The following is a 72,089-nucleotide window of genomic DNA, read 5'->3' on the forward strand; positions in this document are numbered from 1 at the left end:
TCGAATAAGATGATAACTAGAAGAAAAGGAAAATTTCTCAGTAGATGTAGGCTCTTAGATCAATTTGTCATCATTTTCATTTAATGGCAAAGGTAAACGTAGAATCTACTGCACTACTGAATAAATCTACACAATAATTTGGCAAAGACCAACTTTGAGCTTCAATAACATTTGAAACCCTAGGAAGAACTGTAGGTGCAATGATTGAAGATAATGAACAACAAATAATTGGGCTATCCAACCATTTGTCAAACCAAAAGGAAACTGACTTCTCATCACCAATAACCCAATGACTATTATTATTCAGAATAGGCAAAGCACTCTTCAACTTGTGCCACATAGAAGACCATAAAAAGGTATCTTGTTTTTTATAAGGTGCAAGAGAAAAACGTTGACGAACGAATGAACCCCACAAAGAAGAGGATTGTAAAACATTCTAGCCAAAACTAATCAAAGGCGTCAAATTCAAAGTAGTCAAATCACGAAGACCAAGGCCACCTTCATGCTTAGGACCACACACCATACTCCAATCAATAGTTACTAGCTTTCGTGAAGCCAAGTCCTCTAATCAAATAAAATTCCGTGCACAAGCAGAAAGATGATTTAAAAGGCAAATAGGCCATTGATAAACTGAGAAGCTATGGAGAAACAAGCTTTGATAAACACATGGCACCAATTGGAGTTGTCTATCCATTAAGAGAAGTTTACCTTTCCAACTTGAAAGACGAGCTTACCACATTTTATCTGATAAGCTTGCAAGCTTCAACTTAAATCAATCTGACCGAGTTTTATCCACCTGTAGTTTTTCTTTGAACTAGTGCATGAGATAAATTAAAATGAGCTTGTAATTCAGGCCTATAAAGTTCATCAGTAAAACCCTCAGTGACATTTCGAAAGACATTAGCATTCCAAAGTTTTAGAATAAGTTTTAACAACTTAAGCTTCTGTTGAAGAATAAATATAGGACACCTATAAACTTGAATAGACTGCCGTGAATTTGTAATCAAAATAATAAAATAAGGATGGTCTAACCACATGTGATGAAAGTGAAAGGAGTTGGACCTTGAGCTGCAAACTTCAGAAAAGAAACTAAAAAAGGATTATGGTCCGAAGAATGACGAACCAAAGTAGAGCAATTGGTGATAAGCCAAGCATACAGCCATGCAAGAGAACAAAATCACCGATCTAATAACATTTCAAAATGAGATGATATGCCACGCTCATTAGTCCAAGTGAAAGGAGATTCCTTAACATCGGAACCAAACAACACTTATCCACCAGAGCTTGAAACTTCTCACATGCTATTCAATGAGGTAGAATACCATTCAACCCCCCGTTTTCTCATGCATGCCAAGAACTGCATTAAAATCACCCAAAATAAGTAAAGGACCAGAAAAGCCAGCACAAATTTGAGAAATAGAAAGCCATAGTTGTCCACGTTCCACCGCTGTAGTAGCACCTTAAACAAAAGTAATACAATGGCAGTGCCAGCTACCGAAAGTTGATAGTAAATGTTGACTTGAAAAAGATAATACCGTAGGGGATAGAACATTAGTTGTGTGAAAAACCCAAATATTAGGTAATCTCTGGCGTTTTTCATTTACCCCACAAAACGCATATGAATAGATTTCCAAAAAAGAGGGACGAATTTTCATTGTAGAAGTTTGGAGAAAGTTTTCTGAGAAGGCTCTGTAAAGCACGTTGAGTGGGGCAATCTGCTAAGCCCCGAATATTCCAATAAATGGTAGGAGCCATAGCTGCAACCCTACACGAGTTTGAATAGTCTCACACTTGTGCGTATGATAACCAAATTCCTGTTATTTTTTTTCGTAAGTTTCCTTTGAATGTAATTAACTGTTCATTATTGGTTGTCTTCCCTGCGACAAACAATTGAAATCTTGACGACCTTCACATATCTGATATGATTTGCACAAATCCATGTGTACTCGTTCATAAATCCTTGTGAAATCACATTTATTTGATTCTTTTGCAACTTGTGATTGGACAAAAAGGAAGTTATTTTCTCAATTAATTTCTAATATGGTACCGTGGATATTATTATAATTTGAACATTTGTAACACTACGGTAGAAACAAAAGTAAATGAGTTTTCAAAGGTATTTGCTGCATTCCTCGCAAGCTGCTTGGTTGTGATTTTTGCCCACAGATGAAGGACAAAAGTGATTCAAATACTGTGACTGTGACTGTTTCAACATCTCTCAACTTGCTAACGATGGCTATCGTTTCTTGGTGGTTGTTGAGGGAGATGGGTTGGTTTTCGATTCCCTTGAGATTTGACATAGCCTTGTTGATTGTCCTTTTTACCGTCGTCCTGGATGTTAAGTACTTGACCTTGCTTGTGAGTGCTCCAGATTCAACTCCCCATCTTCTTATGATTGATTGAACATCCTGAACACATTCCTTGGTTTGCGAAAGGGCATCCTTTGCACTTCCACAAACATCCAAGGGCTGAGAGAGCCGCCTAATACCTCAGTAAAGCATTTCTCATTCTGAGCTTGTGCCAAGGCCTGTTGAGTGAGGGGCAACTGATACTGAAGCAACCTCTCAACAGAATCATGCAAGTCTTGGAGACCACTTAAATTTTGGCTGATTGATGTTGATGATGTGGAAGTGGCCTGGGGAGACCTCAATCTACACAAATGCTCGTCAATTTCTTGAACAATTGGGTGTGGCCTAGAGGGGAAGTTGTTAGAACGAGTGGGAAAGCCATTTCTTCGCGTTTTGGTTGACGTACAATTCAAACTTTGATGTGTTCCCTTCCATCTGCATCTGGTTAATATGTAGTGTTGGTTGAGGGAAAGGGGACATGGAATCTCATCCACCTCAATCTCCAGTGAGAGATAACGCGATTTCGATCTGGATCTATACGTTCCCTATGTAATGCTTTTGCAATGTCTCTTGTCCGACCAGCATACCAACTCATTTTTGCATATAAAGTTTCATAGTACGCTTTCTCGGATTTCTGAAAATAAATTACGTGATTGCACGAGTGGGATCGACCCTTTGTCCAACAATATTCATCGAGAGGCGAGAAACCATCTTAGCCAACCTTCTTATATGCTTAAGAGCAGTTCCAGCCCAAGGAAAATGGACCGGCACCAAGTGAAGAAAATGGACCGGGACTCTGTCCATCACCTCCAGCCCGCAAAACAGGCTGGCACCTAGCCCAAGCCAGACAGCAGCCCAGCCTATTTCGGACAGACCCAGAAGCCGGTCCATTTCCCTGGCGCGTGCACAACACACGCGAGTCTTAGCGAGTAGCCGACAGGCTTTGCAGGCGGTGGGGCCCGCGTGCAGGGCAACTTGCATTCATCCGGCTGAGGGCTACGTGGCCCTCCTCAGAGTCGTTGGATTTCCAACGGCTAGTTTTTGTAGGCCGTTGGATTTCCAATGGTAAAAAAAATTTAAATTTAAATTTTAAATTGGACCGTCCGATCACAGATCAACGGTCCACATTTTTTTCACCAAAAATTAAAAAAAAAAAAAAAAAAGGCCCAACGGTCAAAAATTTGACCGTTGGCCACGTGGCAGCGTGTTGCCTGTTGGATTTGATTATTTTTCAAATCCAACGGTCCAGATTAATTACAACATTAAAATTTATTAAAAATTAATTAAAAATTGTCAAAATTTTTTTAAAAAATACAGAAAAATTTTAAAAAATTAATTAATTTTTTCTATAAATACCTAACCCTCATCTTCCACCTTACACCACATTTCAATATTTTCTACACTTTCTACACTTTCTACATTTGAATATTTTGTACACTTTGAGAGAAAAAATGACTTCGTGGAAGCTCAGTGAAGATGTTACGTTGTGTGAATGTTGGGTTCGCACTACTCATGACCTGATTACGGGTAATGAGATGGATAAGCGAGAAATGTGGAGTAAAATTACGAAATCGTTTTGCGATGTACATGGAAAAGATTCCAGATCTAGTCAAGGTCTTCAAGGTCGTTGAAAAAAACTCAACGCATCCTTTACTTGTTGGAAAAACGCCCTCTCTCATGCTTCTGGTAATCTGCGTAGTGGGACAAGTTTAGCGGATGAGGTAACAATATTTTTATTTATTTATATGCATTCCACCCACATCAATATTTTAATTTATTTAATTTCTTATGTAATTTTTATGTAATATGCATTCCACGCCCATCAATATTTTATGTAATTTCTATGTAATTTCTTATGTAATTTATATGCATTCCACGTCCATCAATATTTTAATTTATTTATTTGTGTTACACCCGTATTTTTTAATACTATCTTATCCCACATTTTTATAGACACTACAAGCACAAGCATTCTACAATGCAAAGAACCATAACAAATCATTCAACAAATGGGAATGTTGGCAAATTGTCAAAGATTGCCCTAGATACAAAATTGTGGCAACCGGTCTAGAAGTTGTCATGCACGGTATGGGTCTACACAGTTCGCCAGAAGCAGACACAGCCGAACAAGAAGCCAACACATTTGAAGACACGGAAGGGACGCCTGAACAAGTGCCAAAGACCCAACTGACTCGTCAGTCCCTCAGGCCTCAAGGTAAAAAGGCATCAAAGAAAAAAGGTAGTTCTTCCAAAAATGACTACACTAAATATATGGAGGAACTTACTCGTCAAGGTGAAATGAACATGGCATGGGAAAAGGCTAGAGATGAGGAAAAAGCTACTGCTATGGCAGCAATTATTGCAGCCACTGAGGCTCGTGATGCGGCGGCTGAGAGACAAAGAGAAATAGTTAATCGAGAGAACGAGATGATTAGAGAAGCACTTCATCGAGAGAATGAGATGCTTAGAGAAGAAAGGATGACTCAAACAAATCGTGACACTATGAACAAGTCTCTAGTAGGACTGTCTCCGAATTCAAAATATTTTTGGACATCAGAAAAAAGAGATGTCGTGCGAAGGAGGCGTGCAAGAGATGCCGAAACAAGTCAAGGGGGTTCCAGCTACAGAAATCCTAGCAACCAAGATCCTAGCACCACATATCCTAACTCCACAGACTTTGTTTAATTTCTTATGTAATTTCTTATTTATTTTTAGAACTTTATTTAATTTCTTATGTAATTTCTTATTTACTTTTAGAACTTTATTTAATTTCTTATGTAATTTCTTATTTATTTTTAGAACTTTATTTAATTTCTTATGTAATTTCTTATTGACTTTTAGAACTTTATTTAATTTCTTATGTAATTTCTTATTTACTTTTAGAACTTTATTTAATTTCTTATGTAATTTCTTATTTATTTTTAGAACTTTATTTAATTTCTTATGTAATTTTTGTACTTTATTTAAATATTTGAATAAGATTACATAAACTCACCAAATAAACATTTAAAAAAAAAAAACCAAATAAAATTACATAACCTCACCATTTAAACTTAAAAAAAAAACAAACACACTAAATAAGATTACTTAAAAAACAATACACTTTATTCTTCAACCACAAGCCTTATTTTAATTATCTTCGCCTTCGTGCAATCTCCACTGATGGTCAATCAAGTCATTCTGGCGGGCTATGTGCCAGTATGGCTCTTGCAATGAAGTGTATCGTTGAATGATCAATTCATTGTAACGTCCATCCCGTTCCAACGGCTCGTGTTGCATGGGATCTTCGGTCCGGTCATGAGCATAGTAGATTTGTGTTCTTGAGTTGTTCATCGGATCCGGCTCGTATTCATCGACGACATCATAATCATACTCGTCTTCAACAATCATGTTGTGGAGAATAATACACGTCATCATGATGGATCGAAGAACCTCGACATCAAACATTCTAGCTGCAGCCCTGACAATAGCCCAACGAGCTTGCAGGATACCAAAACAACGCTCGACATCCTTCCTACACCCTTCTTGACACTTTGCGAAGTGTTTCTCTTTTTCACTCTGTGGGTGTGGCACTGTTTTGACAAATGTTGACCACCTTGGGTAAATACCATCTGCAAGGTAGTATGGTCCCTCGTATTTATTACCATTAACCCAATATGTGCATCTCGGCCCACGCCCTTGTAGCAGTTCGTCAAACACTGGAGATTGGGCAAGGACATTTAGGTCATTTTGAGCTCCTGGAACACCAAAAAAAGCATGCCAAGTCCATGTATCAAAAGAAGCCACCGCTTCCAGAATGATGCTTTTGGCTCCTTTTCTGTCGCCATAAGCTCCTTGCCACGCACTTGGACAATTTTTCCATGTCCAGTGCATGCAGTCGATGCTTCCAATCATGCCAGGGAAGCCTCGCATCTTACCCTTCCTCAGAAGCCTTCGCATGTCCCTTGTCGTGGGTTGCCGAAGGTACTCATTGGTGTAGAGGGCTTCAATTGCAGAGCAAAACCGCATCAGGGACTCCAGAACTGTTGTTTTTCCCATCCTTGTGATCTCATCCACTTGATCTGCAGATGCTCCATATGCAAGCATTCGCAAGGTAGCCGTAACTTTTTGCTCAGGAAGAAGACCTAGAACATGAAAAGCATCCTCTTTTTGCACAAAATATGGATCATGGTTGCAAACATCACTCATGATTTTAGCGAACAAACTTCGTTGCATTCTAAAACGACGTCTAAAAACATGATCAGGGAAAACGCTGTTGGGAATAAAATAATCTTCCAAGAGATCTTTACCTCGTCTTTCCCTTTTTCTATCGATGTTTGCCGCACGTCTGGGTTTGGCTATCTGACCCATAGCTTCCATGATACGGCGAGAATGTGAGGCCCTCCGCCTTCTATGGTGATCATCCTCATCCTCCTCCATTGCGAAGGCCTCATCTCCACCTCCACCTTGGTCAAGATTGACCAATTCTTCCTGTTGTGCCAACAACCTTTTCTGCTGCTTTTGCAACTGTTTATACACTCTCCTTGAAGAAGACATTGTAAGAACTCAAGATTTGAAAACGATAAAGAAGAATTCTGAGCTTAAAAAAAGGATTGAGTTTAGTGTGAGGATGGATGTAGGGATGTAGGGTTTATATGGACAAAAAAAAAAAAGATGAGGTTTTGGACAATGCCACGTGGCACTACGTGATTGGTTGAAAATCTTATCGAAATCTTGGCTAAAATATTGTAAATAGGAAGTGACATGTGGCGTGTCGGGATTGGTTGAAAATCTTAGTGGAAATCTATTAAAAAAATAGTACGTTCGGATAATGACACGTGGCGTGACGAGATTGGTTAAAAATCTTATCGAAATCTTGCCTAAATTATTGTAAACAGGAAGTGACACGTGGGTTGTCGGGATTGGTTGAAAATCTTAGCGGAAATCTATTCAAAAAATAATACGTTCGGATAATGACACGTGGCGTGACGAGATTGGTTAAAAATCCTATCTGAAATTAAAACTATTTTTTTTAATTATTTTATTAAAAATTTATTTAATATTTTAAATGGACTGGGTGCCAGCGCATTTTTTTTGGGGTGGAGATGCTTTGGCCTATTACTGTTCATTGGGTCTATTACTGTTCAATTAAGTGGATAAATGGGCTGGGTGCTGGTGCAAAGTCTTTAGGGGTGGAGTTGCTCTAAAAGCCTCATCTAAATTATGCTAATGAAACCTTTTAGTCCACTTTGTTAGTGTTAGGGCTATTCACTAATTATCCACATCAATCTTTTTATTAAAATGTGATAAATGTCTTCCCTTATTTATAGGTTTATCTTTTACTGAATTTAGAATTAAATATTATTTCTCCTTTTTCTTGCTACTAATTTGTACATCAATTTTTTCTTTTATCTCCATCATAGGTTAATTATGTTAACTAATTTATGTGTTGTACCACAAACCACTTTTTATAGAATTCAATAAATGCTATAAAAAGTGTGTTAAAGAAATCAACCCCATCTAATTGAAAGACCTACACAAATCTAGAATAAAAAATTCTAGAACATTCACTAGAGTTGGTTAGTTAGATTATCCAAGTGAAAGTAGTCCATTGTAGAAAGGACTAGAAGGTTGTTTCTTAAATTGGTGGAAGAGTCTAGAAGAATGGTGAGGTTTCCACCAACATGCAAGATTAGTGTAGATAATTCTAACTTAGGAAGTTAGTGGAATTATCTAGATATCTCTAGCATAATGTTTCCATGCTTCTCCAAGGTTCCATCCATGCCTATAAAAGGAGAAGGCATCCACAATATATGTATCAACCAATGTAACCAACAAGAAAGAAAGAGGTAATCAAGCAAGTAGACAACCAAGTGAGAGTGAGAAGTGAGTAGTCTTGTGAAGAGTGTGAGTGGTATAGAGTGTGTGTCTAGAAAGAGTGAGTGTCATAGCTTCTAAAGAGTGTCCTTGAGAGTTTGTGTGTTGTAATATTTTGTGTGTGTAATACAAGTAATTTGTTTACTTGTTTTGTCTCTCCAACACTTGTGTTAGAGTTATATACTCTAATTTTTCCTCAACAGAGTGTTCTATAGCATTTTCTCTAGTGCTATGGTGGACCGTGCTATAGAAAGTTTTACACTTTCAATACTTTTTCGATTGATATAAAGAAATTGCTATGAAATGTTTTCTATAGCATTTTCCAAATGTTATAAGGTAATCTATAGAATTTTTCAAATGCTATAATCACTCTTCGTAGCATTTAAAAATACTATGAAAAAATTGTCATAGCAACTTCAAAAATGTTACAGTAGACTTTTTTATGGCATTTTCAAACATTTCATAGCATTTGGTAGCATATAGGAAACATCTATTATATTTATGATATCGTTGTACAATCTATCACTTCGGAAACACTAACTGAACTAAGAATTTTTTTTATTACAAATCACCAATGTCATATCACCATTCAATCATTTAAAATCATATGATATCTTTACCCAAAGAGAATTGAACTAAACGAATACAACCATATACTCAAATTTTCATATCTGCCGTTTTAATTAACCATTGCATCTCGCGCTTATTGTAATATGAATCAACATAAACAGACATGTTACGCTGAACGAAAGCTTAATTAAAAGGGAAACAACCAGAGCAAAATTCCAAGAAGTATTTACAACAAGAAGCAGAGATTGAAAATAGATATGCTACTAGGTCGCTCAACAAAAAAAACAAAATAAATCCCAACTACATAAAATCCTGACACATTATGACTTACCAGAGATTGAAAATAGATATGCCAACATATGTACGGATTAGAAAAACAATTTGGACAAAAAGAGGAATAACAAGTCGGAACCCAAAATACAGCCTACACTCTTACATTTCAAATGTCATTTTGACAGAAGCTACAACCTGCAAATTTACAGATAAATAAATAAGAGAAATTATTTGGACTCATATAACCTCTTTCTACATCCAACTTAAACTTTAAATGTGAATTTTTTTCTTCCTTATTGCATAATTACCATCAAGTACAAATATAATTAACAATAAAACTAATATTTATCAATAAACCCATCCCAAAAATTAAACCCTACCATCATACAATGTTTATCCTACCTTCATTCCGGCTGAAACCCTAAGAGCTCTCATAGAGAAAAACAAGCTTTTTTTTTTAGAATGGAGAAGATGGGTTTTTGGGTTTCAATTCACGGCTATCAACGCTAGAAGTTGAGAAGATTGGTTTTTGAGTTTCGCATCGTATATGGTGGCGAAACCTCCCCTGCCAATTTTGTTTCCTCGAAGGTTTAGGCAAATCTTATAATTCCATGTCTCTCTCATCCTTTCATGAAGTTTGGTTTCCCCTGCCAATTTGGTTTCCTTAAAGGTTAGGCATATACTACCTGCCTCATCTCTTTCCTGCATTTTTGGCAAATATTATAATTCTACGTTTCTCTCATCATTCCATGCAGTTTTGGCAAATATTATTTTCTTCTTCCTGTTTTCTCCTTTTTACTAGGTATATATGGAGAAGTATACAGAGAAGTAGCAATGGCATTGAGTTGATGAGGATGGAGGCTGAAGGATTTTCACCCTTTTAACCTAATGTTCTTTCAAATTCGACCAAAAACAAACTCTAATATTCTTTCTGGATATACTTTTAATTACTTTGAAGTTTGTTTTAACTTTTTGGCCATTGTTGTGCATCTAATCTTCTCAACAAACACAATAGTTCCTCAAATTCAAGCCATACAATCTGAAGGGGAAACTAAAAATGAAATTATTATTAGTATATGGAAGATTCATAAACAAGTAGAAACTTCACCAAATTATTCAACTTGTCCATAAAAGTCGAACTCCATAAAGCTTTCATAATTCCCATAAACAAGTAGAAACTTCACCAAATTATTCAATTTGAGATTTTATTTTCTAAATGGGTGTCAAGATAAATTTACATTTTGAATTGGGTTTGTGAGGTTAGTTTAGGTAGTAAATTTGGGTTTAAAGAGATATTAAGTATTGAGAGCTGCTAAACCCAACCCATTGTCTTATTTCTCCACCCACGTTATATTTACACCCACTATAAAAAGTTAAAAAATTAAAATGTTATTTTCCCACCCACTGTTATTCCTAAAATAACCCTATATATAATTAGAGATAAATTTCTCTTTAAAAAAAAAAAGAATATAAACAAACCTTCTAAAAACCGGAAAAAAGAAAAGAAAAAAAAACCATGTTTCCTTTCCATATTCCAATTTGAGTGTCCTTTTTGAGATGCATAGCAATTCGCATTGTCATTGACGTATAGTATTTTCTAGCTACTCAGCATCAATTAATTTATCTGTCCGCTATTTTCAACTTTAACCATGTGGATGTTGTATGCTTCTAATAGATGTGGACATGGATGCTGTCAATGAAAGAATAGCTGCATTGAAGCCTGCTGGTGGGGTAAGTAAGAAATCCAAAAGGGTGTTCAAGGTGGGCAAAAGAAGGCGCCACGGCAAGTGAGGAAAGGTGAAGGGGCGTCATATTTAACTCTTTGATAGAAGAACAGAATGCCCAATTGTAGCCCAATACGATAACATTATCCTTAAGGCTGTCTTGTATTCGATTTTCCTATTATAGATATTTGAGAGTTATCTTCCGAAAATCGTAATCGAGTACATCATATATTAACTTTGGATTTAAGCAGCATTTATGGATGATCTTCTTTTGAAATTACCCTTCTTCTCTAGGAATCCAAACTGTTAATGCCATTTTCTTCTGATGTCATTCGACGAACCGGTATGCTGTAAGTGATTTGTGCAAACTTTGTCATGCCAAGGTGATATTCCCTGTTTGTTCTTGTTCTTCTTCTCTTCAACATGGGCAATTGGATCTAAAAGAAGAGCACGAATTCTAAAGCAAAACAAGACAAAAAAAATATAGAAAACCATCGAAACGCAGGAGTTTACTGGAAAAAAAAAATACTATGAATATAATCTGGAATTGTTCGACGGATAAGCACGGTGGTGTTGCTTACCAGCTTCAATTTTTGTGAAGCTCCACGATCTCTCTAGTTATAATAGTAGACCCTACAATGAGTTTGAACTGTTGTATACGATCAATGTAGGGAGTAGCCCATTCTAAACTCCATGGTTCACAATATCTTTCCCAATTTATCACTATAGGAGGAATTGGATGACCTGATTTCAAGAACACCTACATAAAAGTACAACTTAATTAAATTAGACTACAAGAAATTTATAACTTAAAGTAAATGCATTCAATTCTTATAAGATCACCTGCAAAAATTTCCAACAATAAATCCTTATATATATACCTACACAAAATGATGATTGGTGAATCCAATGGCGATCTCCTTACGTGTTGCTAGTGGTATAGGTTATGTTCTAAGAGGTAAAAATGTAAGACATTGTACATCCGATAGGTGGATAAGCACCATACCATAACATGATGCAATAATATGGCCCATGTCAGTCATAGTCATCCACCGATCAATGTTTGCATGAGTTTCAAAATATCTCAATGCATGCTTCAACTTATGGACCCTATTTTTAGACCCATATAGCTTGGAGTAGCAACTTGAGTAAGTCTCTAACTCTTGTAATAAATCTTTTCGCACTTGTACCCATCCATCCTTATTATAACCCAATAATGATGCAATTGCTCTGAAACCGCAATGTCCATCAGCTGCCACATATTTTACAAGAATAATGTATGGCCTCAATGCTACTGGAAATGCATCAATTAACTCAATTGGCTTAACTGAAGAAGTGTGATGCACCTTCTCCTTTGGTTACCTCTTTTGTTTTGAACTCATTTCAGGATAAAGATCACCATGTGAATAACTTCCTTGCTTCGATTCCACAATCTCAAACAATGACGTATCACGACGAGTAGATTTATCCGCCTTTTTACTTGGTCTACCTCTAGTCTTTGTTATCACAGATGGTTTAACAAGTGAAGTAGTGTGTGGTAATACTAACTCCATAAGTTTCCTTTTAAGGACCATTCTTGTAGTTGCATCAGATTCTATCCAACACCTATGAAACAACTCCATCTTTGCATCATAATCGTACTCTGCTGCATTTCTTATAGGTGTGCACTTCATGTCAAGTTTCCTCCAATGCGGATCAATGCTCCCAAGTGGAATAGGTTGACCATCTCTTATGTATCTAACAATCTCATAAGCACATGGTAATCCATGAGTGTCTCGTAAAACACAACCACATGCCTCGGAGTCAATACCGTTCATTTGGACGGACAACTCGTACTCTTTTAGGACTATATATAGTGCACTAATTGAGACAAAGCCACGAAGTTCCATGAAATTTGAATGTCTAAAATCATGATGCACCACTATCAAACTTTTCTCAAAAGAAGCCTTGATTTCAATGTGTTGCAACCCAAGCAGAGCATCTATACTTTCCCATGATGTCTCAATTGTTCCTTGGCTAATTCCAAGATATCTTTTTAATTTGGCATGTGAAGACTCAGCCCTGTTAAAGTAACAAGGGTTTAGCAATCTCAATAGAAAATGAAAATGAAAATAAAGTAACAAGTGATAAATGCTTACCTATTTGAGGTTGTATTCCCAAAGTGCATAAATTTATCGATCCATGCTGCAACAAACCTCTCTTTATATGGATTCAACCAATTATCTATAACATATTGAAGCATCTCTTGATACATACTGAACTCATTGCATAGTTGTCATGTTTGCCTTATGAAGTCGGCTTCAATAGAAGATGCAACCATTGTAATCCATTTCTCCAAAACTCTATCGCAATCTTCCTTGGACTTATATAATTTTTTGAACTTGGCTAGCACATTCGTAATGATGTGTCATCTACGTAATAAATGCTTACTTGTACCAAATATAAGTTCAATGGCCCTCATCAAAGCCATTTCTCTATCTATCACAATAACATCAGGCATAACAATACCATCCATAAGTCCTTGCAATATACTCAAGGCCCAAACATAATTATCTTCTTGTTCCACAGAAAGATAAACAAAACCAATAGAAAATGTCATATCAATTGACGTAACTCCACCAATTTCTAACAATGGCATATGATACCTATTGGTCTTGTACGTACAATCCATAATCAAAATATTTGGAAATGCATGTAACAATTCCAAACAAGTCGGGTGTGTCCAAAACAAGTCCAAAATAGTATTAGTCTTTGGGCAACTCCTATACCACTCAGTGTACATATGCTCAAATAGCTTACTCATCATTTGTTGCATTTGGGACTTCCCACCTTTCTCCAAAAGCCTCAAACGTTGACGTGCATTATGAATTATCCTCAGTGTAGATATGTTTCATTTGTCTCTTCGTTTTAGTGTAGTTAAAATCTCCTTTGGTTGCACCAAACTTTTAGACATATCAGTCAATAACGAAGTCTCTTCAGACGATAATCTACCAACAAATGAATGACCCTCCAAATGGCATACTGCTGCGTGATTATGCACTCCAATAACTACCGTCAATATCCACATCATCAGTTGCTAGCTTTTTACCTTTTAATTGAAATGGGCATCCACATTTTTTCGTTCCAGAATTCCTTCTATCCTCATCCTTTATGTCTTTTTTGTGAATTCGACTTACATATTGTCCACTCCTTTCACAACCCAGTGTAAGTCTAGGGCTCCTGTTATCTTTTCCACCTCAATCAGATCACAACGTCACAATAACAAAACCATTGACCTTCCCAATTTCTCGAGCCCATTGTATTAATTCTTCTCTACTCTTGAATAACTACGTACCAAAATTGCACATTATGAATAAACATACAAGAGTATAAGTGAATCAATTGCGAAGTTAAGCAAATATTACCTTATTTGTGGTAAATTCACTAGTATAGTCCACCATATGCGTAGATGCTGAATTATTACCAGATTCGTCTACCAGCTGCAAACGAATTCCACCATACGTAAATAAATGAGCATTAGATCAAGTTAAAAATAGTGCCAATTAACTTAGAAAATAATAAACCCCAAATATGGCAAGAATGCTTTTCCGAGCATGATGTATATATCGACTAAACAGAAGACAACAGTATGCACAACATAAAATGAAAAAAATTCAGTCACTGGCACCAGATGAATATATGTTGAATGTAAATTGAGACATGCCTCGTAAAATTTGATGAAGCTACTCCCAATTAACTCAGAAAACAATAAACCCCAGTGATATGTGAATGATGATTTGGAGCTTCCTCCTCCTCCATGCCCTTCTTCTTCTCTCTCCCGTCTCCTCTGTTTCTCACTCTAAAATACCAAAAACAAAATTAACCATAAACCATAACCCCCAATGTTTTTGTGATGAACATTTTTGTCTTTCTGAATGCTAGTTCAAAACAACCTTTATATGAGAGAAAAAAACGGACACTACATCCCCTTGATTTAGATAGACTTCGTGAAGCTTTTCTATTAAGGGAAACAAAATTGCCTTTTGTAAGTCATGATGTAAGTTGTTTTCTTGCCTCTAACACTGTTTTTTATTAATAAAATAGAAACTAAAAAAACTTTTCAAGAAAAAAAAATAGAGATAAAAAAGATGTGAAGTCTAAAGATATAATGTCGCTTGCTTCTTGAAATATAATTATTTTAAAATCCGTAAAATCCACGTGATTGTTTCAACGGTCAAAGTTTTATTTAAATATTTTGTTTGTTTGCATGCATTATTGGGTGAATGTGCAACTTATTTCAATTGGTTGTTGTTGAAATGTGAATAAAATTTATCCAAGTTGTGGGATTCTGTGGCTAGTTGGTGCATACAGGAAACGCAACCAAATAAGCAGATGGCAGGAACTTCACATCGACGCTATAGAAATTTTTATGTGACTAGTTGTTACTAATATTGTAATCTATATTACATTATCTATATTACATCTTAATACCAAATAATTAATTATCGACACGAAGCTTCAAATCAGCCGTATTTTTGTATCTGATATCTTGAATTATTTTTTCAAAATAAAAATCTTGGATCACAGCGGAAAGTAACACGAAAACATTTGTTTACATGTGCAAACGCATAACGCACCATTATTAATTTATCCTGCATCAAATAGAAGAGAGAGAAGAAAATGTATAAATTTACAACGGGAAGACGATAAAAGAATCTCCGTAGTCGTAAACGCCATCACAAAGCTCCATAGTAGACTCTGAATATCGCCATCACAATCTCTCTCTCTCTCTCTCTCTCTCTCTCTCATATCTTCATAATCGCACAGCCGCGCAACCATAATCATGCTAATGCGCATTCACAATCGTACTCTGGTCATATTAGATGAAATCATATGCTTATTCCATTGTTTCATCTGGCTTTGGTTGTAGAAATTCTATTTGCATCTGAAACATTTTCTAAATTAGGGTTTCTAGATTAACTAAAGTTTCATATATATATATATATATATATATATATATATATATATATATATATATATATATATGCTCTTGGATTGGTAATTAGGGCTTGGGTTTGATGAATCTCATGTATGCTCGTTCATGTCTTCTATCCCCCTCTCATTCTGTGATTTTTATCTAACATAGTATAATTTTGCTTCTTTTTATTTATTTTTTATTTTTTTTGTGTAAATATTCTGATAGAAGTAATTTCGTGACTTGAATGGTTATGCAATTAACCTGGTTTAGTTAACATTAATGCTTAAATATAGGTGTTCGGGCGAAGATTTCTCTGGAAAGGGATCCTCGGACCTCAGTACAGCTCCCCAAGGGATTGGCACGTTGGATGTGTAGTTGGGCTCATGCTTGTTGATGTGCCACAAGAAGAGGACAAAGTTAGTTATGAAATGTGCCTTTGTGGGGCCTTAGGTGCAGACCTTGAGGCTCGTAATCAAAACTAAGTATTAGGCGTGCCATTGCTATCTCAGTATAGCAGATGTATAACAAGAGTATTTTTAGTCGATTACTTGCGCCCCAAGTTACTCGGACTTCTTTTTATCAAAGCATTGTCGTGGATGGGTTAAGTCCACATTAAGTTCTTTTTCTTGCCTTATGACCAAAGACTTTTAGTTCATAGTTTTGTATGTTCGAATGAAGGGAGTCCAGAGCCCTCTAAGTCATTTACTTGGTTCTTGATTGATTTTAATGAAAGCATATTCATTAAAATAACTAGATTCAAATACAAATGAGACTCATAAAGTAGGAAAACTGATGGAAATAACTTGAATACATACTGGAGAATGCATTAAGTAATAGATCTACAAATTCAGAAAACAAACAAAAAGCTTCAGGCAAGATTTCACCTTGTCTATCAAGGTTGAACTTCTTGCAATCACTTTTCCTTGTGTTAACAGGGGTTTATATGCTAAAAAGGGATGAATGGTAAACAAGACTACACGAGGGAATCAACACTACAATGGTTGAAGGTAGTGTAACTTTAAACTAGAGAAAGATAGGCTTTCTAAGGAAATCTAGACAACGAATAGCTTGTCGCTAAAAAAGACTGAATATGGGTTGATTTCAGCTTTTGGATGCAAATCTGGCTTCAGAGCAGAGTTTGTAAGTTTGTTTGTTTGATTGGTTAAGTGTCCTTGTCTTTGGGGCCTCTTTGTCCTTTTATAGGCAAATTAGCCCGATTGTTGTAACTTTGTTCTTACCTGAAAGCATTTGGAAGGTAGTGAGTCATCAACTTTTTACTTGTAATGCCACTAGAAAATGTTCTTTGGCTGGTAGTATGTTAGTCTCCATCACTTGTCACTTTAGTGGCAAGCACGTGACTTGCATTTTGGCTGAGAATGCCTTAATTTGGTTATGGGCTTGGTGTTGGGCTTCGGGCAAATCTCCTTTTATTAAGTATTCTTGGACTTTTCTTCATCTAAGTCCAATGTTCAAATATTAACCCAAACAATAAGCATGGAATGTTGCTGCATATGCAACTTGAAACTGGACCATAAAGCTTAGACTTTGTACTCACAGTTTTAGGAGTTTCTTTAGTAGTTTGCATTACATGTTAAATGAATAAATGCAACTTGAAACTGGACCATAAAGCTTAAACTTTGTACTTCACAGCTTCCTTCAGCCTTAAGGTTCTTTATGACGCTGAGAAGGCCCTTATCGAGCTCTACAAAGCTCAATTACTATCAAAGGCTCAATACGAGTCATTTGTCAGTTTCTTTGAGAACCTACGGGCACTAAGGGACCAACACCAAAAAGCGGAGCGGGCATCCAATAGAGTAAAATGCTTTCAAGAGAAACATGTAAAGACCTTAGCCACTCTCTAGAAGTTGGTGGAGGAATGATCATTTATGGAAGATAGGATTGCAGTGGTTGACTTTGAGATTCAAAGACTGGAAGAGCAACTTTCTTCTTTGAAGGCTGAAAAGATGACCCTTGCTAGTCACCTCATCAAGAAAGTAGAAGAAATGAAGAAGATTTCTCGAGAAGTAGAGGATTTAAAGGCCTAATTCACTAATAGCAATATGTATATAGGAGAACCAGGCCGAATTTTCATAATTATGCAAACTTATTATTCCAGAATAGTTGCCTTGGCTGAGGATGCAAAGTTATTAAGCTAGGATCTCTTGTAAACTTTTTTTATGGAATGAAATGTACTTTCTTCTTCATCTTTACTTATCTCAATTCTTGCTTTTCATTGAAGTTTTACCAATAGTAATTTAACTCCAACCCTTCTCAACTTGCTTAGGCTTCCTCAATAAAACAATCTCTCACATCCTATAAGGTTGGATAATATTTCTTTAACAACTTAACATTAACCGGATGTTTTTGCAAGTTTACCTCCAGATCTGTCAAATAATATCCTTCCTTATCCAGTGCTTTGTGAATAATAAAAGGGCCTTCACAAGTAGAACTCTATTTCCCAAAAAACTCTTCTTCACCTCTGTCTTGGCTGCTTAAAGCTTTTTCTTTTTATTCGTTGGCCAAGCTTTCCCTCTATTGCTTCCCCTCTCTTCCATACACCAACAATCTTTTGATTAAGGACCTGACTGCAACTACTTGGTCCTTTCTTCTTTGTTTTGACATTACTGGTGTTGGGGAGTTGGGACGATATGGGGTCTATCCCATTCTTCCTATGTAAGGAACAATCCTTGCTCCAAAAACTTTTAGGCCATCACCTTAGTTGGGTAGCTATTCTCATTAGCTCCTAAGCATTGAAGAATCCTAATACTAGGATTATAAAAGTCGGCTTCTGCCATATTAGCTATGAGGAGGAATAGCCATGACTCGGCCTCCACCATCTCCCAAAATCTTGGTCCCATAGCTCATTCCTCGTGGTAAACTGCCACTTGTTGATGTAGGGCGGAAGGCACAAAAAGACTATAATGAACCTAATCTCGGCCTAGCAAAGCTCTATAGGTGGAAATATTATCCACAATGAAAAAGGCTAGCATGATTTGCTTGGAACCCAAGTCAACCTTTAATGGCACTATCCCATGAGTTTTGGTGATGGCTCTAGAGAAACTGGAAACTATTAGATCCATGGGGATGAGATCCTTCTCACTTCTACACATCTTTTTCATTTGCTTATACGGCAACACATTGACCGTAACTCCTCCATCGATCAAAACCCTCTTGAAGGGCACTCACTCCAGATGGGCAGTTACATATATAGGCTTGAGATGGTTGGCTAGGGTTAAACTCATGCGACTGAAGACTATTCTGTATGAATATACTCTCTCGGGCACTTTCTTTGTGAGTTCAGGCAAACCTATTCTGCCTGACTCCTATTTTCCCACTTCTTCGACACTAACATGTGCCATCATAAGTTCTGTTGCCAAGTAATCACCCTCCATTATGGCAGGTTGATCAGGCTCAGCATAAAACATGGCAGATAAAACATACGTCATGTTTACGTGGAAGTTGCTAGGTTAAGGTAAGTCTTCATTCTTGCTTCCAATGTGGCCTATGAATTCATCTAACCAGACATGTGCTTCTTTGGGTAGCATTAGTTTGGGGCAACGCTTCCTCTTGAGTTATGCCAAAGTTTGGCATTTGTCCTAGAACTTCACAAAGAGTATCAACCAACAATGGTGAGGGTATCCCATTTTCAGGGGAGATAGTTCCAAAACATATTAGCTCTAGGCTCCATCTTGGTGTTGGCATCATTACCATATCTTCCTGAGCTCTCTTCAAGATTTTATACTTCCCAGGATGAGGGTTTTGTGGCACATGATCTCCTTCCCCCTTTGTTTTGCTATTAGCCTTTTCTACCTTCTTTTTGGTTCTTCAATGAAGTTGGTTTCTTCCCCATAAGGCATTTTCTCAAACTTCATATTTTTAGAAGTTTCTGAGGCAGCGGGGACTTTTAATGAGTTCATATGGGCTTTGTGCTACCTTTGAACTCTCCTGATCATAGAGGCTCCCATTTCTTTGGCGGGTCTCCCATCATTTCCAACCACGTACCATTTTTGACCAAGTCGGGCAGGATATTTCTTCATGACTGGATTCACTATCCTCTATTTTATTTTGACATCTCCACCAACATAACTTGACTGATGTGGCCTCACGTCCAACCATTTTGGTATTTTGGCTTTTTTGTCTTCCCCTTCTTCAGAGGCTTCATAATTTCTAAATACCTTTGACAAGCCCTTTGGTTGAGAATCTTCTCCCAACCCTTGGAAAACATTTGTGGATATCTTTTTCTCAGCTTCCCGCACGATGTATCTGCAGGCTTTTTGCTTTTTTTTTTCTGATCAACTCCTGATCAATAATAGCTCCTGATGCTGGGACTTCCAAATCATATTCACACTGGCACTTGCTACACAACACCAACCCTTTAACTATGGTTGCCTTGGGTCTCTTGGGCAACTTGATAGTTCCTTCTGTCGGTCTGTCATTTGGTCGCCTTTTAGCCTTTAATTCCCATGTGGCCTTTCTTTTGCCTTCCTTAACCCAAGTCAAGTTGATCATGTTAATTAGGGCTTCTTGGAAATGATCTGTGTCATCATATTGGCCTGGGGTTTCTCCAACAACAGCTTTCTCTTGACTATGAGGTCTTGTATCCAATCCCTGAACTGGACACAGTTGGCTATAGAATGATTAAAAGGGTAATGCAGCTTGCAATACTTCTTTCCTCTTAGTTCTTCTGGCTTAGGCATTTTTTTGGTGCTGTCAGGCACGATCACTCTTACTCGCACCAACTCTTCATAGAACTCTGAGGCCTTGGTCAGATCAAAAAAATAACTTTGGTATTTAGGAGGCTTCATAGGGACAAATCCACCATCATTCATCACCACTTTCTGATCTTTGACTGGTTAGACTAACCTCTTCACTATTAAAGGTTTGAAAGGGGTAGTCATCTCTGCCGTACACATGTCCATCCCTTCTCTTCCATGGCTATCATTTTGTTCTGGCTTAGTTCATTCAAACTCCACTTCGTGAATTGCAACTTTACTTTTGTAGAAAAGATGCACCTTAGATGAGTGTTTCACTTATTGTTCTTGAAGCAGCAATTTCTCATACTTTGTGGCAGCAATTACTGACTCTTGTAACTCATTGAACTGTACATCTTAAAACTTCTTCCTCAAAGGTAGGCTCAAGGCTTTTTGAGCAATGGATATGAGTTAGGCATGATTGATAGGGAATTGCCACCTCATTCGTGTCTTTCTAAACCTTATCATGAAGTTCTCTGTAGAGTCATGTTGATATTGCTTCACCTCCACTAAGTCATTAATAGACATCTTGGGCTCCATCCTATAGAACTACTTATAGAAATCCATCTCTATTTGCCCTTAGTTGGCAATAGAATTGGGGAATGAGGGCAAAAGAGAGTACCACTGAGATGCTAGACCCACCAACGAGTTCCCAAACATTCTTAACTTATAATTAAGATTGTCCTCAAATGCCACGCAATGGTTGGAGAACTTGAAAATGTGATCTCTAGAGGACACACTACCATCTTCTCCACTACAAGTGGGGAACGCGGGCATCTTGAAGTTAAGTGGAAAAGAATTTTGCTCATTGATATACTTGGGGTATATCTTCTGGTAGGTGATCCTGAATAGCGGGCGAGCCTGAGGTTGAGCATTATGAGCCACCATCCTTCTTAACTCAGTTAACTCATCTCTGAGCTGCTGGTTGCCTGCATTGTTGTATGAGATATGTAGGGTTCCCCATTTTGGGCTGCAATCATTGCCCAAGAAGGTTTCCTTTTTTGGGTTGGGTTGTCTCTACTTAGCATCCCCTCCCTTACTGGCCAATGGTGGGGGCCTATAAGGAGGAGGCTTATCTACCTTGGTAGGCTCGCCTTTTCCACTGGATTCTCCGATTAACTAGGGCATCCCATACTTCCTTCTTTCTTACCTACTCCCCTTACTGTCTAGTGAAAATAATAGGAGGTTGGGCAACTTTGCTTCTATGATCTCCTCCAACACTGGCTAACTAGCTCCAGATCCTCCCTTGATTTTTCCCTTATCCCTATTTTCCTCAAACAAAGGAAACAGGGGGCTAACTGGCTCTTTTTCAAGACTAGCCTTTCTCATCACTTCCCTGGCATAACCCTTTTTTGGAGTAGAATACTCCAGATCTAGTCTTCTTTGCAAACTCCCTATTAAAGAACAGAGTCTGCTTACTTCCACTCTGGTTTTCAGAGTGATATTCTCCATACTTTTCAGCACTTGTACCATGGTGGCTTGCAAATCTTTATTGGTTACCTTTCCTTCTGACTTCTAGGTTGAAGTCGGGCTCTCTAGAATAGTTAGTCCTTGAAGGGAAGGAAAATCCTCTGGATGATTTGTCATGCTTGATCTTGGTAAACACTAGGGTGACCTGTATTCTTTGTTCCACCTGAAGGTTTTCTCCTTCCTTCTTCTTCTTGGCATACAAGACTAAATGAGGGTCCCACCGGGCGTGCCAAAACTATGTTAAGGCGAAGATTTCTCTAAAGAGGGATCCTCGGACCTCAACACAGCTCCCCAAGGGATTGGCACTTTAGATGTGTAGTCGGGCTCGTGCTTGTTGATGTGCTACAAGAAGATGACAAAGTTAGTTCTGAAATGTGCCTTTGTGGGCCTTAGGTGCAGGCCTTGAGGCTCGCAATCAAAACTAACTAAGTGCTAGGCGTACCACTGCTATCTCAGTATAGCAGATGTATAACAAGAGTGTTTTTAGTCGATGACTTGCGCCCCAAGTTACTCGGACTTCTTGTTATCAAAGGATTTTCGTGATGGGTTAAGTCCACATTAAGTTCTTTTTCTTGCCTTGTACCAAGGGCTTTTAGTTCATAGTCTTATATGTTCGAATGAAGGGAGTCCAGAGCCCTCTAAGTCATTTACTTGGTTCTTGATTGATTTTAATGAAAGCATATTCATTAAAATGACTAGATCCAGATACAAATGAGACTCTTAAAGTAGGAAAACTGATGGAAACAACTTGAATACATACTGGAGAATGCATTAAGTAATAGATCTACAAATTCAGAAAACAAACAAAAAGCTTGGGGCAAGATTTCACCTTGTCTGTCAAGGTTGAACTTCTTGCAATCACTTTTCTTTATGTTAACAAGGGTTTATATGCTAAAAAGGGATGGATGGTAAACAAGACTACACGAGGGAATCGATACTACGATGGTTAAAGGTAGCATAACTTTAAACTAGAGAAAGAGAGGCTTTTTAAGGAAATCTAGACAAGAGATAGCTTGTCACTAAAAAGGACTGAATCTGGGTTGATTTCAGCTTTTGGATGCAAATCTGGCTTGAGAACAGAGTTTGTATGTTTGTTTGATTGGTTGAGTGTCCTTGTCTCTGGGGCCTCTTCGTCTTTTTATAGGCAAATTAGCCCAATTATTGTAACTTTGTTTTTACCTGAAAGCATTTGGAGGGTAGTGAGTCATCCGCTTTTTACTTGTAATGCCACTAGAAAGTGTTCTTTGGCTGATAATAGGTTAGTCTCCATCACTTGTCACTTTAGTGGCAAGCACGTGACTTGCATTTTGGTTGAGAATGCCTCAATTTGGTTATGGGCTTGGTTGTGCTTCGGGCAAGTCTCCTTTTATTAAGCATTCTTGGGCTTTTCTTCATCTAAATCCAATGTTCAAATATTAACCCAAACAATAGGCATGGAATGTCACTGCAAATGCAACTTGAAACTGGACCAAAAAGCTTAGACTTTGTACTTATAGTTTTAGGAGTTTCTTTAGTAGTTTGCATTACATGTTATATGAATAAATGCTTGCTATCCATTACCGTTTAGGGGTTAGTATTTTCCAATTCATATCTATTAGCATTTAGGGCTTACTGTTTTCCAACCAAGGAAAAAAGGAAGAATGCACCACAGTGCAGACGCTGTACCAAACAATGGAGGTTGTTTCTAGGAGTTTCTAAGAAAGTTTTCTTTTACAGAGTTATCATTCATTTCACGTTTGACGTGATGCAGGGGTTAGTGTTTTCCAAATTCAATTAGTTTGTTTGATAAATTACTTAGTTGTGCTTACTATTATGCAGTTTAGTTGTTTGGAAAAGCCTATATCGAAGTTTAATACTGATATGCATCAACTCAACTATTGTGTCAGTTTTCCGTTAGGCATGTGTCAAAAATTGCATCAATACTCCATATTTTTGTTTTTTTGTAGCCATATTATTTTTAATTAAATACTTGGAGAGGTGTTATTCCTATCCCAATGTCTTATCTTCTCACCCACCTTTTTATGAATGTTTTAATTACAAATTTGTCCATTTGTAAAATGACTTAGTTATCCCCTTTTGCATTACTTTTTTTTTTTAAAAGGAAAAAGAAAGTTGGGGAGTGATAACTCTCACGCTATATTTAGAAAAATTATCTCCCTTAAACCCTAACTCATCATTCTCATCTCCTTTCATTCAGAGCAAGCAAAAAGAATGAACTTAGAATATGACGTTTCTATGGAAGAAGTAAATGATTATGTCTCCGTTGAAAAGGTAAAAGATAATTTTATGTGGGTCACCTTGATTTGTCGACATGTATATGAAATAGTGACACTAAAGTTTCATGTCTCAAATTAATCATGCGATTGTAAGTGAAAAAAAATTAAAATACACAGTAATGCGTGATATGTTTACCTGCCCCAGCCTCTGTTTAATGTAAGTCTCTCTCCACAGTTAGCATGCCAAGCTATCTTATGGTCCCTCTAACTGAAGACAGCTAGGATATGCTTAGTGCTTAAATCATGTGAGATGAATAATAGCATTATTAATTAACGGTTGATTAATTATACTGATTATCTCCCTTGAGACAAGTTGCTCTTGACAGCCTTGAAACTTCATATAATTTGCTTGAAGAAATCCCATATGATCTCAATCGAAATTACGAAATCTCCTAAAACTTTACCTCTCATCATCTAAGTTGAACAGACATGGTTGATTTAATTGTAGTTACCAGACCTTTCGTTGTAGGGGATAATGATGGCATCAGTTAACAGAGGTTTTGATAGACATACAGTTAATTATTATTTTTTTTAATTGGACTAAAAGGACTTTTTATCACCATTAATTGCACTAGATTGGTACCATGCACAGTATCATAATTGAAAATTTGATAAGGCAACCCGAAGATTAATGTTTGTTTTAGAGCTGGCGTGAACTCATGGTCCAAAAAATAATGCTTTTCAAGAGAGAACAAGAGCAGTGAAAATTTAAGCAGAAGTGTATATCATTTTGTATTACAAATGACAACACATGCATATTTCATTCATGTACAAAGATCTAGTTTCTAGGGCAACAAAAATCTGGATGTTCATGATGGTACAGCAAAATTTTTACAATTAGTTGCTGAGGGTATTAAGAAGGGAAACTCTATTTTTGATTAATCGACGGAACAGACTTTCGAGTCCTTCTTCAAGATCCTGACTGCACAGTTCCAATTGTTGCAGCTCGCTTTGCACATTCTCACCGTCGACCATATTGTCAGATTTGCTTGCCTCTTGACATACAAGGGAGTTCAGTGCAGCATCTACATCAGCAAACTCATTTATGCCGGTTTTATCATCTTCATCACAAGCAACCTTTTTGGTGAGCATAAGCTTCGAAACGAAAGACCAGCTACTCATCTTTGATTGTGACTTTGCTCCAGAGATGAAGGACAAAAGGGACTCAAACACTGTGAGAGTGACTGCTTCAACCTCTCTCAGAGCACCAATCAAAGCCACGGCTACATTGTCTTTGTTAGTGGAAGAGAAGGTGCATTTCTTCTGAGAAGTCCTCAAAGTCCCCAGGGCCTTGCAAATTGCTTTCTTGACCACCTTCCGTGAGGCTGAGTATTTCCTAACCTCATTAGTGAACCCGCTTTTGCCTCCCCTTCTTCTGCGCATGATCGATTGGATTTCACGTACGCATTCCTTTGTGTGTATCAAGGCATCCTTGGCTGCTGTACATACATCCAAGAGCCTAAGAGAACCATCCAAAAGCTCATCCACCCATTTCTCATTTCGCTCCCGGACAAAGGCTTCTTGGGTGAGGGGCAACTGAAACAAATCGTTCACACAATTGTGCAAATCCAAAAGACCACTCAATCTGTGGCTTATCGATGATGATGAAAACGAAGAGGAGACATCAGAAGCTGCTATTCTCAAGAAATGATCTTCACATTGTTGAAATAGCGGGTGTGGTTTCGAAGGTAAGCTTATCGACCGAACATGGTAGTTGGATTTAGGGTTTAAAGATGAGATCGAAGCCATTTTTTTTTACTTTGCTAGCAAAAGAGAGAGAGAGAGAGAGAGAGAGAGAGAGAGAGAGAGAGAGAGAGAGAGAGAGAACGAGAGAGGTTTTGGAGACTTGAAGTTCAATTTTTGCAATTTTAAGTTTCCTTATGCTTTCCTTAAACACCTACTCTACATATATAATGGGGCATGCAATGAGTCAAAGGGTAGCTAGGGAGACATAAAGCATCTTACCACATATATTTCGATCTATACGCCTTCAGTGGTGTTCATGCAATGTTCCCCAACACCAACACAAACTTCAACTCATAACCTTATTATTTAACTCGATCATATCCCAATGTATCTCCAATTCATTAGCCAGTGAGATTTGCTTCATGTGATAACCTAGTAGTTAATGATGGGGCTGCACGAGGGGGCTGCGTTTAAATAATCATGCAAAATTAATTCAAATTTGCATTGTGTAATGTAAACTGTTTAGAGAGATGCAAACATAAACCCCCTCGTGGTTGGCATGCCTACCTCTTCAGAAGACGAGGAGGCCGCTTCACGCGTGTGCAGTGTGCACATGAGAATTTGGAGCCGGCCCGTTGTACGCCTCTACGCCAGTGATTACAATTACCTGTCAATCCTCATCATCACGTGTGGTTTCTTGGTTGTACAACAATGCTTGTTTTATCTTTTCCTGCTCCCAAATTTTTATTGTTTCATGCATGGTCTTATGGTCACGTTAAAATTTCACTTTTTGATCAATGATTAACCATGTAACTTAGGTTATACCTTTTGTTAATAAGACAAATGACTGCTTTTTGTAGTCAACTTGATGAATGGATTGCCTAATGATGTTGATGGTTACGCCCCATTTCGAAGAAAAAAACTAAAAATAAAAAGTGCTAACTTTTACAAGGTTAGATAATACTTACATGCTTCATGTGGACTGCAAAGGATGCGCTGTTGGCAGTATCGCCAACATCCTTCAATTGCCGAGTCAAAAAGCCCACACGCCCTAACAAGGCCCATTGCTTGAGGTACAAGGCCAACAACGCATCCTGTAGCTCTTTTCAACATGTTGACTGTAGCTGGAGACTCATGGTTCTGGTCTTGACTTTCCTTGACCTTTAATGCCTTGTTCATTGCCCTCTTGACATCCTTCCTAGAGCTAAGGTATTTTCTAACCTCAATCATGAAGCTCGTGTCATCTCCCCGTCTTCTGCGCATAATTGATTGAAGTTCGTGTGTACAATCTTTTGTTTGTGACACGGCATCCTTAATGATTCCACACACATCGAGGAGTCTCACAGATCCATCTAGTTCATTGGTCCATTTTTGTCCGCACTCTTCGGCAAGGCTTGTTGCGTTATTGGCAAAAGAAGAAAATATTTGACACAGCTAATAACTTCTGGGTTTCAGAATTATTAACTTCAAGAAGTAAGGCAAGGCTATATTATGGACCTTGAACACCTATTTTTGGTCTGTATTTGTCCATCTAATTAGCATATATTTATTACTTTGAATGGCATGGATTGTTGTCCATCGAGACAATTGGAATCTTGATAGCCTTGACATTTGACATAATTTGAACCAATCACATGTGATGTCACCAGTAACATTTCACTTACTACTCTGAATTTACCTCTTAGGCTTGACATTGGGAAATGATAATTCATTCAATTATTCGCCTGATAATTGGTCAATAATGATAAGTTCATTTTCTTTTGATTTTTAGATTCGAGTCGATGAACAAGATGATAATCGGAATATACATAGAGCGGTAATGGTTAAATTTTGGTGAGTACTTGCAAGAGTATAGGATCTATTCCGAAATGAAAGCTTTTGAACAAAGAACAAGAGTAGTTGAAATTTCAAGTAAATGAGTATATCATTAATTGTATGGGAAGATTATATACAAGTGTATGGTTTTCATGTACCAAATCGAAAAACATAAACATCTAATGATTTAGGATGTTGAGGAGGGATACTCTTGTTTTGATCAACTGCCTAAATAGGTTGTCAAGTCCTTCTTCCTGACCTTGAATGCATGACTCCAGCATCTCAAGCTGGTTCTGTGCGTTATTGGATTTGCTTGTCCTATGTAGTGCAGTATCGACTTGTGCAAACTCATTTGCTTCGGTTTCTTCACATGCAACCTTTTTAGTGGGAATCATCTTGGAAACAATTGACCAGCTGCCTGGCTTTGACTTTGGCCCAGAGATGAAGGACAGAAGTGATTCGAACACTGCGAGAGTGATTGCTTCAACATCTCTCAACTTGCCAACAATGGCAACAGTCTCCTGGTCGTTGTTAAGGGAAGAGAAGGTGGTTTTGCTATCGATTCCCTTTAGATTTTTCATAGCCTTTTGGATAGCCTTTTTAACCATCTTCCTGGAGCTCAAGTATTTGTTAACCTCACTTGTAAGAGCTTCAGACTCACCTCCTCGCGTTCTTCTTATGATCGATTGAAGATCCTGTACATATGCCTTTGTTTGCAAGACAGCATCCTTGGCAGTGCTGCAAACGTCCAAGAGTCTGAGAGAGCCATCTAATAGATCATTGGTCCATCTCTCATTCTGCTCCTGGGCCAAGGCTTGTTGTGTGAGGGGCAACTGAAGCAACCTATCAACACAATCATACAAGTCTCTGAGGCTACTTAGGTTGTGGTTGATTGATGAAGAAGATGTGGAGGTGACTTCGGAGGACCTCAATATATACAAATGTTCATCAACTTGTTGAACGATCGGGTGTGGCCTTGAGGGGAAGCTGTTAGAGCGAGTGTGGAAAGTCATTGCTTCTTTGTGATTTGAGAGAAAAAAAGAAATGAAGACTTTGTAGTTAATGTACAATTGAGATTGATGAGTTTCTTTCCATATGCATCTGCCTAATATATAGTGTTGGTAAAGGGAAGGGGACATGGAATCTCATCCACTTCGATCACAAGCTAAACGTAACATGATTTCGATTTGGATCTATATGTTCCCTGTCAAATGTCTATGCAATGTCTCATCTCAGACCAGCAATACCAACTCATGAGCCGATCCATATTGCATATAAAATGTCAGAGGGCTCTATGCAATGTCTATGCAATTCCTTCACATGATTCTTTGCCAAGGAGGAGGCATGATTTGCAAAATACATTAATTTGTGGCTATGCGTTGAGTTATTTGTCATTTAAACTTTTTTATTATTTTGCATATAAAAATAAACAAGAGAATCAAGCCCTCTTTTTGAATGAGATCAACTGATGATTATTGATTATCTTCCTTGAGACAATTGGAATCTTGACAGCCTTGACATATTTGATATAATTTATATAAATCCCATGTGATCTCATTCATGCATTTTCATAAATTTTGAGAAATTACAGTTAATTATTTCATTTTTCTGCATGATGGAAACATAATGCATGCATGGTCCTAAAATAATGCAGACCTTGCCTGATGCTTGCTCAAAGACCTGCAAATGATTTGATGATAATTTAACGAATCACATACTTTATTATTTAGGGTGATTTTGTATAAAATCAATTAAAAGTTATGATACTAACAATTGGTCAATTAAACTTATTGGAATTATAAATAGGTCAATGAGACTTTAAGATACATTAAAACACCTCAATCAAATTAAAATTACAAATGATGCCATTACTATTTAAAACACCAAACCTTTCGATCTCCTTCATTGTAAATCACGCCTCCCACCACCCTCAAACTTCAACCTCCCTGCCTCCCACCACCTTCAACCTCCATTACTTCAACCTCCCTCGCCTCCCACCACCTTCAACCTCCATTTTTCAGACACTGCAACGCAATGTCTGTTTCATGTTATGTGATTGTGCATTCATATTCAAATAGGTTTGTGAATTCAGATACTTCGTTGCAGTGTTTGTTTCATGTTATGTGATTATGCATACGGATTCAAATATGTTTGTGGATTCAGACACTGCAACACAATGTCTGTTTTCAGTTCTGTGGATTCAGACACTTCGTTGCAGTGTCTGTTTTCTATTCTGTGATTGTGCATTAAGATTTTGTGGATTTAGACACTGCAACGTAGTGTCTGTTTCTTGTTCTGTGAATTCAAACACTTCGTTGCAATGTCTATTTCCTGTTCTGCGATTGTGCATTGAGATTCAAATAAGTTTGTGGATTCAGATAGTGCAACGCAGTGTTTATTTTCGATTCTGTGGATTCAGACACTTTGTTGCAGTGTCTGTTTCCTGTTCTGTGATTGCGCATTAAGATTCAAATAGGTTTGTGGATTCATACACTGCATCGCAATGTCTTTTCTTGTTATGTGAATTCATATAGAAAACCAACAAAGAAGAAGACCGGAATCGCAAGGGAGGTGGCCGGAAAACTTCAAATTGCCATAACGGGTTCATTTCTCAACCAAATTCAAAGATTCAAAAGCCAAAATAAAGCTCAAGAGGTAAGGAATAGAAATATACGTAACTGGGGCTGAGGCATGGCCGTAGTTGGCCGGAAAATACCTGCAACCTTGCGGGTCCTTCGTAGGAAATTGGGGAAAAGTTCTTTGAGTTGATTTTCGTTTAACCTTCACCAAATCTCACATTCAAACTTTGGCATAAGATCAGAACCATAAAAGGAAGAAGTTCATGAGTTCCCAACCCTTACCTAGTTGAAAAATCACGAAGCCTCGTCGGAAAATATGGAGGTAGAACTCTGAGTTCAAGTTCGTAACCTGGGTTCTCGATTTTAGTACTGAGATATTGGTGGACTTTGTTGAGGTCAAGGAGGCCATGTTGCAGTCATAGAGAGAAAGAGGGAAGGATAAAAGAGTCAAATTTTAACTACATATAATGACTTAAAGCTTACATGGCATTCATCATTGACCTATGCCTAATTAATAAAAATATATCATTGATTAAGTCTAAAACAAAAACATGTCATTATATATGACTAAATAGTAAAGTTTTTATTGACCTTTGGCTAAATTACCTTATAATTTAATTACCTGCATAATTGAGTTCATGCATTAATTAATTAGGCCTAAACATGTAGGGTGGGTGGCACAGGGTCAATGTCACTTGTGTTATTGCATATTTAAATTATATGCAATAATTAATTAATCAGTTGCCTGTGTTGCAATGCAGGTGTGGGAAGAGACATTGCATAAAACATCGCGTAAGATCTAAATTGAAAACATGTTACATTTGGCGGATCAATCAAATCTATCCTCAAACAACACTATATATTAAGAAAACGAAGATGAAATGTATATTGGAACATTAACCGCAACTCTCAAGGTCTTCGATCTCTAACTCTATCTTTTCATTTAACACACAAAGACGCAATGGCTTTCCACACGCTCTAACAGCTTCCCCTTAAGGCCACACCCGACACTAGTAGAAAAAACACTTTGCGCGATGTAGGTACCTTTGTCGTGCAAAGTCAAAAATGGTTGCCTGAAAAATAACGCAACGAAACCTTCGTCGCGCACTAACTGTCCCACCAAGGCAGTGACAGTAAGATTTTCGTGACAAAGAAGAAACATACGTCGTGCAAAGTGGCTTAGTGGCTTTGCACGACATAGGTTTCTTCTTCATCGCGCAAACCCCTTTCTTTTGTTTTGGTCAAAATTTTTTTAATTTTAATTTTTAATAAATATTGTAATTAAATTCTAAACAATAATTAATTAACCAAGGAACAATATTTAATTATAAAATATATGAAAATGTACATACAAGATGTTCTAACCCAAAAAAAAAAAAAAAAAAAAAAAAAAAAAAGAAAAAGCCTTACTAGTACTCTTCTAGGTTTGATACATCAGGCTATTGGGTATCGGCAAGACGAAGTGGCTCGGACATCAAAGGTGGAGCAAGATCAGGTGCTGGTAGTGAGATTTGGAAGCTGGACTTCTGTATGGCTCGTACAAGGTCTCTCATCTGCACAGCATAGGTCCTTATCTCCTCGTCCTGCACCGCAAGCTAACCCTTTAGGGTTGTCACTTCCTCCTTTAATGCGTCAACCTCTGCTGTGTTCGATCTGGAAGAAGAGGCACTCATCTCACGAATCTGCACTTTCCCCATACACCGAACAACCTTGCCATGACGACGACTGAAGTTCTGATCCAGGAAATCAGTCAGGATCTAAAAACCTGCATCCTCGGGTACCGTGACGTCCTCGATCGAGGTCTCCGTGGGAAGTTGCGATGTTGCTTCTTGGAGAACAGCAGTGCGCTTTTCCACCATAGCATCTTGTAATAATAAAGAAAAAACATAAAATGTTTAATGACAAAATATAAATAATATTTGAACAATTCATACATATAGGAATAATAACAATTACATATACTTACATGAAGCTGCTTAGTTGTCTCATCACCAGGTCGAACGTAAACGTCCTCGAACAGGTCAATCTTTGGGAACTTAGAACCCTCATGAAGAAAAAAACATTAAGAAAATTTTATTAATCAATAATAATAAATAAATTGTATAAAATTTCAAAATTAATATACTTTTACCTAACTCCGTGCCTCAAGCCTATATGAAAAGGGCTTCGAACCAGAATGGTGGAGATGTGTCTTTGACTCTCGAGCTTGCTTGCCAGCAACAGATTTCTTCTGTTAAACACACAATATACATGTTAGTGCGACTATTTGAAATAAATTAACAAAAAAAGCTTAAAAAAATAACTAAAACAATAATAAGTTATTATTAAAATATTATGTACATACCACAAAATTTGGGTTCGTAAAATGTTTGCAGAGCCACTGCCATTCCTCTGACCAGTCCTACAACTCAATTGGGCAACCATGAAGGCGAGCAATCTCTAGATAATCCCATAGCTTAAAATGTGTGTGAAGATTGTTCTTCCAATGTTTGTACGGGGCTGCTAAGGTCTCCTCTATGTAGGTCATGGCCTCGAGGGATATGTCCTGAAGATCATAAATGACCTACGAATATGAAAAATAATAAAATAATAGTAAGAAATTTAAATATTAAGATAATATATTTTGGTTTTTAATATTTGTAAACAAAATTAAAAAAATAATAAAGGCTAAAAATTAATATGCCGACAACTTGTCTTGCACCAGTTTCTTCGTCTCCTTGGGAATTTCTGCCCAAGACTCCCACTGCATAGGACAATTTTGTCGAATAACAACACCATAACTACTAATGATACTGCTATGTTGCTGTGAGGTAGCCGCTCCACAATGTCACGGGTCATACGCAATCTTGATCTTGGTGGCGGCCTGACGTACTCTTTGTGCCTACTTCAGCGTTTGACTATGCCCCTTGGTGTTTTTTTTAGCTGGTCAAAAATACTTAAATGGTGAAAACCCTACGCTTAAATTTGTACAAAAAATTTGACACAACCTCCCCTAATAGTATAGCATTTCCCAAAACCTTAAAGCAGTAAAATAACAATAATTCACAACCTGCAGCACAATTTCACAGTCTAGCAAATTTTGACCATCATAAAAGTAATAGTTTTAAAATGAAAAAAGAAAATACAACGTAGTGAGAATTAGAAAAAACTACCTGGCTGGGAGGCCTCACCCTCGATTAGGATGCTGAGGAAGTGTGATCAGAAGGCTTCGGCTTGCGGCTGGTGAGGCCGCCGTGCACTGAGCGGTTGAACCGACACTAATGGCGTCGATGAGATGGGCACCTGGGACATCGTAGGAGTAGCCTTAGTAAGGCATGTACCAATGATCAACCGCGACATCTGTACACTTTTTGAACCATAAAATTATAACATTAGAAACTAATCCTTTCCTGCATTTGTTCTCTCTCACACACACACACACACACACACACATATATATATATAGCAGTAGTGCAACGGTAGAAACAATACTAATTAAAGATGGTTAATTGCCAAAAATTAGGAGCAAGAGTTCCAGTAGAATTGAAAGTAACAGCAGATAAACTTAACAAATCCCAATAAGCAACTAAAATAGGAAGTACTCTATGGTTAATAGCCAAAAATTAGGAGCAAGAGTTCCTAGATTGCAGGCTGTGTTTTTCAATTACTATGGGGAACTTGCGAAGGCTCTTGAACACTTTCTTGAAGTGCTCTAGTAACAAGTACTCTATGGCTGTTTTTTTCAATTACTATGGCTGTTTTTTTCAATTACTGTGATTGTTTTTTTTTCAGGATGTACTCTAGTAGGATCCCTGATAAGGAATCTGTCATAGCAAAGTATACTTTTCGTTCTGTTGTTAAGTGTATGTATATAGTAGAACAGTTATTTCTTTGACCTTTTGGATTTATAAGCAAGTACTTGATTGGTTTAGGGATAATGTACTTGTACTGATTTTGTTTCCAAATTTTAAATTTGGGCCTCCATTTTGCTTTAGTTAATATGGAGGCTTCCAACTTCCATTGAGGACCATAATTCAGAAATTGAAAATTGGGACCTCGGAGCTAGGATTTATATTTCTTTCTATTCAATTAGAAGTTCATTGCAGGAAGTGAACGATACCATGAATGAATTGGTATGACAGCTTATCCTACATGTAAGACTGACCCAACAAACCAATCAACAAAAAATGCATACCCAAATCAAACATCACAACATCAATCAAAACACACAAGAAACTCACAGATTGAGCTATTCAAACCCTATATCGAAATCTAAACGGAAAACAAAACCCACAGATAAGAAACTCACAGATTGAGCTATAAAAAAAAAACAAAACAAAACTGACCCACATGAAAAAAAAATCAAATCTAATGGTTATTATCTCATTCCACCCACATCAATCGCAGTCCAAAAAAACCCTAATTTCATAACCATAACAGCGAAACCAGCATGAAACGACTGATATCAAATCAAAACAACAACAATCATATCCAGAAACCAAAAATCTAATCAGCAATTACCATCAATCTAATTAGACCGTATACTTACATGAACAAAATTGACCGGCGGTCGGAGAAACTGATGGGCGATTGGGCGGGAATGCCTTGTGCAAGCTGAGCTGAGGAGGAGATTTGGCTGGAGTGGAGGAGGATTTGGGTTTAGGTTGGGAAGAGAGAGAGGATGAGGAGGAAAGTCAGCTGGAGTGGAGGAAGAGAAAGAGGATGAGGTGGAAAGTCGCCTGCAGCGAGAAGAGAGAGGTAAGCGAGAGGAAGGCTTTTGTGCAAAGTGCCTATTATTAAAAAAAATTTGGGAAAATTTGGGAAATTTTTTTAAAAAAGACTCCTATTTTTTACTATTGCACTGTCAAAATTATCACAAATGGTGCGATGCAGGTTTTCATTTTGACATCGCGCAAAGTGCTTTTGCGCAACGATAACATTGTGGCGTCACGCAAGGTTTTTTGTTTTTTTTTTTTTTTTTAAAATATTATAAATTTTACTGAAAATTTACTTAATAAATATATATATCATTGAACTTAATGGGATACACATATATGAAACTAGTTTCAACGATCCAACCGTCAAACTTGTTTGTATATATTCCGAGATTGCATACGCAAAAAATTGCAAAAGACAAACATTCAGAGATTAAATAACAGGACAAAATTTTTTTACGGTTATAAACGAAAAATCACAATTTAACAGTAATTTGAACTCCGATTTTGTTGTTTTTTACAGCTACACTCCTTTACCTTATATGAATACAACAAACTAATTCGATTGTCAATTTAAAAAATTTACACTGGTAGATACCATAAAATCTTATGTTATACTTAATGAAAGTATAAATAAACTCTAAGTGTTAGGGAATATATTGTTTTGATGGGATACGAATTGTACGAAACTAATTTCAATGATCCAAACATCATACTTGTTTGTATATACTTCGAGATTGCATAAACCAAAAATCACAAAAAAAAAAAAAACAATCAGAAATCAAGTAACGGGACAAAACTTTTCAACGGTTATAAACGAAAAATCACGATTTAACTGTTATTTTAACTCCAATTTTGATGATCTTTTACAGATACACTCCTTGACACTATATGAGTACAACGAACTGATTTGATCATCAATTTAAAATATTTACACTACTGGGTACCACAGAATCTTATATTATACTTAATGAAAGTATAAATAAATTCTAAGTGTTAGGAAACCTATCATTTTGATGGGATACGCATTCTACGAAACTAATTTCAACGATCCAAGTGTCAAACTTGTTTGTATATACTCCAAGAGTGCATATGCCAAAAATCGTAAAAAACAAACATTCAGAGATCAAGTAATGGGACAAAACTTTTCGACGGTTATAAATGAAAAATCACGATTTAACGGTTATTTTAACTTCGATTTTGATGATTTTTTACAGCTACACTCCTTGACCCTATATGAATACAACGAACTGATTCGATCATCAATTTAAAATACTTACACTAGTGGATACCACAAAATCTTATGTTATACTTAATGAAAGTATAAATAAACTCTTAAATGTTAGAGAATCTATCATTTTGATGGGATACACATTGTACGAAACTAATTTCAACGATCCAACCGTCAAACTTGTTTGTATATATTTCGAGATTGCATACGCCAAAAATTGCAAAAAACAAACATTCAGAGATCAAGTAACGAGATAAAGCTTTTCGATGGTTAACAACGAAAAATCAAGATTTAACAGTTATTTTACCTCCAATTTTGATGATTTTTTACACCTACACTCCTTGAGCCTATATGAATACAACAAACTGATTTGATTGTCAATTTAAAATATTTACACTTACTCAAATTTCCACTTCTATTCCCCCTCAAAGCTCAACCCAACCCAAGACTAAAATGTGGCCTAAAGCCTAAAACTCAAATGGAAGCCAAATTTAGCCCATGATTTAGCCCAGGATCAGTGAGGTTGGCCCACCATATATGTATATTTTATTTTGTTTTATATTTATAAATTCATTGAATCCAACGGTTAAGATCTAATTTGATGAAATTCAACGGTAAAACAAGAAATTTAAGGGTCCAAATTTAAATCTAATGGCTAAAATAATTAAAAAAAAAATCTTTCATCTGTTTCATATTTTTTCATAGTGTTCAAGACCATCTCCAATGGTGGGCTAAATGCTAAATTACCCACCAAATTCCCCCTCCCCACCCCCCCCAAAAAAAAAATCTCCAACCCATGATAAAACATTGGGCTAAATGCCAAATGTTAAAGCTGTGCCAAATACCCCCCAAAATCCCCCCCCCCCCCCGTGCGACTGGATTCGCTGGCAATTAGGACAGTCTCGGCCCGGTCACCCTCCAACACGCCCCATGCGGTGCGCTTGCAAACCTTTCCCGACAGGGGTGGGCCTCGCTGTCAGCCGTTTGTCGGCCACCCAAAAATCCCAACGGCTATAATTTGAATCCAAGGGCTTGGTTTAACGGACCGTTGGTTGATCCAACAGTCTAGATTCAAATTTAATTTTTTTAAATATGTTATTTTAAAATACATTGAATCCAACGGCTAAAATTATTTAACTCAAAATTCACCTAAAAACTCTATAAATACCTATTTATTTGTTCAAACATCCACACAAAACTCAATTTTCTCCTACAATTCTTCCAATCTATCTTTCTACCATTTCTTTCCATTTCCAAATTGTTCAACATGGCAAGAGAGCATATTAGAGGCCGTAATTGGACCTGTGAGGAAGATATTGCTTTATGATTGGCATGGGTTTTTGTTAGCGAAGATGATGCAGTTGGCATAAATCAAAATAAAAAAGTTTTGTGGGATAAAATCATTGCAAAGTTTCAAGAAAACTACAACGGCGGTGGGTGGGACGGTGGTGGTGTTTATGATCAGTGGAAGACTATCAACAAAGCATGCACTTTATGGAAGGGAAACTTGGAGAGAGCCGTGGTTGGCATGCCTAGTGGAAGGAGCGCCATAGAAATTGTGAGTTTTTTCTTGATATCTTATTTGTCATGTACATAATATTAGTTTGCAACTAATTATTTTTATGTATTTTTTGCATAGGGTGACAAAGCAATGGAAATTTACAAGACAAGAGTAACACCAAAAAAATCAAGTTTTTAAGTTGCAACATGCTTGGGACATCTTCAAGGATTGTACGAGGTGGGGAACCGATGCAGACCAACAATGGGGAAGATTATTTCAACGTGATGCTGCACAAACAAATGTCGGAGATGAAGGTGTCGATGAAATGACCCTATCTCCTTCTTTTGCAAGGCCCCCGGGAAGAGATAAGCAAAAGGAAGCAAAGAGAACAGGGAAATGCCAAGATCCGATGAGTGGACACTTTGCTACCAGAATTGCAAAATTGAACGAAACCTATAGCGCTAGCCAAGAAGAAACGATTCGAATGCGTTTGCAAATGAAGGAAATCTCCGATAGGGAGCAAGAGAGGTTTGAACTTAATTTGATGATGGAGGACCTCAGCAAATACACTCCAGAGAGTCTACATAAAATTAAAATGTTCATAAAATTAATTTACGATAGTTTACATATTTAATTTTTCAAAAAAAAAAATTAAGGAAAAAAAATAGCCTAAGTTCATTCTTTAATAATCCCGGGTTAAAATTTTAAGCCAGAATGGTTGAAGCAGAAAAGCTATTTTTGGGCTAAAAGCTAAATTTTCCGGGCTAAAAAATTTGGCTTTTAGCGCAACCATTGGAGTTGGTCTAACGAATTTCATGGTGTCGGTTAGTGATTTTTCAATATTTGTCAGAATCTAAATATTTTTCGGTTAAAATGTTCATAAAATTAAATAAGGATAGTCTACATAATTTTTTATTTTAAAAAAAGTTACTTTAAGAAAAAAATTAGCCTAAATTCATTCTTTAATAATGTTGGGCTAAAATTTTAGGCCAGAAAAGTTGGAGCAGAAAAGTTGTTTCTGGGTTAAAACATAAATTTTGTGGGCTAAAAATTTTAGGTTTTAGGCCAAGGGTTGGAGATGGTCTTAATAAAAGTATAAATAAACTCTAAGTGTTAGAGAATCTATCATTTTGAAGGGATACGCATTTTACGAAATTAATTTCAACGATCCAACCATCAAACTTATTTGTATATACTTCGAGATTGTATACACCAAAAAGCGCAAATAATAAACATTCAGAGATCAAGTAATGGGACAAAACTTTTCAAGGGTTATAAACGAAAAATCACGATTTAACGGTTATTTTAACTCTGATTTTGGTGATTTTTTACAATTACACTCCTTGACCCTATATGAATATAACAAACTGATTCAATTGTCAATTTAAAATATTTACACTAGTGGATATCACAAAATCTTATGTTATACTTAATGAAAGTATAAATAAACTCTAAGTGTTAGGGAATCTATCGCTTTGATGGGATACGCATTATACAAAATTAGTTTCAATGATCCAACCGTCAAACTTGTTTGTATATATTCCGAGATTGCATACACCAAAAATTGCAAAAAAAAAAACATTTATAGATCAAGTAACGAGACAAAACTTTTCGACGGTTATAAACGGGATCTTTTCGATGGTTATATTTTAAAAAAACCAAATGACATCTAAAATCCAAATGTAACCCCTCTGATTTTCTTTTCAATTGTTCCAAACTTTGAATTTTTTTTTTTTATATTTGCGTTGTATGTTTCGAAAATGAACTTGTGGTTGTTGATTGAAACGAGAATCACAATTTATCTTTGTTTTGTGACTCTCTACTTTTCCAGTTCCGCTTTTGGTTTCTCCAATATATTTATAAAGAGAGAGTATAGACTTCAAACTTTTAAATTAAGGAAAAAAATATACATTGCAATTTGCAAGGTTTGTGTTTGTGTAGCACAACATTTAAAGTTCCAATTGAAAACAGAAACAAAAAATAACTCCGTAACAATTAGGCTAATAGTTCAACATCACTGAGTTCTTGCACTGGTACCTTCCATATTTCTCTGTGGGTCAAATGATTTTGATCAAGATAAAAAAAAATATTTGGCATAGTTTACATTGCCCTGAGCAAAAACCAATAGATTGACTCCCCAAAACCAAACCATCATAGTCTGCACATGTCAAAAACAGACGAATAGGTTTCAATAGGATAAAGAATGTAGCAGCACTCCTTGGTATGCTTGGCATGCTTCCACCCTTCATATCGTTTCCCTCTATCAGACGCAAGAAACCCTCCTCTGCACCATTTTCGAGCTCACTTGTACCTGAAAGATATTTTTCTATAGCTATAAAACCGTGACAAGAGGAAAAAAAAAAAAAAAAAAAGCCCCCCATGATAGATATATATCAATCAGAACTGATAAGTCATAACTAAAACACTTAATTGTACCCACATCAGAGACAACAGGTCAGCTACCCGACTTTCTTAAGTGAGGACTATTGGAAGGCAGTGTCGCAACACCTCCAAACATAGAGCAAGTAGGAATTTTTCCTCCGCTAAGCCAGCCAAGAAACTACAGCAAATGAAATCACAGAGAAATTTAAAATTTCGTTATAAAGTGACCAAAAGAATTTGGAAAACCGTTGTCTTAAAGTTTGCGAAGGTGGGATATCAAGCATAACATCTTTCAAACTAATGATTCATAGATGCAATAACTTCATTCTAAGATCCCGGACGCCGTCTAAACTGCAGCTTTGTTATGTACAGTAACTAGTCTAGCTGAACAAAAAACAAAATTCAAAGCCATGCATCTGTGCAACACCATTAGGTTGTAAAATAAAATTATGGACTTCCAACGCCCAGCATTGATGGGCAACTAAAAATCCTATCTTTTTGCGTAACAAGCACCAAATTCACCATTTAATTAGATGCTAAAAAAATTATATCAATCCCATTTCGTTAACCAACTAAACAATCAATGAAAAAGGAAATAGCATACTAAATCATAAGAGTGAATCAATGAAAGAGGAAATAAAAAGAAGAAGAAAAAAGGTTTGAAAGTCATATATGTCAAAAGTAGTTAACCAACAATATTCCACAAAGAAAACATGCGATCTCCTGTTAAGAGGAACAGCTAAGATGCAATATGGTCCTCACACCATTAGTTTTCTCCATATGCATTACATATAAATATATTAATAAGAAAAAAAACGTACTTACTGAAACCCACCAGTCACTAGAATTTCACAATTATTCAGCAAAAGTCAAAGCAGATGAAAAATATAATTCCATTTATTGTTTCCATGAGAAAAAAAAATATACACTGCAATTTGCAAGGGTTATGTTTGTGTAGCATAACCTTTTAAAGTTCCAGATGACAACAACAACAGAGAATAACTCATAACAATCAGGCAAATAGTTCAAGATGACTGAGTTGTTGCACTGGTACCTGCCATATTTCTCTGTGGGTCAAATGATTGTGATTAAGACCAAACCTGCAAGGAATTCAAGCGATGAATAAGGATTTCATCCAACCTGCAAGGAATTTAAGCCATGAACAAGAAAATGAGACAAAGCATATAATTTCTATGTAGAGAAGAATAATTTGAGGGGAACAGATAACAACGTACTTCCATCATTGTTGTGAACTCATCCCATGCCTTTTTTAGTTTGACTTTGCCTCTTCTCAGCCTCATTCTTTTTCCTTTACAAGTTTATATTAATCCTTATTCGAATTACAATAATAACTCTCACTATCCTCACTACTATCCTTTCCAGATTCCCATTCGTCCTCATCTTCGTTTGCCTCTTTCAGTGCATTGTATTGAGCCAGATGACCAAGGTCAATTGATATTTCAAATTCGGGAACTCCAAGTACGTCAAACGGTTCTTGGACGATATTAGTATCCCGAAGTGTTTCTTCACCAATTTCTATCGAAGATGATAACTCTTGGTTAGCGACATTGTCGTCATTGTCATCATTGTCATCATGATCTAGTTCCGGAATATCATAGAGCCCTTTTCGATCAATCTTCTAAACAACTTTCCAACAACTGCCGGCTTTAGGGTCGTCTAGATACAATATTTGTTTCGCCATAGTTGCCAAAATGTATGGGTCTTCATCGTACCAATGTCTCGTAGTGTTTACTGATAGTAAACCATGGTCTCACTTAACACTTGTTCGGTAATGTGGGTTTGTATCAAACCAAAGACATTTAAATAGTATCACTTGACACCTGTCTTTGTAAAGCAATTGTACTACACTAGTTAGTTTGCCATAAAAATCAATGTCTTCACTGTCGCCCGCACCCAGGACATGGACACCACTATTTTGAGTAGACGACTTGTCATCACGTGTTGCCCCCAAGAACTTGATCCCGTTGACATGACAACCTGAGAACAATTCAGTGTGAAGCGGTCCTCTCGCCAAGTTATATAATTCTTCATCGTAAGAGGGTGAATTCAATTCCTTCAATTTGTTCATCTAATATAACATATACAAAAAGTTAACCTGTTAGTGTAACCAAATTTAAAGATGGGTATGAAAAAGTTGTAAAATATGCTCAATTCAAACCACATACAACTTACATGTGCGTGAAACCATGAAGGAAGCAAGTCACGGTGCTTCTTGGCATATAATTGTGAAGGATGTTCCCCCTTCATCAACTGTTCATGTTGTTCAAGGTATGGCAAAGCATCGTCACAATTGTTGAGTATGAACCAATGCCCTACCTCCATGTCCTTTTTGGTAAACGATTCGCCTTTTACAGGGTCGCCGAATGGTTGCGCAATTTGGGCAAAAACAGACAGTTTCTCTTTTCTAACACCACTGTCGTTATTGCGTTGAGGACGATTGAAAGCTATCTCAATATCTTGAAGATACATTGCATAAAAAGTAAGTGACTCATATGCAACCCATGCCTCCACAAGTGATCATTCGGGCTTTGCCCTGTTTCGAACATACTTTTTCAACTCACCAAGATATTTGCACAAATAAAAGGTATGCTACAAATTATTCAAAGAGTTTTTTGATCATGAATTATATATATATATATAGACGCTTAATTAAGTACCTTTCTATTGGATACATCCATCGACAGTTCACTGGTCCGGCAAGCAATGCCTCATCTGGCAAGTGAATCATCACGTGAATCATACTTGTAAAGAAAGCTAGGGGAAATATATGTTCGAACTTGCATAAGGGGTTCACAATGTCGTCCTGCAATTATTTAACATCTGACTTCTGCAAACACCTTGTAGTCAACTGCAAAAAAATTCTCGACAACAACATAATTGGTTTCACCACATCAAGAGGCAATAAGTGTCGAATACCAACCGGAAGAAAGTGTTGGAGTATCACATGACAGTCATGACTCTTCATGTTTGAAAATGTACACCCCCTCATGTTCACGCAACGCGAGATATAAGCATACCTATTTGGAAACTTTACAGAAGAAATAAAGTTGAAAAACTCTTTTTTCCCATTCGGCTTAACTGTAAAAAAGGGATGTCCTTTCTTCAATGTACCATCGACTCTCTTCATCCACAAGGATGACCTAATGCCCATTCGTTCCAAATTGAGGTGAGCTTCGATCATGTCCTTTGTTTTTCCTTCAATGTCTAGAATTGTCCCAACCAAAGTATCAAACACATTTTTCTCATATGCATAACATCAAGGTTGTGTCTCAATTTTAACATTGACCAGTACAGGAGCTCAAATAACATACTCTTGTGCGTCCAGTTTAAATGTGTAGTTGGTCTGGGCTTACTAACCCCTTTGCCGAAATGACCAAATTCCTAATGGTTTAACTAATCCAAAGTCTCATCTCCGTACCATTCTCTTGATCTTGGTCAAGTCTCTTTTGTGCCGTGGAAGGCTTTATCATTTTGACGCCACTTGTTGTCCTAAGGGAGCCATCTACGATGACCAAGATAACAAACTTTTTTCACATGCCAAGACGATGTTACGTTCTCCTTGCATATTGGACATGCCAAATAACCCTTAGTCATCCACCTAGAAACCATTGCATATGCGGGAAAATTGTTTACTGTCCACATCACTACTACTCGTATGGTGAACATCTGCCTAGTATGCTTATCGTATGTATGAACACCGTTTAGCTCATCAACCAACAACCGTAAATAAACATCATTGGACTTTCCTGGATCTTCGGTAATTAATAGTGTTAACATCATGTATTCTTTTTTCATGCACTTCCAAGGTGGTAGATTATAAGGAAACACGACGATCGGCCAAGTGCTGTGGATTTGGTTTAAAACCCCGAACGGATTAAATTTGTCGGTGGCAAGTCTCAATCTGACGTTGCGCAGGTCAGCTGCAAAATCAGGGTACATCTGATAGAATTCTTTCCATGCCTCTCCATCTACAGGATGCCTCATAACATCGTCATTTACCTGTCCTTTATGCCATCTCATGTCGGTTGCGGTATGCATTAACATGTAGAATCACTACAACCTAGGCTTCAATGGAAGATAACGCATTACTTTTTGTGGAATCTTGGTCTTTCTATTTTGTGATGTCATTTTAAACCTCGCCATATTGCAGACAAGGCATTTATCCAACGGTTTGTTCTCCTTATAGAACAATATATAATTATTTACACATGCGTGAATTTTTTCATACCCCAATCCGAGACCCTTCAACACTTTTTGGGCATTTTTATGATCTTCAGGTAAACAATTGTCCTTTGGAAGCATCCTCTTGATAACTCCCAAAAAGTAATCAAAACACTTGTTTGACAAACGAAACTTGATCTTGCCATGCATCAACTCCACAATTACTATGAGCACCGAAAAGTTCTCACAACCCGGATATAATTCTTGCTTGGCATTTTTCAATAGTTTTTCATAGTTTTTGAATGCCTCACTGTCTATGGTTGGACAGCCATCATCTCCCCTTTCCTGATTGGTGTTGCTCAAGGCGTATGGATAAACGTCATTTAGAATATTCAAAACTTGTTCACTACGATCCACATTAGATTCAACAGTCTCCACTTGTGTCACATATGAAGACAAAGCTTGGCCTAATCGTTCTCCATGATGATACCAAGTAGTATAGGTCTCCATCATCCCATTTCTTACTAAATGAAATTGAACATTTTCGAATGTCCCCCTCATTGAGTTGTTACACCTCCTACACAGACATTGGATATGAGTTGAACCTAGGTTATGTCTAGTTGTGAATTCAATGAACTCATCTATTCCATCCAAGTACTCAACAACACATCTAGTATGATTATGTATCCACTGTCTGTCCATTTTGTCTGCTATCCCAAAGAAAGTACAAGAATTACAACAACTTCAACTATTGTCGACCTTATTCCTCCGATAAGGGCCTTATCCTATTCAGGAATGCACAGTTATGTGCCGTAATTTACGATTCCAATGGATTAAATTTCGATGTGGGAAATTTTCTGCAGTATCTCCTTACAGTTAACTATGCATTCCCAAACTATCCAAAAAATGGGACAATTCAAGAATTAATTGGACCGTTGTCATGCTTTCGCATCCATACACGCAATCCAACTAATTCTCAAATGGGAAACTAAGCTTTTCTTGAAAAAGGTGTACGAAGTTAAGTAGTATTAATTTCGTACAACACAAAACAATTTTGTACGTGATGTACAAAAATATGTGCATACAAATAAATTAAATCACAATAATTACTGAAACTAAATAAAATAGATAAAATTAATAAAGATCAATTACAAATTCAATCCCCAAAAAACTCCAACATGGCAAAAAAAGGGCATAGCATGCAGGCAAAGGTACACAATAACAAGTATAAGGAATCTGACGTTAATTGCTCAAAATTTGGTGTTCATATGTGATCAGGGTGGCTATGGAATTGTCTTGAAAATTATAGCATAATATCAAAGTGAGAACACAAATCTAGTTTATTTTCATAACCAACGAACACACCATGTTTATTCAAGTGAAATCTTTAGCTGAATGTAAATGTGGACAACAAAATGCTCAACTGATAAAACATAATGGAATTTTGGGTATGCCTATGTGTATCCAGCAGCTAAACATTATCCATGCCAACCTAACCTTCAAACTATAATAAAGCTACAAATACCCTACTTTTAGCTCAAACGCTAAATCATGCATTCAAATCCTACTAAACGAAGGAAAAAATACATTTCAGTTTCTTCTAGTTGGCAGTTTCAATGCATGAACATTGCACATAATCCCACTAGGACTCATTCTAAACCTAACCAAGATTACAACACACATAAGTGACGATCCGTCAATGCCATCAAGGCACAGCTCTATAATTACCAATGGTTGTCTCCACAAAGACCGAAGCACACACTTTAGTATACTAACAGCCACATGAATCTTGATTGTATAAACACCATTCACACTCACAAGTTTCTTTAAGAATTAAACGTGTTCTCTTCCTATCAAAGTTCTGAGATCCGATAATGGTGGAAAATATCTTAATTCTGAACTATCACAATTTTTCGCATAGCATGGCATACTTCACAAGACTACTTGTCCTCAAACTCCTTAACAAAGTGGTGTGGCAGAACGTAAGAGCAGACATATCTTGGAAACTACATGGGCTCTTCTAATTAGGGCTCATGCTCCTCATGCCTATTGGGCGGATGCAATTACATATTCTGTTTATCTTCTTAATCGAATGCCCTCTCGAGTTCACAACTTCCGAACTCCCATGGAAGTCTTGACGAATTATGTCACTCTACCATCTTCTCTTCAATTATCACCTCGCATATTTGGATATGTGGCTTATGTGCATCTTCACAAGAATCAACGGAGTAAATTGGATCTGTGTGATGTTCGTTGTGTATTCCTAGGATTTAATAGCCAACAAAAGGGATATCGATGTTACCATCCACCTACTAAGCATTTCTATGTCACCATGGAAGTCACGTTTTCTGAAACCAAGATGTTCTTCATCTCTGATCAAACCCACTGTACTCTTTAGGGGGAGTTGAATAATAAATACGAAGACTATAGTTGGCTTGATGTTCCACATGAACGACACAGTTAGCATGGTCCCAGTAGTACAGGCGATATCGAGACTAAAGACTTAGGTGTTATGAGCAACCCACCTAACCGCATTTTACCAAAGGGTCGCGACACATCAATTCAAAGCCCAACAGTAGGCCACTACATTGCAGTTCAGTACCCGGTAGTGGCCAATGACACAATAAGCCAAGGCCCAGTAGATCTTGACTATGAAATCCCTGACCGAGAAATAACTCATGCAACATCGAATAGTAGGCCTACACCATTTATGGATTCAGTATAAGGTAATGGGTCCGTGAGTGATACCGAGACTGTGCAAACAAAAAATAACCCTCATTCTCCTCCACTAGTACACGCTCATGTCCCCGCGGATATCCAAGAGGTACGTTCTCATACTCTAGATATTGTTGAAAATTCCTATATTTTACCTCCTAGGCAAAACCATGGGAAACCACCTGACAGGTTTTCTCCAGAAGGAAAAGTGAGATATGCACTTGCACAGTATGTGTCCACTCATCGACTATCACCCAAATACCAAGCCATGGTGAATCAAATGGCTGGGATTAAAATTCCAACAAAAGTGGAAGAGGCTTTGCGAGACCCTTATTGGGTAGAAGCCATGGGAGTAGAAATGGAAGCCTTACAAAGAAACGGAACGTGGATTGTAGTGTCACTACCACAAGGGAAGAGACCAGTGGGATATAAATGGGTGTTCTAAAGGAAAATTTTTGTCCTAACTAAGAACATGTGAGAACATTTGAACACGTAGGCAAACTATTAACACTTTAAAGTAGGCATGCATTCAAAAACAATTCTAAAACCCATGACTTTCAAAGCCTAGTGAATGGTGAAACAAAGACTCTTTAACAACATTAAAGAGAAAAAAGGATTTTGAGATTCATTACCTTTGAAGCTCATCCTTGTTTACACAAGGGATTCACCCAAGTGGAGGGCTTTCAAGTCACCTTCTAGCTCCTTGAATCTCCTTTGCTCCTTGAGAATGTGAGGAAATGAACTCCAAAAGCACCAAAGGTTTGGTACCTCTAACTCTCCACACCAAAGACGTAATGTCAAGAGAAGATGGATGACTTAGAGAGACTTTTGATGCTAGTGAAAGTCTCCCTAAGTGGCCAGCCTCTATAGAGAAAAAGAGAGAAAGTGTTTCTCTTCTTTGCCTCAAGAAAACCCTAGTGAGAGAATGTTTATAAAGTTGCCTTTATACCTCCTCACAAGTGAGTTGCAAACTTGCAATTAAGCCAAGTTTGCATCCACTCACCCTATGGCCGGTTTTGACTTAGTTATTGGGCTAATTCCCATTTAGTTTTAGTTGTCATACAACCTAAACTCAATAAGCCTTGAATACCAAAAATCCCTTTTGGGCCCCGAAACCCAAAACCAACTTAAAAGCCCAATACGAACCTTTCGTAAGATTAATTAACTAATTAATTAATTAATCTTGACCATTCTCAATTAAACTATTTAATTGCTTATCATTCTCATTTATATTTCTTCACTTTCATCCTTACTCGGTGTACGATCCATTAGGTTCTAATTAACGAGGCAGTGGGCAATTGTTACTCTTAATGATCGATTTTGAATTCAAACTACATTTCAATTCTCCCTTTGATGAAGATTAGTGTTTGCTAATTTTCAGGGCTTCCACAAACCATGAGTGACACCTAGCAGTATGTCATGGCTACCCAAGCTAAGTAGAAGTGGTTGGAGAACCTATCCAGTTACAATTACAATGCAATACGATCCTTCTCTAATACTACTCTTAATCACATTGTTTGAGTGATAGCTTGTTTCATGTCTACTATCCAATGTGATACTTCTCTATATGATTCATTTGAATATGATTTGGAACAAACTTCCTAAATCATATTCATATGCTTTGGCCAAAGACTCCCGAGTCATATCTCAAAGTATTCTCCCTCCACCATGGAAATTTAGAGATCCCTTGTTATGCATTCATATGCCTACATGACTACATAGCTTGACCCCAACAATGCCGTGACACTCTTGATGGAATGTCTTTGACATGATCAAAGATCAAGGATCTAACCATTAGATATCTATGATGCCTCAGGTCAAATGACTCCTTTGCATATTGCAACTTACGAGTTCTTACATGACATGTACTTTCGAACTCTCTTTTGATCGTTGTTCAGTGTACTCGATTACCTTTTGAGCACCTATGTGTTTGTTTCAGTGTCCAACTTTAAATGACTTGAGACTAGTCCTACTCACACTTGAGTTAACATAACACATACTAACCTTAGCGGATTGTCAACACCCAATTGGCAATCCTATGGCTAGGAACGTTTTAGGAATGAACATAAGAGAAAGGTCTCATAAATCTAACTTACTTAAATTACTTCTCTCTTAAATTAAATACATTCCTTTGATTCCCTTATTGCTTAAACACATAATACAATAAATAGTGATTAACAATAGGCTTTGCCCTTTATTAAACATATAATAGTTTAACACAATAAGTATTCCAAAAGCTATTACATTAAATGAGTGGCTTTGTGGGCATACTTCCAACATGTTCACCATAAAACACAAGGCGGATGGATCCATTGACAGATACAAGGCAACATTGGTAGCTAAAAGGTACACACAGACATTTGGAGTTGACTACCAAGAAACGTTTGCTCCGGTCACAAAAATGAATATTATTCGAGTCCTTTTATCTTTAGCAGCTAACCTAGACTGGCCTTTGAAACAGTTCGATGTGAAGAATGCTTTCTTACATGGAGATCTGGAAGAAACAATATACATGGATCTTTCACCAGGATATGAAACATCGAATGAAGCAAGGAAAGTATGTAGACTCCGAAAGGCTTTCTATGGACTCAAACAATCACCCAGAGCATGGTTTGGAAGGTTCACTGAAGCAATGAAAAAGTACAACTATAGATAGGGAAATGTGGACCACACCCTATTCATCAAATGCATAGGAGGTAAAGTTACTTTGTTAATTATCTGTGTGCATGATATGGTAGTTAATGGTGATCACATAAAAGAGATAAAAAGGATGTCGGGGTATCTTTCATCAGAATTTGAGATGAAGGATCTAGGAGGCTTGAAATACTTCTTGGGTACTAAAGTTGCTCGTTCTCGTAATGGTATTTACTTATTTCAGCGGAAGTATGTTCTTGATCTTCTCTCTGAAACTGGAATGTTGGCTTGTAAACCAGTTAAAACTCCCATTGTGCAAAATCATCACCTGGCGATATACCAAGTTCAAGTTCCTACCAATAAAGAAAGATATCAAAGATTGGTAGGACAGTTGATTTACCTATCACTTACACATCTGGATATTGCGTATGCAGTTAGTGTTGTAAGTCAGTTCATACATGCTCCTAGTGAGGATCACATGGCAGCAGTGATGCGTATACTGAGTTATCTGAAAAGTGCACCTGGTAAAGGACTGATCTTCAGGAAGCATGGACATATGAAGGTGAAGGGGTATACTGATGCTGATTAGGCAAGAAACATTACTGATCGTCGCTCCACATCAGGCTACTTCACATTCGTAGCAGGAAATCTAGTAACTTGGAAAAGCAAGAAGTAAAATGTAATGGCTAGATCCACGACTAAGGCAAAGTGTAGAGGGATGGCACATGGAATTTGTGAATGGTTATGGCTCAGGATTCTTCTCACTGAGATTGGGTTCAAACCTCAAGAAGCTATGTTATTATACTGCGACAATCAAGCTGCGAGAGAAATAGCCAATAATCTCGTTCAGCATAATCGTACAAAGCATATGGAGGTAGATAGACACTTCATCAAAGAGAAGTTAGATGTCAAACTGATTGATATTCCATACGTGGGGTTTGAAGAAAAATTAGCAGATGTGTTAACTCATGTGGTTTTAGCAAAGGTGTTTCAAGACTCACTTGACAAGTTGGGCTTAGGTGATATCTATGCACCAACTTGAGGGGGAGTGTTGGTGTGAGTCAACCATTTAGTTTAGGAATGTAATCGTATAATTTATTCCTTGTATAATTGGGATTCTTATTTCCTGTTATGTGGGATATTGTACAATTATATATTTACCTCCTAGAGAGAAGAATAAACATATAACTCAAACCCTAAACACTTTTATCTCTTAAACTATGGTGGCTATAAGGGTAACAATTTTTTAGGGAAAGGTAAAGGAAGGTCATATAATTATGGGCCAAGATCTTATAATCCACCACTAAATGGAAATCCTAGATTATCCAACGGCCTAAATTATCATTCTGAGATCCCAACTTGCCAAATCTACAATAAAATAGGACATGTTGCAGCTGACTGTTTTCAAAAACGCTTAACCACTGGTATTGGTACTCCAATTCAGCGCCAAATTTTTTGGAAATTTGGTCACTCAGCTCTTCAATGCTATCATAGAAGCAATTTTGGCCACTCAGCTCTTCAATGCTCTTCAATGCTATCACATGCAGAACAATTTTGGGTTGCAGACACTGGAGCTACTTCACATACGACATCTGAGTTAGCTAATCTGGAATTGGCAAATCCATATCAAGGTAGTGATACAATAACCATGGCAAATGGTGTAGGTTTGCACATTTCTCATATAGGAACTTCAAAAGTACATACTCCTAGTCATAAACTTGTAATGAAGAATGTGTTGTATGTTCCAAAGACTTCACAGCATCTGTTATCCATTTATTAGCTTTATAAGGATAATAAGTGCAGGTTCATATGTGATGATGTTTCCTTTTGGGTTTAGGATAAAACTACAAAGACAATTCTTCTCAAGGGGTTGTGTATGGTTGGCTATTATCCTATATCTTTTCATATCACCCAAAAGTTGTCATCTGCATCACCTCAATCACACAAGTGCTTTCTTGCAAAACCTGTTAGCACAAGTGTATGGCATCAAAGGCTAGGACACATAAAATGGAATCACTTCTACAATTCTTCATCAAAATAAAGTTCTTGCATCACTAGATACATGTCCATCCATCTGTACACCGTGCATAGAAGGAAAATTTACCAAGTTACCTTTTTCCTTTACTACAATTAAGTCTGTAGATTCACTACAAGTCATACACAGGGATGTATGAGGACCTGCCCCTTTGTTATCATATGAAGGATTCAGATACTATGTAACCTTCATAGATGAATGTACAAGATTTACATGGAGTTTTTCATTAAATACTAAACCAGAAGTGTGTTCAATCTTTCTCAAGTTTCATGTATTTTTGTGTACTTTTCTGCAAAAATGAAAAAAAAAATCCAAAGTGATGGGGGTGGTGAAGACATAAGTGCAAGATTTCAACAATTTCTATCACAAAATGGTATAATTCATCAAAAGTCATGTCCTTATACCGCAGAACAAAATGGATTAGCAGGAAAAAAAAACGCAAGCACATTGTAGACTGCAATTGCATTACTCCAAACTGCAAAATTACCTAGCTATTTATGGTTTCATGCTTGTGCCACTGCAACGTACCTCATTAATAGAATGCCATGTGTCACTTTACAAATGAAATCTCCCTATCAATTGCTATATGGTCAAGTTCCTAACATCAATCATTTCAAAAATTTTGGTTGTGCATGTTGTCCTCTCCTGAAGCCATATAACACCTCAAAATTTCAACTAAAAATAGCAACTTGTGTTTCTCTGGGTTATGCAGGAAATTATAAAGGGTTCATATGTTTAGACATTGCCATAAATCAACTTTACATATCCAGACGTGTTATTTGATGAATCAGTATATCCATATGCAAATGTTTCTGGTTTTAATAAATCACTAGTACTCACAGTCACAAGTTCATCATTGCATTTCGAACTTATATCATTACCATCCATTACATTAACCAATCAAGTCACATCACCATTTCATACTTATGCATCTACATCTTAAATCATTGAACAACTGTTTCAAATGCATCTAGTGCCTCGGATTCATTGGCTGCATCTAGTGCCTCAGATTTTTTGGAAACACATGCACTTAGTGCCTCATAATTTATTCAAATAACATCTTCACATAGTTTAGGCCATACACTAATATATCAGTCTCCAAGTCTATTGTCACGAAATAACCCACCTACACAATATCTCATCCTTGTGGATCCTTATTTTCAACATAAACAACTTCATGTTGTTCTTCCTATCCCGATGAATGTGCATCCTATGCAAACAAGGTCTAAGAATGGTACTACGAAAAGGAAGGCTTTCTCAACTAGTGTTGGTTCCTCTCAATCACCTATCTTAGAGCCAAAAACATTCAAAACTGCATCAAAAATACCAAAATGGAAGGATGCAACGAAGGAAGAAATTGATGCACTGTACTCCCATTTATAGAGTTAAGAAGAATGCAAAATGATATGTGGCAAGGTACAAAGCAAGGCTTATAGCTAAGGGTAATAGTCAAGAAAATGGTGTAGACTATGTAGAAACATTTAGTCTAGTGGTTAAGCCTACAACCATTAGGTTAATCCTTCCTTTAGCTACTCCATTCAAGTGGTCACTCAGACAATTGGATTTCAAATATGCCTTTTTACATGGCATTCTATAGGAAGAAGTGTATATGGAGCAGCCTTCAGGTTTTCAAGGGTCACAATCCTTTCAATTATATATGTAGGCTCCAAAAGTCACTGTATAGACTTAAGCAAGCTCCAAGAGCATGGAATGAAAGATTCACTAGCTTTTGCCAGCATTGGGGTTCAAAGCTTCTCGAGCTGATCCATTTTATTTGTTCAGCACTTTCCAAAAGGCATGGTTATCTTGCTTCTTTATGTTTATGATGTTATTCTAATTGGCAGCTCCACTCAGTTAATATCAAATGTGATTAGAAAACTTACAAAAAAAAAAAAAAAAATTAATGAAGGATTTGGGCACTCTGCATTATTTTCTTGGGTTGCAGATAAGTTACACACCAGAAGGGTTATTTGTATCATAGTCAAATAATGTCAATGAGTTAATTGACAGAGTTGATTTGCAAGATTGTAAATCCTTAGCTACTTCATGCCTACCATATCACAAGTTGCTTAAAGATGACGGAAAACCATACCATAGCCCTGATCAATACAGAATTGGAGTCTTTAATATCTCACAGTCACAAGGCTTAACAGAGCCTTCTCTGTGAATCAAAACTTGCCAATTTATGCATAATCCTAAGAAATCTCATGTTATTGCAGTGAAAAGAATTCTTAGATGTCTTAAGGGCACTTTAACTTATGGTATTCATTTTAAACCAGGTCCTATAATGATGCAGATTGGGCTGGTGGCCCAAATGACAGAAGATCAACCTTAGGGTTTGTGGTATTTCTTGGTTCGAATCCAATTTCATGTGCATCAAATAAGCAGCACACTGTTTCAAGATCATCAACAGAGGCTGAATATAGAGCCCTTGCAATCACAGCTGTAGAAATTGCTTGGATAAGACAATTGTTTGGTGATCTATATGTTCCTCTTTTTCAACCACCTATGATTCATTATGATAATGTCTCGGTTATAGCTCTATCCACTAATCTTGTGTTTCATGCTAAGTTTAAACACATTAAGCTAGACTATCACTTTGTCAGAGGAAGAGTTACCAGAAGAGATCTTCATGTGCAACATGTTTCTTATGCATATCAATCAACTGATATACTCGTTAAGGGCTTGTCTACACTCTTGTTTCATCAACATTGTGACAATCTCATGCTCAATTCACTTAAGTATGAGATTGAGGGGGGATGTAAGAGTAAAGACAAAGCTAACGATCCAAGTCAAGTTAAGAATCCAAGTGAAGATATATCAGGGGTCTAGCTATTGCCACTTGTTACAATATAAGATAGAAAGTTATAAGGATTGTTACTAAGTTGTTATAGGTTGTTAAAAGTGGTTAAGGAAGTTGAAAGAGAATATTATCCATAGTCTTAGCTTATATTACAAGCCATGTAATAAAACCAATACATATAGCTAAGTTTAAGATTACTTGATCATCAAGGAAATACAATTTCATCTTCCAAAACTCTCAAGCCCTTTTTCTACAAACTTTGCAGTTTCTTCTTCGATTTCTTCAATTTTCACATGTGTTGAGAAGTTGCTTCAGTTGCCCCTCACTCAACAAGCCCTAGCCCAAGAGGAGAATGAGAAATGGACTAATGAAATATTAAACGCCTCTCTCAGGCTCTTGGATGTTTGGAGCACTGCCAAGGATGCCCTTTCGCAAACCAAGGATTGTGTAGAAGAACTTCAATCAATCATGCAAAGAACACAGGATGGGGGGGTTTTTGAATCTGGATCACTTACCAATGAGGTCAAGAAATACTTTACCTCTAAGAAGACAGTGATAAAGACAAACAACAAGTATATGATCAATCTCAAGGGAATCTATCAACAAATCTATGAGATTCCACCTCCCTTAACAACGACCACGAGACAATAGCCATTGTTAGCAAGTTGAGAGATGTTAAAGCAGTCACTGTCGCAGTGTTTGAATCCCTATTGTCCTGCATCTTCGGGCTAAAATCACAACCAAGCAGCTGGTCACTCATTTCCAAGATGATACAGTCAAAAGAGTAGCTTGCGAGGAATAAACAAAAATAAATGAGTTCTCAAAGGTGGATGCTAGATTGCAGCCAGTCGTTGGACACATGACAAGCAAATCTCATCTCCAAAGTTCAGGCAATGCACACATCCAGCTTGACAATCTAGAATCGTATATTCAAGATCACAAAGAATGCCTCGACTTCCATTTAGGCAACTCATCAAAACTAGAGTTTCTCTTCTCAATATCCTAAACCACTAGATATTAGCTTTTCAACTTTGTACATGAAAAACTTGGTAAATGCATTCAACTTGTGATATCAAAAATATACAAAAGATATACTCTTCTGCTTAAATTTCCATTTGGTTTATTCCAATTATTACAATATTTATATACGAAATCCATGCAAAAAATAACTTCCCAAAATTACAAGATGAAAATCAATTAATTAGTACTGAAATTTCCCGAAATTACACAAAGCTCAGAGGTAACTTTGCTCGAGTTATAACAATGTATGAATGAGGTCACATGGGATTTGCGCAGATCATATCAAATTGTCTCAAGGAAGATATATAATCAATAATCAATAGTTCACATGTTTAGAACTATTGTTGTATGAAAAATAATAAACAGGTGCAAAATATATAATTAATGGGACAAAAACTAATGAACTACTAACATGGCAAACCCAGATCTCAAAGCTTGTTTAATGAAAAATTAAGCTGGTTCACTATCTGTGTTTACTGAACAATCCAACTCATCTAGTTTGCAAACCAAACAGCAACTTACATTTTTGTAAATTATAGAAACACATGCATGAAACAAAGTAATGCATATTTCGCAGATCATGCCTCCTCCTTGGCAAACAATCATGTGAAGGACCTGCAAAATAAGATGAATAATTAAGTTATCACACACGTTGATCAGCGTCGTTGAGATAAATGGTATTTGCCCCCGATCGAATGACACTCGTGATATGGCTTATTTAATTTATGATCGTTGTCTAACATGTTAATTATGAATGGATGATTGTTACATTATGAGAGTCCTCTGGAATTTTATATGCAAAATAAATCAGTTAATGAGGTGGTATGCTGGTGTAGGAATAGACATTGCGCAAACATTGCCTTGGGAACATATAGATGGAAATCGAAATCGTGTTACCTTTTGCTGTCATTGAAATGCATGAGATTCCGTGTCCCCTTCCCATAACCAGCACTATATATTAACAAGATGCACATCGAAAGAAACTCATCAATATCAATTGTACATTAACTACAAAGTCTTCTCTTCTATTTTCTCTCAAATCACAAAGAGCAATGGCTTTCCACACTCGCTCTAACAGCTTCCCCTCAAGGCCACACCCGATCGTTCAACAAGTTGATGAACAATTGTCTAGATTGAGGTCTTCCGAAGCCACCTCCACATCTTCCTTATCCATCAACCACAACCTAAGTCGCATCGGAGACTTGTATGGTTGTGTTGATAGGTTGCTTCAGTTGCCCCTCACTCAGCAAGCCTTGGCCTATGGGAAAAATGTGAAATGGACTAATGAGCTCTTAGATGGCTCTCTCAGACTCTTGGACGTTTGCAGCACTGCCATGGATGCAGTATTGCAAACAAAGGCAAATGTACAGGATCTTAAATCGATCATAAGAAGAACGCGAGGAGGTGAATCTGGAGCTCTCACAAGTGAGGTTAACAAATACTTAACCTCCAGGAAGATGATCAAAAAGGCAATCCAAAAGGCTATGAAGAATCTTAAGGGAAGCAAAAGCAAATCCACATCTTCTTCTCCTAGCAACGACAACGAGACTGTTGCCATTATTAGCAAGTTGAGAGATATTGAAGAAATCACTCTCGCAGTGTTCAAATCATTTCTGTCCTTCATCTCTGGGCCAAAGTCAAAGCCAGGCAGCTGGTCATTGGTTTCCAAGATGATTCCCACCAACAAAGTTGCAAGCGACGAAGAAACCGAGGCAAATGAATTTGCGCAAGTCGATGCTGCACTACATAAGACAAGCAAATCCGAGAACACGCAGAACCAGCTTGAGAAGCTGGAGTCAGGCATTCAAGATCAGGAAGAAGGACTTGAGAGCCTATTTAGGCAAATGATTAAAACAAGAGTCTCCCTCCTTAACATCCTAAATCACTAGATGTTTATGGTTTTCAATTTTGTACATGAAAAACATACTTATATAAATCTTAGAACATCAAATCAATTATACATAATGATATACTCAATTTCAACTATTCTTGTTCTTTGATCAAAAAGCTTTCATTTTGGGAACTGATCATAAACTCTTGCTAGTACTTAAATACTAAAATTCAACCATTTCTGTTAACGGTAATTTTCCAAAGTCAAGCCTAAGGGGTAAATTTTACAGCAACATTTGAAATTATGATCGACGTCAGTGGATCACATGGGGCTTGTGTAAACAGATTGATTATATCACATGCCAATGCTGTCAAGATTCCAATTGTCTCAAGAACGATAATAATTAAATCAACAAATCAAGGGCATTCGAAGGAGGATTCGATTCTCACACGCTTTACTCAGTAAACATACGTTGACGGTCTTCCTGTTAGAGGGGCATATTGAGACTAAAAAAATGTGTTCAAGTCTATGATATGGCGTTCCTTAGAAGCTTCTGCCTTCTTTTTGTTGCGCTCCAAAAAAAAAATAATAATAATAAAAAAATTCAGTTGCAAAGACTCGTCAAATACTTTCCCAACCTCACCCATTTCTCAACATTTGGAATACAATTCAATCAACGTATAACCCACAAACATATTCAATGCAACCTTGTCATGTTTCTTCACAAACCCATGTATTATTTTCTCATATGTGAATGCCTTAAACCTCACACACGCCTTCAAAGCAATGAGAATGGTGAAATTATCAGGCTTTTCATCTTCGCCTCTTGACTCAGATATCATGTTATGGAAGAGATACAAGGTATCTTCCCATAGATTCTCTCTACCGTAGCTCTTAATTGTGGGATTCAAGAGAGAGACGGTTGAGCGGGGTGTTTTGTCAAACACCTTACGTGCGTGACCAAGTGACTTATAAGAATACTTATATGCTATTGACCAAGTGACCAAGTGACTTATTTGTGACCAAGTGCCTATTGGGCTCTATTATCCCTCACTCAACATTGCATAAAAATACCTCTTGGCTATCATATGCTAGCCATGGTGCATAATGGCCTTAAATAGAGCCTTATAGGACTTGAAACTTCTCTGCCACCCAATTCCTGCGTACTATCAAACAACTTAACAGACTCTTGAACAATGGCAGTCTACCATAGCTCTCCTTAATGATGCCATTCTATGTCCTTTTTATTCCAGGACCAATAGAACGTCGTTTTGGCTTGGGTATTTAAAAAATAAAATGCAAAAGAAGTAGCAAAGCATAAAATATAGAAGCAGTGAAGTAGCGCAATAGATTTCGGTGGTAGTTTTGAGGACTAGAATGGCGAAATCCTCACTCTCAAATGGTAATTTCAAGCGACTCAAGGGGCTGCCACCCCTCCTTGTCCCCATGTAGCTTCGCCCATGTCCCTTTCGTCCATGGACAACAACGATCACACATGTTCATGGTCTACATATAAGACAAGTTAAAGGAGTCAATTTTTTAGGAAGTTGAGGTAACAGCCTAAAACGAATTAGCTATAAGGGAGTCAGCCCAACTCCTTATGAGCCCTTACAAAGTTTTGTAACTTTGTGATGTGGGACTATACTTCACATCCTCACGCTTTCAAGGTGTTTGAATCCTTGTTTCCTTTTTATCTGCGTCAAAAGCAGCACAAGCAGCTGGTCTTTTGGGCATTCCAAACTTGTAGTACGTGTGGAAGCAACATAAATGTGTGCTTGAAAGTGTAACACCCCAGAAAAGTTCCGGGTTTCGGGGTTCTACTAACCGACTTACAATTGCAACCAAACAAACAACGAATAAATCATTGGACATTTATTAACACAACCGAAAGTCATACATAATTGAGTGTATCGGTGTAATGAAAAAAATCAAACTTAATCCAAACCAAACGACTAAACTTAAAACTAGTAAGCTTCAACCAACACAAGTTGGGGCCAACTGTAGCTTATCCAATGCCTCCCCCCTTGCCTACTTCCCTTATTCACCTAAAAGTCACAAAGTAAACCATTATTAAATTTAATTATTAGATCCCGAGCCTCAAGCCCATGTTTTCATAATTAATTATATATCAAATATATATCACACTCCAAAGTTTAAATCCAAGGTTTAGGCCCAAATTTGTTCTCCTTGGTCCATTTCTCCAAATATTTTATAAGAGGAACAAAGTCTTATAAAGTGTGGAAAATTTTTTGTGGTGACCAATGTGGGACACTGAGTTACAATGAGATTTTCTACCTTAAAAAAATAAATAAATAAAAATAAATAAATAAATAAACTCCAACATAATTTACAACCTTCAGGGAGTTCTTGTAAGCAACCTGTCCAATTCTTGATATTACTTCAAAGGGTCCATAAAACCTTGGTTGTAGCTTGTGGAAGGCATGAGATGCCAAAGACTGCAACTGATAAGGGATAAGCTTCAGATAGACAAAATCACCAATATCAAGTTCTCTCTCAAGTCTATGTTTATCCATGTGCACTTTCATCCTATTTCTTGCTACCTCCAAATTAGTTTTTAGCAGACAATAGTTTATCGCTTGCAACCAAACTTTGCTCAACGAAATCAACCTTAGTAGTACCACTCTCATAGGTGGCAATGTGAGGAGGTGGGTAACCATATACTAACTCAAATGGTGAAAACTTTGCAAAGGTGTGATACGAGGTATTGTAACTCCATTTAGCCCAAGGAAGCCAATAAAGCCATCTTTTGGGTTGAGCACTAGTAAAACACCTCAATGTCTCCAGACACCTGTTCATTACTTCAGTTTGCCCATCACTCTATGGGTGATATTCATAGCTCATGCACAATTTTGATATTTGTAATTTGAAGAATCCCTTCCAAACGCACTTCAGAAAATTGGGTCTCTGTCACTCACTCTGGTAGTAGGCATACCACGCAATTTAAACATATGGTTCACAAATGTCTGAGCTACTATAGCAGCAGTGTATGGATGGGATAATGGAATGAAATGTGCATATTTGGAGAGTCTATCCACAACCACCATAATCACTTATTTTTCATTGCATAATGGTAGTCCACTCACAAAATCCGTTCTAATATCAATCTAAATTTGTTGTGTAATGGGCAAAGGGTTGCAATAAACTAGGAGGAGAGATAGTTTCATATGTGTTTTGTTAGCATACTCGACACACAGCCACAAACTTTTTTATATCAGTTTTCATTCCTTCCCAATAAAACCCTATCTTAATTCTCTGGTAAGTCTTAAGGACTCCTTGATGACCTGCTCCAGGAGTGGCATGATGCTCCTCTAACACCTTATACCTCTAAGAGGATGTAGGACTCAAGGCATTGTATTTCAATAGTCCATTGTCGAACTAATACTTGGACTGCAACGTAGTACCAGAATTTGAGTGGTTGGGAGGTTTGTACCCCAGTTTCTTGATTTTTTGGTTGATCCACTCATCTTTCTCATTAGACATTCTAATATCATCCATCCAGCCAAAATAAGGGTAAGAAATTGACACATCCAACCCTGATATCCACTGATCAACAGAGTAGGCATATGTTAGCCGACACCCAAAGGTAACGAAGCCATACTTACATGCATGAGACTAACGAATATAAATAACAGTTATGAATTTAAATACAATGATTATGCAAATGAGGAACGTGTTCAGAGCATACGACTAATTCGAGACACAAGAAATGAATAATATAAAATTGACTGAACAAAGGGGTTGGGTCCTACACCGAGACAACTCAAGGATGCCGATGCAGGAGTGCCTTGATGCTGGGATTATACGCCTCGATTCTAAATCCTAAGGAAGGGCAAAACTAAACATAAGTAGACCAAGTTGAGATATATATAATAATGAAATAGTTATTCAATAACGTACTAACCCCCAAAGTTTTATGAAAACTAATAGCATAATATGTGATAGGTTTTTCCGAAAACCCTAGCATGCACTTCCTTCACAAGTATCAATCGCCCATAAGCTCCTACTGCACCCACCCGAAGGCATATATAGTATCAATCGCCCATAGGCTCCTACAGCCCCCACCCAAAGGCATATATGTGACCACTAGATAAGCACAAAAATCATTGAATATAATCTTTCTCAACATAAACATATATCTCAAAAACATCTTCGTAGCATATAGTCGTCCATCATATATACTAAAAAGAAGTGTAAAAACATGTTCATAAATAATATATAACCATCCATCATATATACTACAAAGAACATAATTTCAATAAAATATGGTATTCCAAAATATTCTCAATAAGCATGATAATCATAAATAGTAAAACTAATTTGCTCATAAAATGTAACTATTACATCATGTTTTTCATGTATGCATTTTTACTATTAAAACATGCAATTTAGAACAAATCCCCTCACAAATACTCCGTCATCGAAGAGCCGTACAAAATTAGCTGGACTGAATCACCGCTAATAATTGCACATAAGCACATAAAGGGTCCAATTAATAATACTATACTCAAACGATTGAATTTGGAAAAATGGACGTCAAAAACGAATTCAGAACATCGAATTACCCTAAGAAGGGTCTCGGGTAAATTTCAAAAAAATCAACACAAGAATATTCCAAAAATATTCCGTCTGGTCACTGGGCTGGATCAAAGGCTGGTCAACAGGCCGGTCAACAGGCCGAGCCTGGGTCAAAGGCTAGTGGGCCAGCTTCCATGGCTCAAAGACCTGAGGTCATTTGGGTTTGGGATGGGCCTTAAAGGGTTTTGGGTTTGGCTAAATGGCCCGAGGGCTTTAGTTTTGCACGGCCCAAGGTCCGGGCACAAAGGGTTTATACTAGGGCTTGGGTTGCCCAAATAGGCTGGGTTACTTGGGCCGGTTTTTGGCCCGTTTAGCTCATGGGTCACTAGACCTCAAGAAGAAGAAGGCCAGAACACGATCGGGAATTTCCCTAGCTCTGATGGAGCTCAAAAAAAAAAAAAAACCAAAAATCACCATTTTAGAACCAAAATAAAGGTAAGATGACGTAGGTTCGAAAACTACCTAATAAAGGTCGTGATACGGCGGGAGTTGGCCGTAAATCCACCCAAAAGTTGCCGGGTTTTCTCGCCGGGAACTGGAATTTAGCCTCCCGAGTTGTTTTCATTAAAAACCTTCACCAAAGCACTCAAAAGGGGTCACCACTGAAGTTTGATTGATCTACAAAGAAGGTTAGAGAGAGTCCCAAAGCTTACCATTGTCAAGAACGGCGGAACTCGCCGAAAATCTTCTTGCACAATGACGGTGCAACAGTGCAGTGGAAAAAAGGGAAAAGGAGAGGCCTCGGGCAATCCGGGGTTATGGTGGGGAGGTCTCGAGGTGGTATGGTCACTAGAGTACGAACCATGGTGGTGGTGATGTCGGTTTACAGAGAAAGGGAGAGAGAGCTCGAGAGGGAGAGTGAGCTCGAGGGAGAGAAGAGAGGGATCCGAGAGTTGTGTGGGGGACACATGGCAGCCACAGACAGAAGGAGGGGGAAACCAGTGAACCAAAAAGGGAAGGAGGGCCCACAAGGCACACCATTTAACACAAAATAAAACAACATTTTAAACCAAAACCCACAACCAAAAGAAAATTACAACCTTGCCCCTTTCATTCCATAAAACTCATGAACTTACACGGGACGGGTTGTCACAGAAATGGCTTTGCATTCCAGTGGTTCAAGGAAAAATCACTAGGCTCTTCTAGTAATTGATCAGAACCTGCAACCCTTGACAATGCATCTGCAACAACATTATTTGAACCATTCTTATATTGAATTTCATAGTCAAAGCCCAATAGTTTAGTCACCCATTTCTGTTGGAATGATGATCAGTCTTTATGACGAAATACCTTCCTTGTAAATAATTCTGCTACTTCTTGATTGCTTGGACAATTGCTATAAGTTCCCTTTATAGTGCTTGATTTCTAGGGCCCAGAGATTGACTTGAGAAAGCAAGAAGCCTTCCCCTTTGTTGCACAACTGTTCCCACTCCACTACCAGAAGCATCACATGTTTAGGACAATTGTTGTATGAATGAGGTCAGATGGGATTTGCGCAGATCGTATCAAATTGTCTCAAGGAAGATATATCATCAATAATCAATAGTTCACATGTTTAGAACTATTGTTGTATGAAAAATAATAAACATGTGCAAAATATATAATTAATGGGACAAAAACTAATGAACCAGTAACATTGCAGATTCAAATCTCAAAGCTTGTTTAATGAAAAATTAAGCTGGTTCGTTATCTATTTAGGGAACGGTCCAATTCATCTAGTTTGCTAACCAAACAGCAACTTACATTTTTGTAAATTATAGAAACACATGCATGAAACAAACTAATGCATATTTGGCAGATCTTGCCTCCTCCTTGGCAAACAATCATGTGAAGGACCTGCAAAATAAGATGAATAATTAAGTTATCACACATGTTGATCAGCATCATTGAGATAAATGGTGTTTGCCTCTGAATGACACTCGTGCTGAGGCATATTTAATTTATGATCTCTTTCTAACATGTTAGTTACGAATGGATGATTGTTACATTATGATAGTGTCCTCTGGAATTTTATATGCAAAATAAATCAGCTAATGAGGTGGTATGCTGGTGTAGGAATAGACATTGCGTAAACATTGCCTTGGGAACATATAGATGGAAATCGAAATCGTGTTACCTTTTGCTGTCATTGAAGTGCATGAGATTCCATGTCCCCTTTCCTTAACCAGCACTATATATTAAGTAGATGCGCTTCGAAAGAACTCATCAATCTCAATTGTACATTAACTACAGAGTCTTCTCTTCTAGTTTCTCTCAAAACACAAAGAAGCAATGGCTTTCCACACTCGCTCTGACAGCTTCCCCTTAAGGCCACACCCGATCGTTCAACAAGTTGATGAACATTTGTCCAGATTGACGTCTTCCAAAGCTACCTCCACATCTTCCTTATCCATATACCATAACCTAAGTAGCCTTGGAGACTTGTATGGTTGTGTTGATAGGTTGCTTCAGTTGCCCCTCACACAACAAGCCTTGGCCCGGGAGCAGAATGAGAAATGGACTACTGAGCTATTAGATGGCTCTCTCAGACTCTTGGACATTTGCAGCACTGCCAAGGATGCAGTCTTGCAAACGAAGGCATACGTACAGGATCTTCAATCGATCATAAGAAGAACGCGAGGAGGTGAATCTGGAGCTCTCACAAGTGAGGTTAACAAATACTTGAGAGCTCCAGGAAGATGGTTAAAAAGGCAATCCAAAAGGCTATGAAGAATCTTAAGGGAAGCGAAAGCAAATCCACATTCTCTCCTTTCAGCAACGACACTGAGACTGTTGCCATTATCAGCAAGTTGAGAGATGTAAAAGAAATCACTCTTGCAGTGCTCGAATCTCTTTTGTCCTTCATCTCTGGGTCAAAGTCAAGGCCAGGCAGCTGGTCATTGGTTTCTAAGATGATTCCCACCAAAAAAGTTGCCTGCGAGGAAAAAACCGAGTCAAATGAATTTGCACAAGTCGATGCTGCACTACATAAGACAAGCAAATTTGAGAACGCGCATAACCAGCTTGAGAAGCTGGAGTTATGTATTCAAGATCAGGAAGAAGGACTTGAGAGCCTATTCAGGCAATTGATCAAAACAAGAGTCTCCCTCCTCAACATCCTAAATCACTAGATGTTTATGTCCTTCTATTTTGTACATGAAAAACATACTTGTATAAACCTTACACATCAAATCAATTATACTTAATGATATACTCAAATCCAACTATTCTTGTTATTTGATCAAAAAGCTTCCATTTTGGGAACTGTTCATAAACTCTTGCTAGTACATAAATACTTAAATTTGACCATTTCTGTTCTCGGTATACCTTCCAATCATCGTCTTGTTCGTGGACTCGAATCTAAAAATAAAATGAAATGAACATATCCATATTGTCTAATTACCAGGTGAAAATCAGAGAACTGTAAATTTCCAAGTTAAGCCTAAGAGGTAAATTTTACTGCAACGTTTGAAATTATGATTGAGGTCCGTGGATCACATGGGACTTGTGTAAACAGATCGATTACATCACATGTCAAGGTTGTCAAGTTTCCAATTGCCTCAAGAGAGATAATATTAATCAACAAATCAATGGCATTCGAAGGAGGATTCGATTCTCACATGCTTTACTTAGTAAATATATGTTGACGGTCTACCTGTTAGAGGGGCAATAGAGACTAAAAAAATGTGTTCAAGTCTATGATATGGCGTTCCTTGCTTCTTGCAATAAGATCATTCAGACACCCAGAAAATTCATAATAATGTAGATGGGGTAGACACAAATTAAAGAAAATGCACCTCCTTTTCTTGTAGCTAAGATAAAGAAGCCAATGCACACTTGCTCTGCTTATTTAGTACCATTATTGCGAATATAAGTTTGTTTTGCCATTCCGTCAATGAGACTGAGTAATACACCTTCTCCCCTACCAATGGCAAAGCTAGGAATTCTCAAGGGGAGGGCTATTAAAGGATAGAAGCATCTGCCTTCTTTTTGTCAAGCTCCATTAAAACAGATTCAGTTGCGAAAACTCGTTAAATACTTTCACAGTCTCACCCATTTCTCCGCATTTGGGATACAATTCAATCAACCACATAACCCACAAACATATTCAATGCAACCTTGTCATGTTTCTTCACAAACACATGTATTATTTTCTCATACAGTTTTTATTACAAATGGTCCCTGAGATTGATCAAACTCATCATTTTGGTCCCTCACTTTCAAAATCAATAAATGTCGTTATTAACATTCACTACCCCACATCAATTTGGTCCTTCCGTTAAGATTCTATCAACTATTCTATTAGTTTGTAAGTGGGACCCACAAATCCAATAAAATGATGACACGTGGATTACACAAAATAAGGGTTTTTATCGCAAATGATCTCTGACATTGGTTCAACCCCTCATTTTGGTCCCTGAGTTTCAAAAATCGATGAATTTAGTCCCTGACTTTCACTATCGCACATCAATTTAGTCATTCCGTTAAAAGTTCATCAATATGGCTCCACGTGGATGAACTATAAGAAACTATTTTTTTTTAAGAGTGAACCAATGTACGAGTATTCCGCGTTGACATTTTTCTCGCATCCCACAACCCCAATTGGAAAAAAAAAATTCAATCTAAATTCGATAAAATCGAATCCAAATTCAATTCAAAGTTGATAAGATTATAACTAACTAGAAAGAATAAGGAGTGAGTTCAGGAGGCCAAGTACTTTAGTGGTGTCATAGTGCCTTCCTTTTCTTTTTTTAGCATACCCTAATGAAGATGATGATTACTTATTTTTTTTCTTTTAGTTTTGGTTTTCAATCTCTTATTTTACTTTTAGTTTTAAATCTTAAAAAAATAGTTTCTTATAGTTAATTCACGTGGCACCATATCATTGAATTAGTGGGACAAAAAATATTGACAGAACTTTAACGGAATGATTAAATTGACGTGCGGTATTGAAAGTCAGGGACCAAATTTATCGATTTTTGAAACTCAGGGACCAAAATGAGGGGTTGGATCAATATCAGCGACCATTTGCAATAAAAACTTTTATTTTGTGTAATCCACATGTCATCATTTCATTGGATTTGTGGGCCCCGTATAAAAATTAACACGGAATCTTAACTAAAGGACCAAATTGATGTTCCGTAGTGAATATCAGGACGACATTGATTGATTTTGAAAGTGAGGGACCAAAATGATGAGTTTGATCAATCTCAAGGACCGTTTGTTTTAAAAAAACCCTTTCTCATATGTGAGTGCCTTAACCTTGCACACGTCTTCAGAGCAATGGGAATGGTAAAATTATCGGGCTTTTCATCAATGCTTCTTGACTCAAATATCATGTTATGGAAGAGATTCAATGTATCTTCCCATCAATTCTCTCTACCATAGCTTTTGAGCATGGGATTCAAGAGAGAGACGGTTAAGTGCGGTGTTTCGTCAAACACCTTATGCATGTGACTTATCAATATGCATATTGGGTTCTATTCCCATTCAACATTGCATTAAAATACCTCTTGGCCATCATATGCCGGTTGTGGCGCATAATGGCCTTAAATAGAGCCTCATAGGACTTGAAACTTATCTGCACACCCAATTCCCTCATACTCTGAAACAACTTTAATAGACTCTTGAATAATGGCAGTCTTACCGTAGCCCTCCGTAACGACGCCGTTCTACGCTTTTTTTATTCTAGGACCAAAACAACATGGTTTTGGCCTGAGTATTTAAAAAATAAAATGCAAAAGAAGTAGCAAAGCATAAAACACAGAAGCAGTGTAGTAGCGCAAGGCGATAAAAGGGGCGGCCGCCCCTCCTTGTCCCCATGTAACTTCGCCCATGTCCCCAACGTCTGTCATAGATAACGACAATGACACATGGTCGTGGTCTGCAAATTAAGACAGGTTGAAGGAGGCAATTTTTTAAGTTAAGGTTATAGCCTAAAACCAATTAACTATAAAGGAGTCGGCCCAAATCCTTATGAGCCCTTACAAAGTTTTTTAACTTTGCGATGCGGGACTACACATCCTCACCCTTTCAAGGTGTTTGAATCCTTGTTTCCTTTATATCTGCGTCAAAAACACAACAACAGTAGCTGGCTTTTGGGCATTCCTAACTTGTAGACAGTGTGGAAGCAACAGAAATGTGTGCTTGAAAGTGTAATACCCTAGAAAAGTTCCAGGTTTTGGGGTTCTAATCTACTTACAATGGCAACCAAACAAACAACGAATAAATCATTGGACATTTATTAACATAACCGAAAGTCATACATAATTGAGTGTATCGGTCTAATGAAAAAACTTAAACTTAATTCCATGGACGAAGGGAGGTAAGGTCCAGTGGGGGGCACATGCCCCCTCTCATCTCTTTTTTTTTTTTTTTTTTCCCATTACAAATTATTCAATTAATCATTCCCATTTTTTTTGCTTTGCAGATTATTCAATTAATCATATTAAAATAGTGAAAATCCTCTTTTAGTTTTTAAATGCCCCTCTGTCTTGTATATTTTTCTCACGCACTAATGTCTAAACCTTGTTGAGTTGCATGCATTTGGTTAATTAGTACAAATGAGCATTAGATTGTCAACAATTAAAGACAAAATTAGACAATAGAGTAATAAAATTAGGCATTTTGTAATTAATTTTTTCAACATTTGTAAAAGAACTAGCTTTATTTGTCCAAAAAAGGAGCTCAAATTTTTTAAAGTACCCCTTCTTAGTTAAATTTTTGGCTTCGTCTTGCTTAATCCAAACCAAACAACTAAACTTAAAACTAGTAAACTTAAACCAACACAAGTTGAGGCCCACTGTAGCTTGTCCAATGCCTCCCCCTTGCCGACTTCCCTTGGAGTTGATTCCGAACTGGTATCGCCCTTTTAAAAAGTTTCAAAAAAATACATATCGTTTTAAAAATTGAACATCCGTTAGCATTATGTAATGGCATTTTACAAATATGCTTAAAAGGGTATGTTCGAGTTTTCACTAACACGTCGTCCTTGAAGCCCTGGAAAAACAAACACGAAAAGAAGTTTTTAATGTTTAGATTTAATTCATCTAGCAACAAATTGACTCACTGGAACTAATTGCCCGGGAAAGATTTTGGCATGGGAGAGAGGCAAACATTCACTAGTGCAACAGAAGGGCGGTTCTGTGTAAATACATTCTCAATGGTAAAGACAAATTGGATTCCCAGCTCAGATTTTATACAAATTATGGGTAGCCTCAACAACAATTGTCAATTGGTAATGGTAAATGTACTATCACTTATTAGTTATTACACAGAGTTGATCCTCACGATCCCCGGCCTCCTCGTTGCCTCTTTTCTTCTAGCGCAGTTGCTTCGTTTAACATGTCAGCAGCATCCTTGTGCATGTCTAGCTTGGCTAGAGCAACCGATTGCATGTAGAAGGCTGTGGGCCAGTCTGGATAAACACATTGCGCTTGCATTGCATCTCGAAGGGCAGCATCTGGTTGCTCATTTAACAGGTAGCATAAACTGCGTCGCGCAAAAACAGTTGGCGACACCATAGTTCCAACATCTATGAACTGCGCCCAAAAAACAAAAGGAATGACTTCAGTGAGCATCACTACTCAAGGCCATAGTTCAAGATTATAACTCGCTGAGCCCATCCTTAACTCCGAAATAAAACAAAAATGCCTTGAACAGCTATGCTAATCAGCAAGTATGAACGACTGCAGCAGCAGTAATTTGATTCGAAACAGTTATATCAGAAAAGCAAACATGGTAAGACTAACAGTTGGGGCCAGAAACTTTTCCACTCTTATGACATAATTTACTGGTGGAATGGTTCCGAGTCAAAAGTTCTGTCAACCTGTTCGCGTAATTCCAGCACACAAGAATAAAAATAAAAAATACACACGCATGTGCAAACAACAAAGTTATACCTGGGAGTAACAGTCAATGGCACCTTTAAAATCTTTGTCCCGGAATGCATAATCCCCTCGCTTCCTTGCCTCCAACATGTCTCTCATCTGTTGAGTCCACTCTTGGAAAGATAACTGAAGCCATCCAAATTCAAAAAAGATCTCTTAGCATAAATTGATTGAACAGGATATGCATGATGCCCTAGTACCACTTAACTACCTCATTGGTTCCTTCATCATCTCTGTAGTGCGTCATAACCAAGATCTGATGGATTGCTGTGAGGTCCATCCGAGAGCAGGCATCACCCATAGCAGAGAGGGGACGTTGTGGGGTTGAAGGGGCTTCCTCATGCTTTGGAATCCCAAGCATGACATAAGATGGAACCTGCAATCCAGAATCTTCGTAATTAGATTCTTCTTGTGAAGTAGTCCTCCTTTATCATCTTACAAGCATGACCGAGTATAGATCATATATGATCCCCTATTAGGTCATCAGATCAACAAAGTTTTGGCCATGTAAGAATATGTGGATGCACCACGGGGGAATGCCTGAAGTTAAAAAGGCATCGGCTAAGGCAAGGATGCCGCTACAATCCAAATATGCCCTGTGCACGCATCATTTTCCAGTCCATGGGTATCCACTACTTCAAAAATAGTGTAAAGTGATTCCTTTTGGACTCGGCCACACTAAGCCATCAATAAACAGCTTGTGCCAGGGACATGCTAAGTCAAAAGTACAAAACCACGAACAAAGCACTGAGAAAAGAATAACAGCTTACTTCATAAACTGGACAATTTAATAATCCAAAAGGGAAAGCCTCTTACATCAGGTTTGGTCTGCAGTGGAGAAAGTGTTGCAACAAGGTCCTTTGTATTAGGCCGCTCTCTAGGTTCATATTGGAGACATTGAGAGGCAAGATTAACAACTACTGTTGCTTCCTCTGTAGAAAATTTCCCCTCCAAATGTGAATCCATTAACAGAATGATATTTTTCCCTCGTATCATATCAAGAGCCTGTTTGCATGAATTTAAATCATTTAAATACTAGAGTATGTTCTAAAAGAAGCCAGCATTAAACATGTCATCCTACACCTTAAGTAGAACTGACGTAAATTACAAAACAAATATACATACTTATCAATGTTTTCCATCAATGTAAACACTGTGAAGTATGATTATCTTACATGATGGTTAACTCTAGATAATAACAGAAACTGGTAAACAAGTCAAATCGCACGACGGAGGACACACCCAGCATATTGAAGTACTGACTTCATAATTTAGACACCAAGTTGATAGTGAAGAAAACACTTCTCATGTAATGAAACGAAAAATAAATTGAAATTTATAATTATGCAAATTTAGGAAAACCATGGAACCAGTTTTGCAATTAGATAAAATGAAGGTAGTGTTGTGTGATGAATAACATCAAGTATCAAGATGGGCAAATGATATGGAGAAGGAATCAAGTTAAAGAGGGATTTTGTTTGCTGATTATTTGTTTCCTATAAGATACGGAAGTTACGAAGACAACTGATGCTCAAATCCAATATGCAGGAGAGCTTGAATACACAAAGATATTTATGCATATCATATCCCAACAATCAAGTTTAATATAAGCAGATCCACTACAGCATATTTGTAATCAATTAATTTCAACTTTGAGCGATAACTAAAAATTGTCACACTCCAAGATGACTATAGTACTAAAGGCTCTAGTTTGCATAAACAAGCAACGGTGTAGGACACACTAACTGTAAAATGTGCATCCGACATATTATACAGCACCCCACTTACATGACTTGGAGGGATGTGCTTCCCACTTAGCAGATCTAGAAGGACAGTGCCAAAGCTATAAACAACACTTTCTGGAGTTACTCTTCCTACATTGTAAATAAACAACCAGTAAAGTCAGCACATCTCAAGCAGGAAAAGTCCTTCAGATATAGTAACAAGAAAAATAATCAAACGGATGCGCAGTATTTAGAGTAGAGAAGTTATTACCGTTTCTTAAATATTCAGGCGGCGTGTAAGCGAGATTTGTGCTGTAACTCTTCCCATCCCTACTATTTCTCATCAAGCCAAAACATGAAAGGCGAGGATCACCATCCTACAAGTCCATCCAAATACTATATTATCACCCTAAATAGTAATGGACACAGACATGATTGAAAATACATATATTTTTAACTGAGATGATCAAATCTGAAAAAGGAATACCTCGTCAAAGAGAACCCTATAAGCATTCAAATCATGGTATAACGGACGGCCCTCAGTACTACAATAATCTAAAGCTTCAGC

At 37.3% G+C, this 72,089-nt stretch overlaps 6 protein-coding genes and 1 long non-coding RNA gene across 7 annotated transcripts in view; 2 read left to right on the forward strand and 5 right to left on the reverse strand.

Annotated features, from left to right (window-relative positions):
* Positions 1-5,726: 5,726 nt before the first annotated feature.
* LOC137727806 (protein ALP1-like) lies at positions 5,727-6,578 on the reverse strand (the record flags this gene model as incomplete). The annotated part of the gene is made up of 1 exon (XM_068466630.1): positions 5,727-6,578. A coding segment is annotated over one exon (852 nt), but the record flags the coding sequence as incomplete, so codon positions are not given.
* Positions 6,579-25,062: 18,484 nt separating this feature from the next.
* On the reverse strand, positions 25,063-27,174 carry LOC137728273 (uncharacterized). Its single transcript, XM_068467108.1, has 2 exons — positions 26,880-27,174; positions 25,063-25,856 (listed from the first exon to the last, which is right to left on the reverse strand). Exons 1-2 carry the CDS (start codon positions 27,172-27,174, stop codon positions 25,063-25,065), a joined length of 1,089 nt encoding a protein of 362 aa, XP_068323209.1.
* A 731-nt stretch (positions 27,175-27,905) lies between these two features.
* Positions 27,906-28,739, reverse strand: LOC137728274 (uncharacterized). The gene has a single exon (XM_068467109.1). It carries the CDS (start codon positions 28,737-28,739, stop codon positions 27,906-27,908), a length of 834 nt encoding a protein of 277 aa, XP_068323210.1.
* A 2,987-nt stretch (positions 28,740-31,726) lies between these two features.
* Positions 31,727-33,646, reverse strand: LOC137730224 (uncharacterized). The gene is made up of 4 exons (XR_011068102.1): positions 32,650-33,646; positions 32,437-32,535; positions 32,272-32,349; positions 31,727-32,169 (listed from the first exon to the last, which is right to left on the reverse strand). It is a non-coding gene; the product is annotated as an uncharacterized lncRNA (long non-coding RNA).
* A 22,908-nt stretch (positions 33,647-56,554) lies between these two features.
* LOC137728275 (uncharacterized) lies at positions 56,555-57,391 on the forward strand. The gene has a single exon (XM_068467110.1). The coding sequence runs from the start codon at positions 56,555-56,557 to the stop codon at positions 57,389-57,391; it is 837 nt and encodes a 278-aa protein (XP_068323211.1).
* Positions 57,392-64,200: 6,809 nt separating this feature from the next.
* Positions 64,201-65,039, forward strand: LOC137728276 (uncharacterized). The gene is made up of 2 exons (XM_068467111.1): positions 64,201-64,619; positions 64,685-65,039. Exons 1-2 carry the CDS (start codon positions 64,201-64,203, stop codon positions 65,037-65,039), a joined length of 774 nt encoding a protein of 257 aa, XP_068323212.1.
* Positions 65,040-68,940: 3,901 nt separating this feature from the next.
* The window catches only part of LOC137728892 (serine/threonine-protein kinase BSK1-like), a 4,429-nt gene continuing 1,280 nt past the window's right edge, over positions 68,941-72,089 (reverse strand). The window contains exons 3-9 of the mRNA XM_068467684.1: positions 72,009-72,089; positions 71,793-71,898; positions 71,586-71,671; positions 70,614-70,802; positions 70,009-70,173; positions 69,810-69,923; positions 68,941-69,449 (exon numbers count right to left, since the gene is read on the reverse strand). The exon at positions 72,009-72,089 is cut by the window's right edge and continues 53 nt beyond it. Coding sequence (XP_068323785.1) covers positions 69,195-69,449; positions 69,810-69,923; positions 70,009-70,173; positions 70,614-70,802; positions 71,586-71,671; positions 71,793-71,898; positions 72,009-72,089 — 996 coding nt within the window. The 3' untranslated portion in view covers positions 68,941-69,194. The remainder of the gene's footprint in view (positions 69,450-69,809; positions 69,924-70,008; positions 70,174-70,613; positions 70,803-71,585; positions 71,672-71,792; positions 71,899-72,008) is intronic.

Source organism: Pyrus communis, chromosome 3 (genome assembly GCF_963583255.1).
Source record: "Pyrus communis chromosome 3, drPyrComm1.1, whole genome shotgun sequence".
Lineage (NCBI taxonomy): Eukaryota > Viridiplantae > Streptophyta > Magnoliopsida > Rosales > Rosaceae > Pyrus > Pyrus communis.

Coding starts and splice junctions, on each gene's coding strand:
- LOC137728273 (XM_068467108.1), bottom strand. CDS start 27,174: ATGCGCAGAAGACGGGGAGATGACACGAGCTTCATGATTGAGGTTAGA. Junction 25,857..26,879: donor TTGCAGTCCACATGAAGCAT/GTAAGTATTATC, acceptor TGAGAATAGCAG/CTTCTGATGTCTCCTCTTCG.
- LOC137728274 (XM_068467109.1), bottom strand. CDS start 28,739: ATGACTTTCCACACTCGCTCTAACAGCTTCCCCTCAAGGCCACACCCG.
- LOC137728275 (XM_068467110.1), top strand. CDS start 56,555: ATGGCTTTCCACACTCGCTCTAACAGCTTCCCCTCAAGGCCACACCCG.
- LOC137728276 (XM_068467111.1), top strand. CDS start 64,201: ATGGCTTTCCACACTCGCTCTGACAGCTTCCCCTTAAGGCCACACCCG. Junction 64,620..64,684: donor CCAGGAAGATGGTTAAAAAG/GCAATCCAAAAG, acceptor CTCTCCTTTCAG/CAACGACACTGAGACTGTTG.